Genomic DNA, 72,089 nt, shown 5'->3' with positions numbered 1-72,089 from the left:
AAAAAATTAATCTAGAACAACGCAAATAAACGGAAATTACTTTATAAATTTAAGTATACTTAATTCAAAAATGCACTCGACTTAAACTTATAATTGTTCCTACCGGCTCGCCGTACCACACCTAGCCTAGAGGCCACACCATCTAGGTTCCAACAGAGCGACACGCAGCTTTCAGCAACAATTATGACTAGGGACGACTCAACCTCCACTAAGTGTGCGATCACTTAGTTGTTGAATCGCTGCTAGGTAGTTTACTAGTCCGTCCCTCGGAGGCCGCAACGCCCTTCACGGATTACGTTTTTCCTTAGCGTTTTGGGTCGTCTAATAACGCCCTCGGACTATCTACTGGCGTCCCACAGATATATCCGCCCCCGACAGCCCTCAAGGAACTGCTGTTGAGAGTATGGTGGCTCCCAACACCTCTGAATTAATTGCAATGGGTCGAGTATGGTACCCAGTCCAATCAACTCGGAGCGGTCTCCTTTTCAATAAATCTATTTTAACAGCCTAATCTTACTAACTAAACCTTAATCATATCAGCCCGCATGACCCAAGATTCGCCAATCCCCACTCAAACGCACTTGTGGGGCGCACTGCTAATCCTGGCCCGCGGCTGTCTCCTAGCATCCGCGCACGTGTTCGAACGGCTAGACGCGTGAGCCTTTCAACAATTTCAAACAAAATTGTTGAAACCACCGCTGTGCACCATTGTAACACGCGTTAGGTTCCTCTCTCTTTACTTCCTTCTTTCTACTCCCTCTACCCGTATTCTTACTTTTATTTCTAAACCAAGGGACTCCAAAACTTTTACCAAAGCCAACTCCACGCCACGTGGTCCTAAGACGATTGACCGACTTAGGATTCTACACCCAGTATGACGTGACCTAAGCTCTGAACAAAACCCTAGAGTCACCTCTGCTGCCACCACCAGACCAGTAATACAAGAGCAATGATCGAGGTCTGGATCGATCACGCTAATTAATCAACCTAGGGGCTTGATCCCCACTATAAACGATGACCTTGAGTGTGGAATAAATTACACGGTAATGATAATTCCGATTCGATGTTAGAATCGGCGCCCAATGCAACTCTGCCTCGTGTGGACCACGTGACCAGGACAAGTATACACATAAAACACATGGAAACAATAAAATGCAAATTAATAACAAATTTAATTTATTAAAAGAAAACTAAAACAAAATCTAAATATGTTCACTCCCTATCACTTTAACACTCCCTACTTGACCTGAGTGGCAAATGAGACTATTTCTATACTTAACAATAGCAACTATACCTTGGGCGACCAGCTAGATGTCTTGGCTGGTCTAGGGGAGAGGTAAGATGTTTGACCTCTCCTAGCTGCTTCCGTGACCACACTGATCTTTTCCTTGTCTGGACTACCCCAGACAGAGTATTGTATTGTTCCGCCTCGCTTACCCAGTTACTTTAGCAAGGTTAAGTTATAACAATTAAACTCTGTTGTACTTAATTGATCCAGACTGGTTGAATTATTTTACTTTAATTAGATTACACAAACATCTAACGGCAGAGCTGTTCCCGATCACAAAAATGGTTATTAAAACTTTGAGAAATATTAGACATGTCAACCCTGCTGACCTATGACCGCCGGTCACTCCGCTTTAGAAGTTAGATCCGATTCGTGACGTCACTGATGGTGACTTAAACTCAATAATTAGAATACTCTTGATATTGTATCCAGTACTATTATACAATACAATTTTAATGCAAAATGAATAAAGGCTAATTTTCTCTAAATTGCTGAATACTATAGGATGGTTCATTATACGCAGCTATGAACAAAGCGTTGGTTATTTCCACCGCGAATTCCCCTGGGGGTCAGGTCACCATGCGGCTCAGCTTCCCATTCTCTTTTGTCGATAAACCACTCTGGATAATTCTTACAACAGCCTAGTTTGTTACACAGGTACACTGTGGTAAAGTCACACACAGATTACTTAGGCGGCGGCACTGCTGTAACACTGTAAAAGTGTTTGGTTTAGTTGTATTTAATACATACATAGAGTACATGAGTCACAGACAGGGATTTGAGAATGCGCCAAGTTGTCGGCCGGAGTTTCACACCTCTAAGAGTTAATAACCCCAAGTGACCTAAGGTCAGATCATGCGAATTTCACCTTACTTCTACTAATCTTATAATTGGAGCCTGGTAGCCTTCAAACATGCCGACGTTTAAGGAGTGGCTTGGTAGAGTGCCTGAGGCTATCTACTTGTTGGCGGAATTAGTTACTAGGTTCCCCAATATATACTCGGAGAGCTATCGATTCGAGAGCATTAAGAGAAGAACAGCAGACGAGCCAGCAGAGCAGAGAAGACGGTCTAGCAGGGAGGCTGTCGGCCGGCAGGACGGGACAGTCTCTGTCAAGCTATAGACCCCCCCCCCCTCTATCCAGCTATAGGCAGACACTTGGTGAGTTGAACATTAAGGTGACTTGGTCGTGTTTTACAAGTGTTGTGTGATGATCAGGGGCAGTCAGCTGTAGTGTTCTCAGATTCTTGGAGGATGACTCACTTTACATATATAGATCTTGAACATTGCTTAAATTATGATAGTTATCATGGGAAATATAACTGAATTTATTATTTAAATAGACTTTATTTTGTTCCCTAGAGATTTTGAGTTGAGGTGAGAAAGCCTCTGTGATTACTGGTTTCATGGTTTAGAATGAGTACATGATAAAGATGGGACACACTAATAATGACCTCTTGATAACATCTTTTGTGAATATTGTGATACAGACAAGTTCCATTCCTTGTCTTGTATGAAATGGTCTTGAATGGATGGTGGCAGCATTTCGTCTTCTACTATCTACTCTTCTACTTCTACTATCTACTCTTCTACTTCTACCTATCTACACCTCTCCCTCCACCCCTCTCTAAACTCTCACTTTCAACTAATGACCCTCCTCGCTCCTCCCACCTCTCTGCCTCTTACCCCAAACCCTCAATAATTACTTCACTATTCATTTCTTTCCTTTCGCTTTCTCTTATACGTTTGTGGCAGTGAAATGTATTCTAGAGTTCTCTCTAGAGTTTGGGTAGCTGATCAAGTTACGGCGCCTTGTAGTCTTAGCACCTAGGTAGTCAAATACCTAGGTTACAAGGTGTTGAACGAGAGAGGTTACCTTAGGAACTCTGGGAGTGCTTTAGAGGGAGTGCTGTCGTCAACTTCAGAGAGGTGGTGGCACTGCTCTTTACTACCACCAAGAACTAACATGCTTAAAAGAAATTAGAACTAGAGACTGCTATGGGGAGTATATCTTCGCCAGCTTCAGAGTCAAGGGTGCCGAGTCTGTCCTGTCTGTGGGTGCAGTTTATAGAATTCCTAACACTGATGTGTCCAAATTCAACTCAAACCTTAGAAATCTAATACTTGATAACAGACTGAACAAAAACCACCTAATTATCGCAGGGGACTTTAATATTGACCTCTGCGAGCCAGAACACCCTACTGCTGTTAGCTTCCTCAACTGTATGAATTCCTACTTCCTCATACCCTTAATCACTAGACCTACTAGAATCACTGATAGCACTGCCACGACTCTAGATCACATCTGGACAAACATAACCTCTCCGCTTACTTCAGGTATAATCACCGATAGCACTATAGACCATTACCATACATTTCTCTTAACTAACATTAGCAAACCTCCTCTTGAGTCAAGAGAGATACGTTTTAGACTGCACAATGAAACTGCTATAGACAATTTTATAACTGCTACTGATAATGTCAACTGGGAGTCTGAGTTAGGTAACATAGGGGACATCAACCAGCAGTGCAATCTTTTCTTCAAACAACTCTTAGCCTTTATAACACCCACTGTCCTATGCTTACAAAACAAGTCACAACCAAATGGCTTAACAATCCCTGGCTTACAAAGGGAATACTTAAATCTATTAATAAAAAACATGACTTTGAGAAGAAGTATAGGTTAGGAATTGTCTCCAAAGAATTCTCAAAGAATTACTCATTATTGCTATCTAAGATAATTAGACGAGCCAAAACTAAATACTACGAAGATAAATTTACCCAAATAAAGAGCAACATTAAACAAACTTGGAGCACAATTTCACAAATATTGGGATCAAAGAAGTCTTTAAATAACAAACCAACTCTCCTGTCTAATAACGATGGTCAGCTTTCAGCCTCTGATTCTGCTATTGAGTTCAATAGGTTCTTCTCTTCCATTGGTTCATCCCTTGCAAATGATATTCCATCTTCCAGTACTGACATTAAGGACTATCTTACAGGTAACTATCCACAGTCTCTGTACCTAAAGCCTATTAATTCCACTGACGTCAATGAGATAATCCTTTCCCTCAAAACCAAGTCTGGTGCCCTTGAGGAGATACCAACTTTAAATTACAAAACAGCTTCCAGATCTTTAGCCCCTGCTATTGCTTTGCTCTTCAACAAGTCACTTGAACTCCAAACCTTTCCAGATATTCTAAAAAAAGCTAGAGTAACGCCTGTCCACAAATGTGGTGATCTCACAGATGTTAACAACTACTGACCTATATCAATCCTGCCAAACTTGTCAAAAATTTTGGAAAAACTAATCTATAAGCAGCTTTACTCATATCTAGCCAAACTCAATATACTTAGCCCTAGCCAATATGGCTTCAGACCCAAAAAAAGCACTAACGATGCAATTATTAGTATGCTTAACTCGATTCATACAGCTCTTGATAAAAATGAGTTCCCTGTTGGGTTATTTGTGGACCTGCGTAAAGCTTTTGATACTGTCAACCACCAAAACCTTCTTCTTTAATTACATCATTATGGAGTCAGAGGACACTCCCTACAATACCTCAAATCCTACCTTACTGACAGGCTCCAATATGTTTCTGTGAATAATACAATTTCTCCCACCCTACCCATCAACATTGGTGTTCCCCAGGGCAGCATACTTGGCCCTCTCCTCTTTCTCATCTACATTAATGACCTTCCAAATGCCTTCCAACACCTCAAACCAATTCTATTTGCTGACGACACAACCTTCATTTACTCCAGTCCTGACCCCCTTGCTCTAAATGCCACAGTAAATACTGAGCTAAATAAAGTCCATCTTTGGCTAACTGCCAACAAACTCACCCTTAACATTGACAAAACTTTCTATATTCTGTTTGGCAATAAATCCTCTAATCAAATAAATCTCAAAATAATCAATACCCAAATTTGTAACAAATTAGATGGCAAATTCCTTGGCATTCTCATTGACCACAAGCTGAATTTCCAGGGACACATTCTAAATATATCAAAAAAAGTTTCAAAAACTGTTGGCATTCTTTCTAAGATCAGATATTATGTACCACGCCCTGCCCTGGTGACTCTCTATTACTCCCTTATCTATCCATATCTCAACTATGGTATTTGTGCTTGGGGCTCTACTACCCAAAATCACTTACGTCCTCTAATTACTCAACACAAAGCTACTATTAGGACAATATCCAACTCTGGCCCCAGACATCACTCGGTACCCCTACTCAAATCTCTGAATATGTTAGACATTAAGTCACTGCACATTCTCTCATGTGTATTATACATATATAAAACGCTAAACTATAATGCCAATCCTGATCTCAAAAGCTTCATAGAAGGTTGTAACAGAACCCATGAGCACCACACCAGAAATAAATACAGTTTTGATATTCCTAGAGTACGACTTAATCAAACTAGAAATGCTCTACAAATCAAGGGACCCAGATTGTGGAATGACCTTCCCAACCATGTTAAAGATTGTACCTCTCTCAACCAGTTTAAGATAAAAACGAAGCTATACCTAATAAATTCCTTGTAACCTACCTTACCCCTCTAATGTCATCCAATGTCTTTTTTTTTAAAGAGCGCTGTTTGTCGACAGAATTGTATTTGTGCTGCTTTTTCAGCTATGTTTTCATTCCATGTTTTCTTTTTATTTTTTATGCTCAATTAGTATTAAGCTTTAGTTATTTAAGTTTTTTATGCCCGAAACGCTTTGCATAATAGTGGCTTTAGGCATTGTATGTACTGGCCCTAACTATAAATCCATCACTCTTTGTAAAATCTCTTTTATGTATGTACCTTACCTAAATAAACATTTTGATTTTTTTTTTTGATGTTGAAATAATACTGTTGAGTCAATATGAAAAGCACCTTTTAAAACTAAATCATTTGGCAGCTTTTGATTTCCTCCAGTTTGCTCCTCGGGGGAGCCACTAGTGGAGTTGTGAAACAGTCTCACTAAGGTTGCTCCATGCAGATGGGTCCCACGAGACACGGGAGTTGTGTTTAGCCTACCGGGGACCAGAACTTGGCATTATGTAGTGTGTGAGATGGCTCAATTCTGGTAATCCAGAAGCAGGAATGGTGCTGCTTTCATTCTTCCCTATAATGTATATGAATGTTATATATATGTATATAACCCCAATGTATATAACATTCATATGGCAATTATAGGGAAGAATGAAAGCAGCACCATTCCTGCTTCTGGATTACCAGAATTGAGCCATCTCACACACTACATAATGCCAGGTTCCGGTCCCCGGTAGGCTAAACACAACTCTTGTGTCTCGTGGGACCCATCTGCATGGAGCAACCTTAGTGAGACTGTTTCACAACTCCACCAGTGGCTCCCCCGAGGAGCAAACTGGAGGAAATCAAAAGCTGCCAAATGATTTAGTTCTAAAAGGTGTTTTTCATATTGACTCAACAGTATTATTTCTAAGGTTTCATATTCAACAACTACCTAACGTAAGAGTCTAGATGTATAAATCTAGATGTACACAACTTGCATTGTAAAGCATCAGCTCCGAGTCTCAGCTTTCAAACATTTCAAACATATCTCACAGTGCGCTGCGTAAATGTTTTTTTCTCCTTCCCAGAATTCGCCCGCTTATTTCAAAATAAGCAGTGGCCATTTGATATTCCAAGAGTATGACTTAGTCAAACTAGAAATGCTTTACAAATCAAGGGACCTCGAATGTGGAATGACCTTCCCAATTATATTAAAGACTGTACCTCTCCCAACCAGTTTAAGATAAAAACTAAGTACTACCTAATTAACTCAATGTAACCTACCTCACCCCCAAATGTCAACCCATGTCTACGATTTTAAACAATGCTGTTTGTTGACTAAATTGTATTTTTGTTTTTTTCTGCTATATCCCCCCCCCCTTTTTTATTTTTTTTTTATTTTTTCTCAACACTATTTATACTTTAATCTCAACTAGTATTAAGTTTTAGTCTTAGTGTTTTTCCTGCCCGAAACGCTTTGCGGAATAGTGGCTTTAGGCATTGTATGTACTAGCTCTGTCTATAAATCCATCAACTTTTGTATCTTACCTTGTATGTATGTACTTTACCTGAACAAATATTTGTATTTGTTGTATTTGTAAGATATACGAGTCACTCGAGTCGCTCAAACATCTGCCACTACCCTGGATCACCTATGGACTAATATAACAGCTCCCCTTACATCTGGGGTAATTTATGACAGAACAACTGACCACTATCCTACTTTCCTCATAGCAAACATTGACACATCACCACCAGAAACCAAAAAACTTCATTCAGGCTACATAGTGAATCAGCTTTAGGCAATCTCTCTAATGCACTTCACAATATTAACTGGGAATCTGAGTTTAATAATTCACAGGATATAAACTCATCAACTAACCTCTTTCTCTCCAAAACTCTAAGCCTCTACAACACTCACTGTCCCCTCCTTACCAAACAAGTAACTGATAAAAGAAAAAATAACCCGCGGCTCACAAGTGGCATAATTAAATCAATCAACAAAAAACATGAATATAAAAAGAAATTTAGGAGTGGCCTAGTTTCAAAGGAAGTAGTTAAAAGGTACTCATCAGTGCTTACCAGTATCATAAGAAAAGCAAAACTTTCATAGTATGAGACTAGATTCAAAGAAGCAAAAGGCAACATGAAAAGCACATGGAATACCATCTCTAATATCCTAGGAACTAAACAACACTCCCACAACCAGATAACACTCTCTAAGGATGGCCGTACACCGTCATCTGACTTAGAAATGGCGAATGAATTTAATAGCTTCTTTTCATCGATTGGTGCTAACCTTGCAAGTAAAATCCCACAGACTCAGACACATATCAACACATATCTCTCAGGCAGCTATCCAAACTATCTTCTCCTTTCACCAGTTAGCCCGACAGATGTTGTGTCCATCATACACTCACTAAAAACCAAAGCTGGAAACATCAGTGAAATCCCATCCATTGTATACAAGAGCGCCTCCCATGCCCTTGCCCCACCTATACCTCTGCTGTTCAACAAATCCTTTGAGTGTCATACCTTCCCTGATATCCTTAAAAAAGCAAGAGTAACGCCAGTTCATAAAGGAGGTAATCCGGCAGACATAAACAACTATAGACCAATATCGAACCTACCCATACTATCAAAAATATTTGAAAAAATTATCTACAAACAGCTCTACTCCTACCTCGTAAAATTCGACATTCTTAGCCCCTGTCAGTTTGGCTTCCGCTCTCAAAAGAGTACCAACGATGCAATTATTAGTCTCCTTGATATAATTTACTCAGCCCTTGACAAAAATGAGTTTCCGATTGGACTCTTCATTGGCCTTTGATACTGTTAATCACGATTACCTCTTATGTATACTCCATCATTATGGAATCCGAGGCCATGCACTGGACTATATCCAATCCTATCAAAATCAAAAATCAAAATCAAAATCAAAATGTTTATTTAGGTAAGGTACATACATAAAAGAGATTTTACAAAGAGTGATGGATTTATAGTTAGGGCTAGTACATACAATGCCTAAAGCCACTATTATGCAAAGCGTTTCGGGCATAAAAAACTTAAATGACTAAAGCTTAATACTAATTGAGCATAAAGAGTAAAATGAAAACCGCTGAAAAAGCAGCACAAATACAATTCTGTCGACAAACAGCGCTCTTTAAAAACTACAGACATTGGATGACATTAGAGGGGTAAGGTAGGTTACAGGGAATTTATTAAGTATAGCTTCGTTTTTATCTTAAACTTAGTGATTATCTTATCTTAGTGATAGACACCAATGTGTAGCCATCAATAATATAACCTCTCCCATTCTACCAATAACCGTTGGAGTGCCACAGGGCAGCATCTTGGGACCTCTTCTATTTTTTATATACATCAATGATCTGCCTAATGTCTCTAACATTCTGAAACCTATTTTGTTTGCTGATGATACTACCCTCATCTACTCCAACCCCAACTCACATACACTAAATGATGTTGTTAATAATGAACTAAAAAAAGTCCACTTATGGATGTCAACTAACAAACTAACACAACATAGAAAAGACCTACTACATCCTTTTTGGAAGCAAATCTACAAATGCAATTCAGCTTCAGATAGACAATATAAACATTAGCAATAAAAATGATGGAAAGTTTCTTGGCCTATTCCTAGACAAGAGACTCAACTTCAGTACCCACATACAACACATAACTAAGAAAGTCTCTAAAACAGTTGGTATACTCTCCAAAATCAGATATTATGTACCTAACTCTGCTCTCATCTCTCTATATTATGCACTAATCTATCCCTATCTCAACTATTGTATCTGTGCATGGGGTTCAACCACTGCAAACCACCTCAAGTCCATCATCACCCAGCAAAAATCTGCTATCAGAATAATATCAAATTCTGCTTTCAGACAACACACAGCCCCCTTGTTTAACTCCCTAAACATGCAAAACATAATCTCACTCCATAAATTCTCTTGTGTCAACTACATTTACAAAACCCTGTTCTTAAATGCAAATCCTTGTCTGAAACTCTTCCTGGACAGATGTAATAGGATCCATTATCACCACACCAGAAATAAATATCTCCTTGATATCCCCAGAGTTAAACTTAATCTGTGTAAACACTCTATGCAAATAAAGGTACCCAGTTTATGGAACTCACTCCCTACTGAATTGAAAAGCTGTCCAACTTTTACATCATTCAAAATCAATACTAGAGAGTACCTAATTTCATCTTCATAGTTTTTCACTTTTTGACTTAAAATTGCACTGTATCTATTGCTACCCAATCTCCCAACCTTTTTGTTCCCAATTTGAACATCTTTACCATTGTGATCATTGCTGTCTTCTTATATGTGCTGCCAATCTGCTGTATGGTGTTTATAAATCTTGTTTATCTGTATCTTTTGCTACCCAGTCTCCCAATCTTTATGTACCCAATCTGATCATCTTTACCATTGTGATCATTGCTGTCTTATATGTGCTGTCAATCTGCTGTATGGTGTCTATTACCCTTGTTTAAATTACTAATCAAGCTGTTAATGTAATCAATCAGAGCTTTAATATAACAATGTGCTTTAATATACCTACTTATCTCTCTCATCTCATTTTTCTCTTGCAATGTATCTTTATCATTTATCAATTCTGATAGAAATTACCTACTTAAAATTATCTGCTAGATTAAGGACCTGCCCGAAACGCTGCGCGTACTAGTGGCTTTACAAGAATGTAAATACTGTAATATCCAATGTAGTCTCACAAACCCAATGTACCTTCTTGTATATATATAAATAAATAAATAAATAAATAAATAAATAAATAAATATAAGATAGTGTGTCCTGGGAGGCGGCGGCTGGCCGCTGCCAGGTTTGGAGGGGGGACTTGGCTGTCCTGTTGTCACCTTGATCTATCAGGACTTATCTCAAACTCTGCGAGTCATGGCACATAGTTACATTATGGTGCTTAATTATTCCCATAACATTGAGAGTCTGTGTGTTATCGAGGAAACTCCAGACAAATTAAGGGACAATAAAAGTTGGTTGCCTAGCCTAGGTTGCCTAGCCTAGGTTGCCTAGCCTAGCCATACTCCCTTACTCCATTGTACCCCTGTAAGCCCCTTTTGTGTTTGTTTTGTACAGTATTGTGTATATATTTTTCCCTATTTTATAGCTTATTTCTACTTATTTCTAATTCTACAATCAGCTTTTTTTATGCAGACAAGTATAGACCCAGAACTTAACCTCTTATCCACTATCTATGACAATAATCACTTTAATGATCTAAATTGCAGATATTTTGCAGCACATGATGTAAACAATGTATTAACTCATAATCACAATATCTCTGTAATCAATTTGAACGTTAGATCCCTAGGTAAACACTTCGATGATGTTAGTGCCTTGATTGAAACTATTGGCAACAAATTCTCTTTTATTATACTTACTGAAACATGGTTGAAAGAGGATACTACTCAACTCTTTAACATGCCTAACTACTCAGCAATTCACAACTGTCGCCAACTTCACAGAGGTGGTGGCACTGCTCTTTACTACCACCAAGAACTAACATGCTTAAAAGAAATTAGAACTAGAGACTGCTATGGGGAGTATATCTTCGCCAGCTTCAGAGTCAAGGGTGCCGAGTCTGTCCTGTCTGTGGGTGCAGTCTATAGAATTCCCAACACTGATGTGTCTGAATTCAACTCAAACCTTAGAAATCTAATACTTGATAACAGACTGAACAAAAACCACCTAATTATCGCAGGGGACTTTAATATTGACCTCTGCGAGCCAGAACACCCTACTGCTGTTAGCTTCCTCAACTGTATGAATTCCTGCTTCCTCATACCCTTAATCACTAGACCTACTAGAATCACTGATAGCACTGCCACGACTCTAGATCACATCTGGACCAACATAACCTCTCCGCTTACTTCAGGTATAATCACCGATAGCACTACAGACCACTACCCCACATTTCTCTTAACTAACATTAGCACACCACCTCTAGAAACAAGGGAGTTAAGCTTTAGGCTGCACAATGAAACTGCTATAAACAATTTTATAACTGCTGCTGATAATGTCAACTGGGAGTCTGAGTTAGGTAACATAGGGGACATCAACCTAGCAGTGCAATCTTTTCTACAAACAACTCTTAGCCTTTATAACACCCACTGTCCTAGGCTTACAAAACAAGTCACAAGCAAAAGGCTTAACAATCCTTGGCTTACAAAGGGAATACTGAAATCCATTAACAAAAAACACGACCTTGAGAAGAAGTATAGGTTAGGAATTGTCTCCAAAGAATTCTCAAAGAATTACTCATTATTGCTATCTAAGATAATTAGACGAGCCAAAACTAAATACTACGAAGATAAATTTACTCAAATAAAGAGCAACATTAAACAAACTTGGAGCACAATTTCACAAATATTGGGATCAAAGAAATCTTTAAATAACAAACCGACTCTCCTGTCTAATAACGATGGTCAGCTTTCAGCCTCTGATTCTGCTATTGAGTTCAATAGGTTCTTCTCTTCCATTGGTTCATCCCTTGCAAATGATATTCCATCTTCCAGTACTGACATTAAGGACTATCTTACAGGTAACTATCCACAGTCTCTGTACCTAAAGCCTATTAACTCCACTGACGTCAATGAGATAATCCTTTCCCTTACAACCAAGTCTGGTGCCCTTGAGGAGATACCAACTTTAATTTACAAAAAAGCCTCCAGATCTTTAGCCCCTGCTATTGCTTTGCTCTTCAACAAGTCACTTGAACTCCAAACCTTTCCAGATATTCTAAAAAAAGCGAGAGTAACGCCTGTCCACAAATGTGGTGACCCCACAGATGTTAACAACTACAGACCTATATCAATCCTGCCAAACTTGTCAAAAATTTTTGAAAAACTTATATATAAGCAGCTTTACTCATATCTAGCCAAACTCAATATACTTAGCCCTTGCCAATATGGTTTCAGACCCAAAAAAGCACTAACGATGCACTTATTAGTATGCTTAACTCGATTCATACAGCTCTTGATAAAAAGGAGTTCCCTGTTGGGTTATTTGTGGACCTGCGTAAAGCTTTTGATACTGTCAACCACCATAACCTTCTTCTTAAATTACATCATTATGGAGTCAGAGGACACTCCCTACAATACCTCGAGTCCTACCTTACTGACAGGCTCCAATATGTTTCTGTGAATAATACAATTTCTCCCACCCTACCCATCAACATTGGTGTTCCTCAGGGCAGCATACTTGGCCCTCTCCTCTTTCTCATCTACATTAATGACCTTCCAAATGCCTCCCAACACCTCAAACCAATTCTATTTGCTGACGACACAACCTTCATTTACTCCAGTCCTGACCCTCTTGCTCTAAATGCCACAGTAAATACTGAGCTAAATAAAGTCCATCTTTGGCTAACTGCCAACAAACTCACCCTTAACATTGACAAAACTTTCTATATTCTGTTTGGCAATAAATCCTCTAGTCATATAAATCTCAAAATAAACAATACCCAAATTTGTAACAAATTAGATGGCAAATTCCTTGGCATTCTCATTGACCACAAGCTGAATTTCCAGGGACACATTCTAAATATATCAAAAAAAGTTTCAAAAACTGTGGGCATTCTTTCTAAGATCAGATATTATGTACCACGCCCTGCCCTGGTGACTCTCTATTACTCCCTTATCTATCCATATCTCAACTATGGTATTTGTGCTTGGGGCTCTACTACCCAAAATCACTTCAATCATAAGTGAGTTGTGAATGAGTGAAGAGCAGAATGTGAATATCATTTGCAAGGGATGACCCAATGGAAGAGAAGAACCTATTGAACTCAATTGCAGAATCAGAGGCTGAAAGCTGACCATCATTATTGGACAGGAGTGTTGGTTTGTTATTTAAAATCTTCTTTGATCCCAATATTTGTGAAATTGCGCTCCAAGTTTTTTTAATATTGCTTTTTATTTGGGTAAATTTATCATCGTAGTATTTAGTTTTGGCTCGTCTAATTATCTTAGATAGCAGTAAAAAGTAATTCTTTGAGAATTCTTTGGAGACGGTTCCTAACCTATACTTAAAAATAGGTTAAGACCTTCTTCTCAAGGTCATGTTTTTTATTAATGGATTTAAGTATTCCCTTTGTAAGCCAGGGATTGTTAAGCTTTTTGGTAGTGACTTGTTTAGTAAGCATAGGACAGTGAGTGTTATAAAGGCTAAGAGTTTTTTGAAGAAAAGATCGCACTGCTAGGTTGATGTCCCCTATGTTACCTAACTCGGACTCCCAGTTGACATTATCAGCAGCAGTTATAAAATTGTCTATAGCAGATTCATTGTGCAGCATAAAACTTATCTCCCTTGACTCTAGAGGTGGTTTGTTAATGTTAGTTAAGAGAAATGTGGGGTAATGGTCTACAGTGCTATCGGTGATTATACCTGAAATAAGCAGAGAGGTTATGTTGGTCCAGATGTGATCTAGAGTCGTAGCAGTACTATCAGTGATTCTAGTAGGTCTAGTGATTAAGGGTATGAGGAAGCAGGAATTCATACAGTTGAGGAAGCTAACAGCAGTAGGGTGCTCAGGCTCGCAGAGATCAATATTAAAGTCCCCTGCAATAATTAGATGGTTTTTGTTCAGTCTGTTATCGAGTATTAGATTACTAAGGTTTGAATTGAATTCGGACACATCAGTGTTAGGAATTCTATAGACTGCACCCACAGACAGGATAGACTCGGCACCCTTGACTCTGAAACTGGCGGAGATATACTCCCCACAGCAGCCTCTAGTTCTAATTACTTTTAGTTCATGGTGGCATGTTAGTTCATGGTGGTAGTAAAGAGCAGTACCACCACCTCTCTGAATTTGACGACAGTTGTGAATTGCCGAGTAGTTAGGCATGTTAAAGAGTTGAGTAGTATCCTCTTTCAACCACGTTTCAGTAGGTATAATAAAAGTGAATTTGTTGTCAATAGTTTCAATCAAGGCACTAACATCATCGAAGTGTTTACCTAGGGATCTAACATATAAGTTGATTACAGAGATATTGTGATTATGTGTTAATACATTGTTTACATCATGTGCTGTAAAATATCTGCAGTTCAGATCATTAAAGTGATGATTGTCATAGATAGTGGATAAGAGGTTTAGTTCAGGGTCTAAACTTGCCTGCATAAAAAGGCTGGTTGCAAAAAAAAAAACAAGGCAAGAATGGCAGAATACAAAATAGAATTATGATATAAAAGGGAATAAAATATATAAGCAAGTCTATACAAAATACAAACAAAATGAACAAGAAAAGAAAAAAATGAGGTAGCTTACAAGGGGCTTACAGGTACTCTCAGGTACACTGTAAGTAATAATTTGCATAATTGAGACACAGGCAAAGCCAGGGGTACAATGGAGTAAGGGAGTATGGCAAGGCAAGGCAACCTTGGTAATAAATGAAATCAAAGAAAAAAGTTGAATAATAAACATTGGCAAATTTAAGCTAAAGATAATTAACCAAAAGTAGTTTAGTTATGACCGTATACTTAAAAAGACCTGAAGAAATATTAAAGCACTCGGTTAATTATGTCCAGAAAATGACTAGTAAAAGTTAAATTTAAAGGTAATTAAAAAGTGAAACAAAGAGAAATTAGGATACCTAGCCCGCACTAGGTGACAAGGGGGGTTAATTATGTTGACTCATTGGGAGTGATAATAAGGTGAGACAGACCACATTGGTTGAGGAAAGAGTTGAAGTTATCCTCATTAGCAATTGTAAACATTTTACCTGTTGATGTTTTCCTAACTTTAATCACGCCATCTCTAACGAAGCACTGATGAATCGCGTCTGGGTTTTGTTGACGGATTTGACGCAGGTGGTAGAGGAGGTGCTGTCTTTTTCTAGTCAAGCACTCGTTTATGTAAATTCCCTTTCGTTGGGATGCAGCTGTTTGGACAAGATGAGATTTCGTGGACTGGGAGGCCAATTTTAGGCGAATTTTCCGCTGGTTTTGTCCTGTTGGGTTCGTTTTGCCTACTCTGTAGGGAGCAATAATGTCTGTTTTGTTTAGAGAGACACGCAATTCATTTTTTAAGAGATCCTGAACAATTTCAATACACTTTTCACCTTCGCTTTCCACTGGAATAGCTTGGGACGACACAACTACAGAGTCAAGCTGCTTTTGCTGATCTTGTTCATCCTGGGTGATGGAACGTGGGCAGATAATGTATTGATACATGCAGTCATTTTGCTGAGAGCTTCCTCTTGTTTTTTTATGGCTTCATCAGATTTCAGACGAATGTTTTCCTCACGGAGACCATTCAAGTCATGCTGGAGTTGATCACGGCTAGCCCTTAAGTTTCTATTATCCTCCTGGAGGAGGGTTATTTCTTGTTGTTGTTGCTGGAGGTTCGAGCAGTTTGCTTGATTTTCGGATTGAAGACTATTGAAGGGCTATTCAAAGGCTATTGAATTCAATAGATTCTTTTCATCCATTGGAACATCCCTTGCTCATGATATTCCGTCTTCACTCACTAATATTAAAGAATACCTTACAGGTAACTATCCAGAGTCTCTGTACCTAGCTTCCGCTAATTCCTCTGATGTTAATGAGGTAATCCTTTCCCTTAAAACTAAGTCAAGCACCCTTGATGAGATACCATCTCTAATTTACAAAAAAAAATCAGATTTCAAGCTCCTGCCATTGCATTGCTCTTCAACAAATCACTTGAACTCTAAACCTTTCCGGATCTCCACAAATGTGGTGATCTCACTGATGTCAACAATTACAGACCTATCTCAATTCTGCCAACCATGTAAAAAATATTTGAAAAGCTAATCTACAAGCAGCTTTACTCATATTTAGCCAAACTCAATATACTTAGCTCTTGCCAATATGGTTTCAGACCCAATAAAACCTCTAACGATGCAGTTATTAGTATGATTAATTTTATACATACAGCTCTAGATAAAAATGAGTTCCCTGTTGGGTTATTTGTGGACCTACGTAACGCTTTTGACACTGTCAACTACCAAAACCTTCTTCTTAAATTACATCATTATGGAGTCAGAGGTCACTCCCTGCAATACCTTCAGTCTTACCTTACTGACAGCCTCCAGTATGTTTCTGTGAATAATTCCATTTCTCCTACACTACCCATAAACATTGGTGTTCCACAGGGCAGCATACTTGGCCCTCTCCTCTTTCTCATCTACATTAATGACCTTCCAAATGCCTCTCAACACCTCAAACCACTCTTATTTGCTGATGACACAACTTTCATTTTCTCCAGTCATGACCCGCTTGCTCTAAATGTCACTGTGAATACTGAATTAAATAAAGTCCATCTTTGGCTAACTTGTAACAAACTCACCCTTAACATTGACAAAACTTTTTATATTTTGTTTGGTAATAAATCCTCAAATGAAATTAATCTAAGAATACACAAAATACAAATCAGTAGTAAAGTTAAAGGTAAATTCCTTGGTGTCCTCATCGATAACAAGCTGAATTTCTAGGGACAATCTCAAAACATAGCAAAAAAAATTCTAAAATTGTTGGCATTCTTTTCAAGACCAGATATTATGTACCCCGCCCTGCCCTGGTGACGCTCTGTTACTCTCTCAACTATCCTTATCTCAACTATGGTATTTGTGCTTAGGGTTATACTACCCAAAATCATTTACGTCCTATAATTACCCAACACAAAGCTTCTATTAGAACAATATCTAACTCTGGCCCCAGACAGCACTCGGTACCCTTACTCAAATCTCTGAATATGTTAGATATTAAGTCACTGCACATCCTCTCATGTGTACTCTATATATTTAAAACTCTGAATTGTAATGTCAATCCTGACCTTAAAAGCGTCTTAGAAGGTTGTAATAGAACCCATGGGCACCACACCAGAAACAAATACCTATTTAATATTCCAAGAGTAAGATTTAATCTAACTAGAAATGCTCTACAAATCAAGGGACCCAGAATGTGGAATGACCTTCCCAATCATGTCAAAGGCTGTACCTCTCTCAACCAGTTTAAGATGAAAACTAAGTACTGCACAGTAAAATAACAACGTACTGGAGTGAACGACATGTAAGAAAATGCAGAATAGAACCAGTGAAGAGCAGAGGTGCCATGGGCACAATCAGAGAACACTGTATGAACATCAGGGGTCCACAGTTGTTCAACGTCCTACCAGCGAGCATCAGAAATATTACACTAACAACCGTGGACATCTTCAAGAGGAAACTAGATTGTTTCCTTCAAGGAGTGCCCGACCAACCGGCACTGATTGCCGGTTGGTCCTTTTTTTGATATATTTAGAATGTGTCCCTGGAAATTCAGCTTGTGGTCAATGAGAATGCCAAGGAATTTGCCATCTAATTTGTTACAAATTTGGGTATTGTTTATTTTGAGATTTATTTGATTAGAGGATTTATTGCCAAACAGAATATAGAAAATGTTGTCAATGTTAAGGGTGAGTTTGTTGGCAGTTAGCCAAAGATGTACTTTATTTAGCTCAGTATTTACTGTGGCATTTAGAGCAAGGGGGTCAGGACTGGAGTAAATGAAGGTTGTGTCGTCAGCAAATAGAATTGGTTTGAGGTGTTGGGAGGCATTTGGAAGGTCATTAATGTAGATGAGAAAGAGGAGAGGGCCAAGTATGCTGCCCTGAGGAACACCAATGTAGATGGGTAGGGTGGGAGAAATTGAATTATTCACAGAAACATACTGGAGCCTGTCAGTAAGGTAGGATTTGAGGTATTGCAGGGAGTGTAATCTGATTCCATAATGATGTAATTTAAGAAGAAGGTTTTGGTGGTTGACAGTGTCAAAAGCCTTACGCAGGTCCACAAACAACCCAACAGGGAACTCATTTTTATCAAGAGCTGCATGAATCAAGTTACTCATACTAATAAGTGCATCGTTAGTGCTTTTTTGGGTCTGAAGCCATATTGGCAAGAGCTAAGTGTATTGAGTTTGGCTAGAAAAGAGTAAAGCTGCTTGTAGATTAGTTTTTCAAAGATTTTTGACAAGTTAGGCAGGATTCATATAGGTCTGTGGTTGTTAACATCTGTGAGATCACCACATTTGTGTACAGGGGTTACTCTCGCTTTTTTAGGATATCTGGAAAGGTTTGGAGTTCAAGTGACTTGTTGAAGAGCAATGCAATAGCAGGGGCTAAAGTTCTGGAGGCTTTTTTGTAAATTAAAGTTGGTATCTCCTCAAGGGCACTAGACTTGGTTTTAAGGGAAAGGATTATCTCACTGACGTCAGTGGAATTAATAGGCTTTAGGTACAGAGACTGTGGATAGTTACCTGTAAGATAGTCCTTAACATCAGTACTGGAAGATGGAATATCATTTGCAAGGGATGACCCAATGGAAGAGAAGAACCTATTGAACTCAATAGCAGAATCAGAGGCTGAAAGCTGACCATCGTTATTGGACAGGAGTGTTTGTTTGATATTTTAAATCTTCTTTGATCCCAATATTTGTGAAATTGTGCTCCAAGTTTTTTTAATGTTGCTCTTTGTTTTGGTAAATTTATCTTCGTAGTATTTAGTTTTGGCTCGTCTAATTATCTTAGATAGCAATAACGAGTAATTCTTTGAGAATTCTTTGGAGACAATTCCTAACCAATAACCAATTCCTATATATATATATATATATATATATATATATATATATATATATATATATTGTGAGACGATAATCTCTTTCAAGAGAGATTGAGCCTGCTCTTCCCTACATAAGTACGTCAATATACAAGATATTATAGAAGATACGTCCAGCAAGTATCGCCAAACGTTTTGCCCAGAGAGCAAATCGTACCCAGCACACAGTGACACCTGCTACCTACCACCGCCGTAACCAGCAAACTGCTCATCCTTTGCCTGCCTGTCGCTGATTGGCTGGTGTCCCGTCGCACCTGCCCTCCGCCCTCCACCACAAGTCGATGTCTGGGCTGCAGTGCGCTAATATTGTCAGAATATCTCAGTGCTCCAAGCAGTTGACATCTCTCGCTGGTAGACTAAGCCTTGGCTTTCGTGTACTAAGGGAGGTGGCAGCTCGAAGCCGGTATTCCAGCACCACTAATACTTTATTTTGCTATCACTGTAACTCACTTGTCTTAACGTAACTTTTCATTTGCCAGTGATTATTCATATTATTTTGTTTGTTGACTTGTCTTTCATATTTTATGTGCTTAACTTTATTGATGTCTTGTTTTTCTAAAGTAATTAAAATTTCATTGTTAATTTACTTGTGTTTTGTGTGTCTTCCCATTACCTTACCACAGACAAAAGCTCCAGCTTTTCTCTTTTTTTTCTATTATGTGACGAGGCCCTAGCTTTTGAAACAGCCGAACACCAACGTTTTACCGACACAATATATATATATATATATATATATATATATATATATATATATATATATATATATATATATATATATATATATATATACATATATATATATGCGAACAAGTCTGAATGGTCCCCAGGACTATATGCGACTGAAAACTCACACCCCAGAAGTGACTCGAACCCATACTCCCAAGAGCAACGCAACTGGTAACTACAGGACGCCTTAATCTGCTTGACCATCATGACCGGACATAAGGAAGTGATAGCCGAAGCTATTTGAACCACTTCCCCGCCGGCACTCGGATGGTAATTTTGGGCATAGCGTTTTATCAAATCACCTCATTCTTTGGGGCACACGTGCGGAACACAAATGTGAACAAGCCTGAATGATCCCCAGAACTATATGCGACTGAAAACTCACACCCCAGAAGTGACTCGAACCAATGCTCCCAGGAGCAACGCAACTGGTAACTACAGGACGCCTTAATCCGCTTGACCATCACGACCGGACATAAGAAAGTGATAGCCGAAGCTATTTGAACCACTTCCCCGCCGGCACTCGGATGGTAATCTTGGGCATAGCATTTTATCAAATCCCTCATTCTTTGGGGCACACGTGAGGAACACAAATGCAAACAAGCCTGAATGGTCCCCAGGACTATATGCAACTGAATGAGGTGATTTGATAAAATGCTATGCTATGCCAACACAAATCTATCACACCAACAGTGGAAAAAGCTTGAAGTTGCCCAAAACAATGCTATGAGAGCCGCACTGGGAGCCCCCATGTGGACCAAGCTTGAAACTCTTAGACTGGAGACGGGTTTGCCCTCTCTACAAGAAAGAATATCACAAAGGACAGCTACAATTGTCAGTAAGATAATTATTTTTTCTGATCCAATCCCAGTACGGCAGGCCTTCGTGGTTGGACTAGGCCAAAACAATGGAAACTCTTGGGTTGCAAGAGCAGGAAAAGTCGTAAACAGACTACATTTAAAAAGCATAATTCTTGATAGAGAGGGTGATCATCCACACCCAAATTACACTCCTTCCGCACCGTGGGAAGAGCCTACTTTCAAAATAGTAATAGAATGTCGCACCGTGGGAAGAGCCTACTTTCAAAATAGTAATAGAATGTCTCCCAATGAAAAAGGCTGCCTATGATCCGACAATCCTAAGGCGCATAATAGAAGAGCAAATGTATAGCATAGCAGTAGCAGGAGCCACCCACATCTTCACAGACGGATCGGTGGACACAGAATATGAGAGTGCTGGCGCTGCTCTTTGCACGGCCAGCGTACAGGCATATTGGAGACTGGGAGGACTAGTATCATCAACCCAAACTGAGCTGTTTGCCATACAACAGGCATTCACATATGTGATTGCACAAAACACTCAAAATGCAATCATACACACAGACTCAAAAGCTGCACTTCAAATACTAGGACAAAAACAGTGGAAAGATAACGTGGAAATAATTACCACCATTTTGTATCTTGGAGCAGTCGCTAAAGGCAAAGGATTCAACATAACCTTAAACTGGATCCCATCCCATATTGGAATCCCATTAAATGAAAAAGCTGATGAAATTGCTAAATTGGCAACTCGTCATCCAGTGATACATAAAACAATTCAACCCAGCCTAGAGAACATAAAAAACATCATCACCAAAAAACTCTCACATCTCAACAAAGCCGACCTGCACCAGAGAATAGCTGAAGGTTCGCCATCTGCAACATGGTATCTTCAGGCAACCAAATTAGAAAGGTTAAATATCCCAAAAGGAATCCACAGGGAAATCAGCAGTTAGGTTATATAGACTACGTCTAGGTTACAGATGCAACTGGGAGATTGGTGAACCCCGACAGAGAGAGTGCATCTTCTGCCAAACTGTCACAGAAAAGCCATTACTTCACTATCTTCTGGAATGTGAAGCAACCAATGACCTTAGAGGAGCTTTAAGAGTTCCTGAATCATGCAGTGGCCACCCTGAAGCCATCAACACAGCCACTCTCCTGGTCAACAAAGGTGTCCAGCAGCTGGACACCCTCATAAAGACTGTGAAGCAGTATCCTCCCCTGCGATAACAGCTTGATGGTTAAATGCAACCTCAGAATACTGAGAAAAAAATTGTACCACTTACGGGCTATTCATGCCCGTGCCACCTCTTGGGTGGCTTAATCTTCATCAATCAATCAACCTAAAATCTCTTCACTTGAGAATGAACCATGGAGGTTCGAAACGTTGTGCAAATTGTATAAATAAGTGTAATACATTCTATAATAATTCACTTCTTTTCTTCACCTTAACATTACGAAAATGAGCGTTGGAGAACTCCTATTTCAGCTAAGCCCTGATGCTAAGAAAATAGTTAGAAGGATAGAAGCCCTAAACCAGAAAATAATAAATACAGAATATGCGTTCATATTCAATGAAATATATATATATATATATATATATATATATATATATATATATATATATATATATATATATATATATATATATATATATATATATATATATATATATATATATACATATATATATATATATATATATATATATATATATATATATATATATATACATATATATATATATATATATATATATATATATATATATATATATAAAACGCTGAACTGTAATGTCAATCCTGACTTTAAAAGCTTCCTAGAAGGTTGTAACACATCCCATGAGCACCACACCAGAAACAAATACCTATTTGATATTCCAAGAGTATGACTTAGTCAAACTAAAAATGCTTTACAAATCAAGGGACCTCGAATGTGGAATGACCTTCCTAATTATATTAAAGACTGTATCCTCTCCCAACCAGTTTAAGATAAAAACTAAGTACTACCTAATTAACTCAATGTAACCTACCTCACCCCTAAATGTCAATCCATGTCTACTATTTTAAACAATGCTTGTTTGTTGACTAAATTGTATTTTTGTTTTTTTCTGCTATGTCCCCCCCCCCCCTTTTTCATTTTTTTTCTTATTTTTCTCAACACTATTTATACTTTATTTATTTATTTATTTATGCATATACAAGAATGTACATAAGGAATGTGAGGATATAAATATGGTAATTACAGTCTTGTAAAGCCACTAGCACGCGCAGCGTTTCGGGCAGGTCCTTAATCTAAGAAAATTTAAGGAGGTAAATACTTGCAAAATTTATAGACAAAAAAATGATAACAGATTACATGAAATGAAAAAAAAGAAGAAGATGAGAGAAAATTGTAGGTACAGTATATTAAAGCACATAGGTAGCTAAGATTGATTGCAATGACAGCTTGAATGGTAGTTGACAAAAAATAGGTAGGCACAATACAGCAGAAACAATATAAGATTGATTGCAATGACAGCTTGAATGGTAGTTGACAAAAATTGGTAGTCACAATACAGCATATGGCTAGCACATAAAAGAAGACAGCAATGAACACAATGATAAGGTTGTTTGATATTACATAAAAATTAGGAGATTGGGTAACACTAGGTACAGAGCAAATTTAAAGCTCAGTGTAGGAAACTAAGAAGATGAACTTAGGTACTTTTTGGTTTTGCTTTTAAATGAGGCAAAAGTTTTACAGTTTTTCAATTCACTAGGGAGTGAGTTCCATAGACTAGGCCCCCTTAATTTGCATGGAGTGTTTACACAGATTAAGTTTGACCCTGGGGATATCAAAGAGATATTTATTTCTGGTGTGGTGATAATGGGTCCTATTACATCTGTCCAGGGAGAGTTTCAGAGCATGGTTTGCATTTAAGAACAGGGTTTTTGTAAATGTAGTTGACACAAGAGAATGTGTGGAGGGAGTTAATATTTAGCAAGTTTAGGGATTTAAACAAGGGAGCTAAGTGTTGTCTGAAAGCAGAGTTAGTTATTATTCTGATAGCAGATTTTTGCTGTGTGATGATGGGCTTAAGGTGGTTTGCAGTGGTAGACCCCCATGCACAGATACCATAATTAAGATAGGGGTAGATTAGTGCATAATATAGTGAGAGGAGAGCAGAGTTAGGAACATAATATCTGATTTTGGAGAGTATACCAACTGTCTTAGAGACTTTCTTAGTTATGTGTTGAATGTGGGTGCTGAAGTTGAGTCTCTTGTCTAGGAATAGGCCAAGAAACTTGCCATCATTTTTATTACTGATGTTAATGTTGTCTATCTGTAGCTGAATTGCATTTGATGATTTGCTTCCAAATAAGATGTAGTAAGTCTTTTCGATGTTTAATGTTAGTTTGTTCGTTGACATCCATAAGTGGACTTTTTTTAATTCATTATTCACAACATTATTTAGTGTATGTGGGTTGAGGTTTGAATAGATAAGGGTAGTATCGTCAGCAAATAATATAGGTTTGAGAATATTAGAGACATTAGGCAGATCGTTTATATATATAAGAAATAGAAGAGGTCCTAAGATGCTGCCCTGTGGCACTCCAACGGTAATTGGTAGAGTGGAAGAAGTTGTATCATTGATGGTTACATATTGGTGTCTGTCACTAAGATAGGATCGGATGTAGTCAAGGGCAAGGCCTCGGATTCCATAATGCTGGAGTTTAAGTAAGAGGTAGTTGTGATTAACAGTATCAAAGGCTTTTCTTAGGTCAATGAAGAGTCCAATCGGAAACTCATTTTTGTCAAGGGCTGAGTAGATAACATCAAGGAGACTAATGATTGCATCGTTGGTGCTCTTTTGGGACCGGAAGCCAAACTGGCAGGGGCTGAGTATGTCGAATTTTACGAGAAAGGAATAGAGCTGTTTGTAAATAATTTTTTCAAATATTTTTGATAGAATGGGTAGATTTGATATTGGTCTATAATTGTTTATGTCCGCCGGATTGCCTCCTTTATGGACTGGCGTTACTCTTGCTTTTTTGAGGATATCAGGGAAGGTGTGACACTCTATAGATTTGTTGAACAGTAGTGCTATGGGTGGGGCAAGGGCATGGGAGGCTCTCTTGTACACAATGGACGGAATTTCACTGGTGTTCCCTGCCTTGGTTTTTAGAGAGTGTATGATGGACACAACATCTGCCGGGCTGATTGGTGAAAGGAGAAGAGAGTTTGGATAGCTGCCTGAGAGATATGTGTTAATATGTGTCTGAGTCTGTGGGATTTTACTGGCAAGATTAGCACCAACCGATGAAAAGAAACTATTAAATTCATTTGCCATTTCCAAATCAGTTGACGGTATATCCCCATCCTTGTAGAGTTTTATTTGGTTATGTGAGTGATGTTTAGTTCCTAGGATACTAGAGATAGTTTTCCAAGTGCTCTTCATGTTGCCTTTTGCTTCATTGAATCTATTCACATAATATGCAAGTTTTGCCTTTCTTATGATACTGGTAAGCATTGATGAGTACCTTTTAGCTACTTCCTTTGAAACTAGGCCAATCCTAACTTTCTTTTCATACTCCCTCATCTATCCATACCTCAACTATGGTATTTGTGCTTGGGGTTCTACTACCCAAAATCATTTACGTCCTCTTATTACCCAACACAAAGCTGCTATTAGGACAATATCCAACTCTGGCCCGAGACATCACTCGGTACCCTTACTCAAATCTCTGAATATGTTAGATATTAAGTCACTGCACATTCTCTCTTGTGTATTATACATATATTAAAACGATGAACTGTAATGCTAATCCTGACCTCTAAAGCTTCATTGAAGGTTGTAACAGAACCCATGAGCACCACCAGAAATAAATACAGTTTTGATATTCCTAGAGTACGACTTAATCAAACTAGAAATGCTGCTACAAATCAAGGGACCCAGAATGTGGAATGACCTTCCCAACCATGTTAAAGACTGTACCTCTCTCAACCAGTTTAAGTTAAAAACTAAACACTACCTAATAAATTCCCTGTAACCTACCTCACTCCTCTATTGTCAACCCATGTCTGTTATTTATTTATTTATTTTTTTTTTTTTTTATCAACACTGTTTGTCAACCTATTGTATTTGTGCTGCTTTTTCAGTCAAGTTCCCCCTTTTTTTATCTTTATTTGTATTTGTTCTCAACACTTTTTATTCTTTATGCTCAATTAGTATTACGTTGTAGATATTAATGTTTTTCTTGCCCGAAACGCATTGCGTAATAGTGGCTTTAGGCATTGTATAGTACCTAGCTCTATCTATATATCAATCCATTAATGTAACATCACTTGTATGTATGTACCTTACCTGAATAAACATATTTATTTATTTATTTATTATTTTATTATTTATTCATGTTTCTTGTTGATTGAGTTGAGAATGCCACTTGTGAGCCATGGATTGTTTAATCTTTTGTCAGTTACTTGCTTGGTAAGAAGGGGACAATGAAGGTTGTAGAGGCTTAGAGTTTTGGAGAGGAAGAGGTTAGCTAATGAATTTATATCATGGGTATTATTGAATTCAGAATCCCAGTTAATATTGTAAAGTGCCTCTGTAAGATTGTCTAAAGCTGATTCACTGTGTAGCCTAAATGAAAGTTTCTTGCTTTTTGGTGGTGTTATGTCCATGTTCGCTATGAGAAAGGTAGGATAGTGGTCAGTTGTTCTGTCGTAGATTATACCAGATACAAGGGGAGCTGTTATGTTTGTCCATATGTGGTCCAAGGTAGTGGCTGATGTTTGAGTGACTCGGGTAGGTTTGGTGATTGTGGGGATTAGCATACAGGAGTTCATGCTGTTAAGGAAATAGTCAACTTGAGAGCAATTTTGTTGACCCAGGTCAATATTAAAGTCTCCTCCCAGAATGAAGTGGTTTTTGTTGAGATTGTTGTTTATAATAAGATTCCTTAGGTTGTCCGAGAAAGAAGCTATGTTAGTATTGGGAAATCTATAGATGGCTCCAATAGTCAAAGAGAATTTAAGGGATTTAATTGTAAACTGAGCAAAAGAATATTCACAGTAGTCATCTGTCACTAATAACACTGTTGCAGATAAATGTATCTCGGTAATATATAGCTGTGCCACCACCTTTTTTATTAGGCCTACAGTTATGAATGGCTTTATAACCAGCTAAGTTGTAGAGTTGGGTATAGTCTTTATTTAGCCAAGTTTCTGTTAAAATAATGAACGATAGGTTAGTACCTAGTGCTGTGAGTAATGCATTTAAATCGTCAAAATGTTTACCAAGTGATCTAACATTTTGGTTATAAACTGATAGACAGGTGCTATTTTGAAGTTTGTTTTTAGGCTGGTGTGCTGTGAAATACTTGCAAGAATGATGATCAATGTGCTGGTTGGTGTAGATATGAGACAGAAGATTTTGATCAGGATCAATATCAGTGTGCATAGAGATGCAGAGGGATCACGATACAAGATACACGATAAAGCAAAACACAAGAATAAAAGCAAATACAATAAAATAGTAACAATTTAGAAGTAAAATAAAGATCCAATAGATAGCCAGGGAGGACACAGAAGTTACATAAACAAAAAATCAGTAGAGACTGACAATATAAATGTAAAATAAAAAATAATAAGAAAAATAATAATCATAAAAAAATGATCTTGAAGATAATTAGCTTAGTAATGGTTAATTAACAGGGTAATAAAAAGCTCTAGGTTTAGTGACAAGGGGATTAACTAAGAACAAATAATTAAGAGTATAAAACAGGCAAAGATGACAAACAAAAAAAATAAAATAAAAATAAAAATAAACACCTTTGGAAAGGAAAGGCAGAGCTTAAGTACACTTTGGTTGTATGTGAGACTACAAATCTCACATACAACAAATCTTTAATCTCAACTAGTATTAAGTTTTAGTCTTAGTGTTTTTCCTGCCCGAAACGCTTTGCGTAATAGTGGCTTTAGGCATTGTATGTACTAGCTCTGTCTATAAATCCATCAACTTTTGCATTTTACCTTGTATGTATGTACTTTACCTGAACAAATATTTGTATTTGTAAAATATAAGATAGTGTGTCCTGGGAGGCGGCGGCAGTACGCTGCCAGGTTTGGAGGGGGGACTTGGCTGTCCTGTTGTCACCTTGATCTATCAGGACTTATCTCAAACTCTGCGAGTCATGGCACATAGTTACATTATGGTGCTTAATTATTCCCATAACATTGAGAATCTGTGTGTTATCGAGGAAACTCCAGACAAATTAAGGGACAATAAAATCATCGCTGTTTTCTTATATAAATAAAAAAAATAAAATAAATATGTTTATTCAGGTAAGGTACATACATACAAGTGATGTTACATTAATGGATTGATATATAGATAGAGCTGGTATATACAATGCCTAAAGCCACTATTACGCAATGCGTTTCGGGCAAGAAAAACATTAATATCTAGAACTTAATACTAATTGAGCATAAAGAATAAAAAGTGTTGAGAACAAATACAAATAAAGATAAAAAAAAGGGGGAACATGACTGAAAAAGCAGCACAAATACAATAGGTTGACAAACAGTGTTGATTAAAACAAAAAAATAACAGACATGGGTTGACAATAGAGGAGTGAAGTAGGTTACAGGGAATTTATTAGGTAGTGTTTAGTTTTTATCTTAAACTGGTTGAGAGAGGTACAGTCTTTAACATGGTTGGGAAGGTCATTCCACATTCTGGGTCCCTTGATTTGTAGAGCATTTCTAGTTTGATTAAGTCGTACTCTAGGAATATCAAAACTGTATTTATTTCTGGTGGTGCTCATGGGTTCTGTTACAACCTTCAATGAAGCTTTTGCGGTCAGGATTAGCATTACAGTTCAGCGTTTTATATATGTATAATACACAAGAGAGAATGTGCAGTGACTTAATATCTAACATATTCAGAGATTTGAGTAAGGGTACCGAGTGATGTCTGGGGCCAGAGTTGGATATTGTCCTAATAGCAGCTTTGTGTTGGAGTAATTAAGAGGACGTAAATGATTTTGGGTAGTAGAACCCCAAGCACAAATACCATAGTTGAGGTATGGATAGGATGAGCGAGTAATAGAGAGTAACCAGGGCAGGGCGGGGTACATAAGTATCTGATCTTAGAAAGAATGCCAACAGTTTTTGAAACTATTTTTGATATATTTAGAATGTGACCCTGGAAATTCAGCTTGTGGTCGATGAGAACGCCAAGGAATTTGCCATCTAATTTATTACAAATTTAGGTATTGTTTATTTTGAGATTTATCTGATTAGAGGATTTATTGCCAAACAGAATATAAAACGTTTTGTCAATGTTAAGGGTGAGTTTGTTGGCAGTTAGCCAAAGATGGACTTTCTCTAGCTCAGTATTTACTGTGGCATTTAGAGCAAAGGGGTCAGAACTGGAGTAAATGAATTTTGTGTCGTCAGCAAATAGAATTGGTTTGAGGTGTTGGGAGGCATTTGGAAGGTCATTAATGTAGATGAGAAAGAGGAGAGGGCCAAGTATGCTGCCCTGAGGAACACCAATGTTGATGGGTAGGGTGGGAGAAATAGTATTATTCACAGAAACATACTGGAGCCTGTCAGTAAGATAAGATTTGAGGTATTGCAAAGAGTGTCCTCTGACTCCATAATGATGTAATTTAAGAAGAAGGTTTTGATGATTGACAGTGTCAAAAGCCTTACGCAGGTCCACAAATAACCCAACAGGAAACTCCTTTTTATCAAGAGCTGCGTGAATTAAGTTAATCATACTAATAAGTGCATCGTTAGTGCTTTTTTTGGGTCTGAAGCCATATTGATAAGAGCTAAGTATATTGTGTTTGGCTAGAAAAGAGTAAAGCTGCTTGTAGATTAGTTTTTCGAATATTTTTGTACAAGTTAGGCAGGATTGATATAGGTCTGTAGTTGTTAACATCTGTGAGATCACCACATTTGTGGACAGGGGTTACTCTTGCTTTTTTAGAATGTCAGGAAAGGTTTGGAGTTCGAAGTGACTTGTTGAAGAGCAATGCAATAGCAGGGGCTAGAGATCTGGAGGCTTTTTTGTAAATTAAAGTTGGTATCTCCTCGAGGGCACTAGACTTGGTTTTAAGGGAAAGGATTATTTCATTGACATCAGTGGAACTAGTAGGCTTTAGGTACAGAGACTGTGGATAGTTACCTGTAAGATAGTCCTTAACATCAGTACAGGAAGATGGAATATCATTTGCAAGGGATGACCCAATGGAAGAGAAGAACATATTGAACTCAATAGCAGAATCAACGGCTGAAAGCTGACCAACGTTATTGGAAAGGAGTGTTGGTTTGTTATTTAAAATCTTCTTTGATCCCAATATTTGTGAAATTGTGCTCCAAGTTTTTTAATGTTGCTCTTTATTTGGGTAAATTTATCTTCATGGTATTTAGTTTTGGTTCGTCTAATTATTTTAGATAGCAATAACGAGTAATTCTTTGAGAATTCTTTGGAGACTGTTCCTAGCCTATACTTCTTCTCAAGGTCGTGTTTTTTGTTAATGGATTTAAGTATTCCCTTTGTAAGCCAAGGATTGTTAAGTCTTTTGCTTGTGACTTGTTTTGTAAGCATAGGACAGTGGGTGATATAAAGGCTAAGAGTTGTTTGTAGAAAAGATTGCACTGCTAGGTTGATGTCCCCTATGTTACCTAACTCGGACTCCCAGTTGACATTATCAGCAGCAGTTATAAAATTGTTTATAGCAGTTTCATTGTGCAGCCTAAAGCTTAACTCCCTTGTCTCTAGAGGTGGCTTGCTAATGTTAGTTAAGAGAAATGTAGGGTAATGGTCTGTAGTGCTATCGGTGATTATACCTGAAATAAGCGGAGAGGTTATGTTGGTCCAAATGTGATCTATAGTCGTAGCAGTACTATCAGTGATTCAAGTTGGTCTAGTGATTAAGGGTATGAGGAAGCAGGAATTCATACAGTTGAGGAAGCTAACAGCAGTAGGGTGTTCAGGCTCCCAGAGGTCAATATTAAAGTCCCCTGCGATAATTAGATGGTTTTTGTTCAATCTGTTATCTAGTATTAGATTTCTAAGGTTTGAGTTGAATTCAGACACATCAGTGTTAGGAATTCTATAGACTGCACCCACAGACAGGACAGACTCGGCACCCTTGACTCTGAAACTGGCGAAGATATACTCCCCACAGCAGTCTCTAGTTCTAATTATTTTTAAGCATGTTAGTTCTTGGTGGTAGTAAAGAGCAGTACCACCACCTCTCTGCATTTGACGACAGTTGTGAATTGCCGAGTAGTTAGGCATGTTAAAGAGTTGAGTATTATCCTCTTTCAACCACGTTTCAGTAAGTATAATAAAAGAGAATTTGTTGTCAATAGTTTCAATCAAGGCACTAACATCATCGAAGTGTTTACCTAGGGATCTAACGTTCAAGTTGATTACAGAGATATTGTGATTATCTGTTAATACATTGTTTACATCATGTGCTGTAAAATATCTGCAATTTTGATCATTGAAGTGATGATTGTCATAGATAGTGGATAAGAGGTTTAGTTCTGGGTCTATACTTGTCTGCATAAAAGGGCTGTTTGCAGGAAAACAAGGCAAGAATGGCAAATTACAAAATAGAAAACAAAGAAAAAAGTAGATTCAAAATTCTAAAGTAAAATAAATTTAATGGTAATTTTAAGTAAAAAGAAAAAAAACTTAATGGGAACTAGGAAAGTAAAGAATTAACTAGAATAATTAATAACAATAGATGACCAAAAAAGTAAAAAAAACAATTATGAAATCTATAAGATGAAAAGCTTGCTTACTATACTATTATAAGTACACTATAGTTGAATACTAAAGTTACACTAAAACAAACTGAGGTAGTTTAAATAGAGATACACTCAGGACCACTGGATAATGAAGTTAATACTAGAGGACACAGGCAAAGCCAGTGTACTATGGAACATGGGAGTAAAAAGAAAAAAAGACAATAATAAAGATGACAATATTATTTTTTTTTTTTAAACTAAAGTTAAAACCTTTTGAAGGGAAAGGCAGAGCTAGAGTACACAAAGGTAGTTAAATGAGATTATAATTTGAATTCAGGCTATACAGCAGATATCCCACAGTAATTGAGGAAAGAATTAAGGTGAGCTTCTGTGGTTATTGAATAGGTTTTTCCAGTGTCAGTCCTCCTAGCTATAATTTTACCATCTCGCACAAAACAGTGTTTAATTGTAGGGGAATTTTTGCAGCAGCCACGCAGTTTAAAAAAGAGATTTTGCCTGCACCTGGTCAGACATTCATTCACATAAACAGTGGATTTACTAGCAACTGCAGATGAGATAAGATCAGTCTTGCGGGAGCAGCTATCTAATTTTAAGCGAATTCGCCTATTATTAGTACCAGATGATTTGGTACCCACTCTATAAGCTGCTTTGATGTCATTTTTTTGGATCGAATAACTTAACTTATCCTGCAATACTTTGATCACGATGGCAGCACAGTCTTCACCATCAGTTTCTTGGGGAAAATCACGTGAAGAGATAATTACAGACTCAAGTAGTTTATGTTGGTCTGTCTCGTCTTGGGTAACAGTGTGTTGTTGTTGCAGGTTGTTCAGATGGTTCTCAAACTGTTGCAATATTTCTTCCTGTTTTTTAGTGGTTGCATCTGGATTAAAGTTTGTAACTGTGTTCTTGAGAACGCTTAATTCTTGTTCGAGGTTGACGACTTTGGTAGATAGATCTTTATTGTTCTTGTGTAAGTCTACAACTTCATTCTGCAAAGATAATAATGAGCCTTGCAGGTTCATTATTAAGGCCGACTGCTCTTTGATTACTGTCATTTGATCTTCATGTACTTGAGTTAATAACTTGAGCCAAGGGTTATCAACAAAGCGCTTGAAGTCAGAACAAGGGGCAGCAGCTCGTTTAAGTTGGTCCATATGGCTACCTAATAGTTGCATGGCCCGTGTCAGAGACGGCGCTGCGCCCAGCTGAGATTGTTTGTTGTTGTTGACGGGGGGGAGAGTCGGTACCCCCCACGGCGGCCACCGACGGGGAGATAGCTGAACGAATCATGTTGTTAGCCTGGCTAGTAGGGTTATTCTTGTTAGGTGTGCTATCTTTCCTAAGGGTCTTACTGGTCTTACTTTGCATGATAGCAGGATAAATGTAGGCAGGAACAAATAGGGAAGCCTCGTTGATAGGCAGCTGTGAACGTCGGGTACAGCTTCTTAGCTCCAGGGAGCAACACTAGTGAGGTCGAAATGAGAGAATTACGGGTTGGTCTTGTTGGTTTTTTCAATCACATTTGGGTCACTGTGTACTTAGCTGCCTTCGGGTTATGCTACATCATTTGTTGGTAGCCGAGAGCTCAAGGATCAGCTGATAATAGAGGAGGGAGGGCAGGGCCGACAGGTGTTGTTGACGTTCCTTCGTTCGCTCCGTTCGTCATATGTGCTGCCAATCTGCTGTATACAATACAATACAATACAATACAATACAATACAATTTTATTTAGGTAAGGTACATACATACAATAAATTTTTACAAGGATTGGTTGACTTATAGGTAGAGCTAGTACATACAATGCCTAAAGCCACTATTACGCAAAGTGTTTCGGGCATGATAAACTTAAATGACAAGCTTAATACTATTTGAGCATAATGAGTAGAATGAAAACAAGAAATAAAAACATAGATGAAAAAGCAGCACAAATACAATTATGTCGACAAACAGCGCTCTTTAAAGAAAAACAGACATTGGTTGACAATAGAGGGGTAAGGTAAGTTACAGGGAATTTATTAGGTATAGCTTCGTTTTTAACTTAAACTGGTTGAGAGAGGTACAGTCTTTAACATGGTTGGGAAGGTCATTCCACATTCTGGGCCCCTTGATTTGTAGAGCATTTCTAGTTTGATTAAGTCGTACTCTAGGAATATCAAAACTGTATTTATTTCTGGTGTAGTGCTCATGGGTTCTGTTACAACCTTCTATGAAGCTTTTGAGATCAGGATTGGCATTATAGTTTAGCGTTTTATACATGTATAATACACATGAGAGAATGTGCAGTGACTTAATGTCTAACATATTCAGAGATTTGAGTAGGGGTACCGAGTGATGTCTGGGGCCAGAATTGGATATTGTCCTAATAGCAGCTTTGTGTTGAGTAATTAGAGGACGTAAGTGATTTTGGGTAGTAGAGCTCCAAGCACAAATACCATAGTTGAGATATGGTGTTTATAAATCTTGTTTATCTGTATCTTTTGCTACCCAGTCTCCCAATCTGAACATCTTTACCATTGTGATCATTGCTGTCTTATATGTGCTGTCAATCTGCTGTATGGTGTCTATTAATCTTGTTTAAATTACTAATCAAGCTGTCAATGTAATCAATCAGAGCTTTAATATAACAATGTGCTTTAATATACTTACTTATCTCTCTCATCTCATTTTTCTCTTGCAATGTATCTTTATCATTTATCAATTCTGATAGAAATTACCTACTTAAAATTATCTGCTAGATTAAGGACCTGCCCGAAACGCTGCGCGTACTAGTGGCTTTACAAGAATGTAAATATTGTACTATCCAATGTAGTCTCACAAACCCAATGTACCTTCTTGTATATATATAAATAAATAAATCTAATACTTGTTTATATTATTTATTATTTTATAAATAAATAAATAAAATATAAGATAGTGTGTCCTGGGAGGCGGCGGCAGTACGCTGCCAGGTGTGGAGGGGGGACTTGGCTGTCCTGTTGTCACCTTGATCTATCAGGACTTATCTCAAACTCTGCGAGTCATGGCACATAGTTACATTATGGTGCTTAATTATTCCCATAACATTGAGAGTCTGTGTGTTATCGAGGGAGCTCCAGACAAATTAAGGGACAATAAAAGATAAGTCTGGAGGTCATTATGTCCTGCCCAGACACAAGGAAACTTGTGTAATTATATTGTGTAATAACTTATTACTTTATGTTATTATTTTGTCATAATTCTTCACTGATCTTGAAAGTTCACACAATTGACTTCTATATCTCAACCATAGGTTTTAGTTCTCGTAAATAATTATTTGTAAAGTGCATTGATACAATGCCTTCAAGTGCTCATGGTGTAGTGGTTATCACATCTGTCTAACACACAGAAGGTCCCAGGTTCGATCCCTGGTGAGCACAGTGTTTTCTATCCATGCTCTTAAAAATTATTCTGTAATAAAGCAGCAATAATTGAAAGAGGCTTAACAAAGGAAAAGTGACAGATATTAAATTTCAATCAAACTATATTAACTAGGTATATGAAGAGGGCTCCAACTGGTCCAAGTTTTTAGCATCGCAGCCTAAATAGAAAAAGATAAAATAATACAACACTTATTATTCAACGAATTTTAAACATTTTCAAAATTACTCTGCAAACACAAGCGTCAACTTAAATAATTTCCATAAAACTCAGCTAACACAGTAGCATATAATAAGTTATTTTTTAGAATTTTTATCCAAAATAAGTTTAGTTTTATTATTAAAAGTTTTCCCAAATTCCCCCAAAACTTATGCAAGAATGTTAGGTTCATAAATATTTATAAAATCAATAAAAGGATTTTGAAATAAAACACTGCTCTTAATTGTAGAGACATAAACACTACATATGTAGACATCTTAAACACTCCATGGCTTACAAAGGTATACTTAAATCTATTAATAAAAAACATGACCTTGAACAGAAGTATAGGTTAGGAGTCGTCTCCAGAAAAATTTCAAAGATTTACTCATCCATGCTATCTAAAATAATTAGAAGAGACAAAATAAAATACTACGAAAATAATATTTATCCAACTTAAGGGCAACATTAAGAAAACATGGAGCACTATCTCCGAAATATTAGGTTCAAAAAAGATTTTAAATAAAAAACCAATTCTCCTATCCAATGACGATGGTGTGCTTTCGGCCTCAGACATTGCTATAAATAAATAAAATAAATAAATAAATATATATATAAATATATTTATTCAGGTAAGGTACATACATACAAGTGATGTTACATTAATGGATCGATATATAGATAGAGCTAGTACATACAATGCCTAAAGCCACTATTACGCAATGCGTTTCGGGCAGGAAAAACATTAATATCTAGAACTTAATACTAATATGAGCATAAAGAATAAAATGTGTTGAGAACAAATACAAATAAAGATAAAAAAAAAGGGGGAACATGACTGAAAAAGCAGCACAAATACAATAGGTTGACAAACAGTGTTCATTAAAAAAAATAACAGACATGAGTTGACAATAGAGGGGTAAGGTAGGTTACAGGGAATTTATTAGGTATAGCTTCGTTTTTATCTTAAACTGGTTGAGAGAGGTACAGTCTTTAACATGGTTGGGAAGGTCATTCCACATTCTGGGTCCCTTGATTTGTAGAGCATTTCTAGTTTGATTAAGTCGTACACTTGGAATATCAAAACTGTATTTATTTCTGGTGTGGTGCTCATGGGTTTTGTTACAACCTTCAATGAAGCTTTTGAGGTCAGGATTGGCATTACAGTTCAGCGTTTTATATATGTATAATACACAAGAGAGAATGTGCAGTGACTTAATATCTAACATATTCAGAGATTTGAGTAGGGGTACCGAGTGATGTCTGGGGCCAGAGTTGGATATTGTCCTAATAGCAGCTTTGTGTTGGGTAATTAGAGGACGTAAATGATTTTGGGTAGTAGAACCCCAAGCACAAATACCATAGTTGAGGTATGGATAGATGAGGGAGTAATAGAGAGTAACCAGGGCAGGGCGGGGTACATAATATCTGATCTTAGAAAGAATGCCAACAGTTTTTGAAACTTTTTTTGATATATTTAGAATGTGTCCCTGGAAATTCAGCTTGTGATCAATGAGAACGCCAAGGAATTTTCCATCTAATTTGTTACAAATTTGGGTATTGTTTTTTTGGGATTTATTTGATTAGAGGATTTATTGCCAAACAGAATATAGAAAGTTTTGTCAATGTTAAGAGTGAGTTTGTTGGCAGTTAGCCAAAGATGGACTTTATTTAGCTCAGTATTTACTGTGGCATCTAGAGCAAGGGGTTCAGGACTGGAGTAAATGAAGGTTGTGTCGTCAGCAAATAGAATAGGTTTGAGGTGTTGGGAGGCATTTGGAAGGTCATTAATGAAGATGAGAAAGAGGAGAGGGCCAAGTATGCTGCCCTGAGGAACACCAATGTTGATGGGTAGGGTGGGAGAAATTGAATTGTTCACAGAAACATACTGGAGCCTGTCAGTAAGGTAAGATTTGAGGTATTGTAGGGAGTGTCCTCTGACTCCATAATGATGTAATTTAAGAAGAAGGTTTTGGTGATCGACAGTGTCAAAAGCCTTACGCAGGTCCACAAATAACCCAACAGGGAACTCATTTTTATCAAGAGCTGCATGAATTAAGTTAATCATACTAATAAGTGCATCGTTAGTGCTTTTTTTGGGTCTGAAGCCATATTGGCAAGAGCTAAGTACATTGTGCTTGGCTAGATAAGAGTAAAGCTGCTTGTAGATTAGTTTTTCAAAAAATTTTGATAAGTTAGGCAGGATTGAAATAGGTCTGTAGTTGTTAACATCTGTGAGATCACCACATTTGTGGACAGGGGTTACTCTCGCTTTTTTTTAGAATATCTGGAAAGGTTTGAAGTTCAAGTGACTTGTTGAAGAGCAATGCAATTGCAGGGGCTAAGGATCTGTAGGCTTTTTTGTAAATTAAAGTTGGTATCTCCTCAAGGGCACCAGACTTGGTTTTAAGGGAAAGGATTATCTCATTGTCGTCAGTGGAATTAGTAGGCTTTAGGTACAGAGACTGTGGATAGTTACCTGTAAGATAGTCCTTAACGTCAGTACTGGAAGATGGAATATAATAATAATAATAATAATAATAATAAAAGTTTGTTGACTTTATAGATAGAGCTAGTACATACAATGCCTAAAGCCACTATTACGCAAAGCGTTTCGGGCAGGAAAAACATTAATGACTAAAGCTTAAAACTAATGGGTAAAAAGAATAAAATGTGTTGAGAACAAATAAAAATAGGGGTAAAAGAGGGGGGAACATTGTTGAAAAAGCAGCACAAATACAATTACAAATTATTACAGAAAATTACATTCAAACAGCGTTGATTTGAAAAAAAAAAAAAAAAAAAACATACATGGGTTGACAACAGAGGGGTAAGGTAGGTTACAGGGAATTTATTAGGTATAGCTTCGTTTTTAACTTAAACTTAAACTGGGAATAAGTTTAAGTGAATCATAAGTGAATTGTGAATGAGTGAAGAGCAGAATGTGAATATCATTTGCAAGGGATGACCCAATGGAAGAGAAGAACCTATTGAACTCAATTGCAGAATCAGAGGCTGAAAGCTGACCATCATTATTGGACAGGAGTGTTGGTTTGTTATTTAAAATCTTCTTTGATCCCAATATTTGTGAAATTGCGCTCCAAGTTTTTTTAATATTGCTTTTTATTTGGGTAAATTTATCATCGTAGTATTTAGTTTTGGCTCGTCTAATTATCTTAGATAGCAGTAAAAAGTAATTCTTTGAGGAATTCTTTGGAGACGGTTCCTAACCTATACTTCTTCTCAAGGTCATGTTTTTTATTAATGGATTTAAGTATTCCCTTTGTAAGCCAGGGATTGTTAAGCTTTTTGGTAGTGACTTGTTTAGTAAGCATAGGACAGTGAGTGTTATAAAGGCTAAGAGTTTTTTGAAGAAAAGATCGCACTGCTAGGTTGATGTCCCCTATGTTACCTAACTCGGACTCCCAGTTGACATTATCAGCAGCAGTTATAAAATTGTCTATAGCAGATTCATTGTGCAGCCTAAAACTTATCTCCCTTGACTCTAGAGGTGGTTTGTTAATGTTAGTTAAGAGAAATGTGGGGTAATGGTCTATAGTGCTATCGGTGATTATACCTGAAATAAGCAGAGAGGATTATGTTGGTCCAGATGTGATCTAGAGTCGTAGCAGTACTATCAGTGATTCTAGTAGGTCTAGTGATTAAGGGTATGAGGAAGCAGGAATTCATACAGTTGAGGAAGCTAACAGCAGTAGGGTGCTCAGGCTCGCAGAGATCAATATTAAAGTCCCCTGCAATAATTAGATGGTTTTTGTTCAGTCTGTTATCGAGTATTAGATTACTAAGGTTTGAAATGAATTCGGACACATCAGTGTTAGGAATTCTATAGACTGCACCCACTGACAGGATAGACTCGGCACCCTTGACTCTGAAACAGGCGGAGATATACTCCCCACAGCAGCCTCTAGTTCTAATTACTTTTAGTTCATGGTGGCATGTTAGTTCATGGTGGTAGTAAAGAGCAGTACCACCACCTCTCTGAATTTGACGACAGTTGTGAATTGCCGAGTAGTTAGGCATGTTAAAGAGTTGAGTAGTATCCTCTTTCAACCACGTTTCAGTAGGTATAATAAAAGTGAATTTGTTGTCAATAGTTTCAATCAAGGCACTAACATCATCGAAGTGTTTACCTAGGGATCTAACATATAAGTTGATTACAGAGATATTGTGATTATGTGTTAATACATTGTTTACATCATGTGCTGTAAAATATCTGCAGTTCAGATCATTAAAGTGATGATTGTCATAGATAGTGGATAAGAGGTTTAGTTCAGGGTCTAAACTTGCCTGCATAAAAAGGCTGGTTGCAAAAAAAAAAAAAGGCAAGAATGGCAGAATACAAAATAGAATTATGATATAAAAGGGAATAAAATATATAAGCAAGTCTATACAAAATACAAACAAAATGAACAAGAAAAGAAAAAAATGAGGTAGCTTACAAGGGGCTTACAGGTACTCTCAGGTACACTGTAAGTAATAATTTGCATAATTGAGACACAGGCAAAGCCAGGGGTACAATGGAGTAAGGGAGTATGGCAAGGCAAGGCAACCTTGGTAATAAATGAAATCAAAGAAAAAAGTTGAATAATAAACATTGGCAAATTTAAGCTAAAGATAATTAACCAAAAGTAGTTTAGTTATGACCGTATACTTAAAAAGACCTGAAGAAATATTAAAGCACTCGGTTAATTATGTCCAGAAAATGACTAGTAAAAGTTAAATTTAAAGGTAATTAAAAAGTGAAACAAAGAGAAATTAGGATACCTAGCCCGCACTAGGTGACAAGGGGGGTTAATTATGTTGACTCATTGGGAGTGATAATAAGGTGAGACAGACCACATTGGTTGAGGAAAGAGTTGAAGTTATCCTCATTAGCAATTGTAAACATTTTACCTGTTGATGTTTTCCTAACTTTAATCACGCCATCTCTAACGAAGCACTGATGAATCGCGTCTGGGTTTTGTTGACGGATTTGACGCAGGTGGTAGAGGAGGTGCTGTCTTTTTCTAGTCAAGCACTCGTTTATGTAAATTCCCTTTCGTTGGGATGCAGCTGTTTGGACAAGATGAGATTTCGTGGACTGGGAGGCCAATTTTAGGCGAATTTTCCGCTGGTTTTGTCCTGTTGGGTTCGTTTTGCCTACTCTGTAGGGAGCAATAATGTCTGTTTTGTTTAGAGTGACCTGCAATTCACTTTTTAAGAGATCCTGAACAATTTCAATACACTTTTCACCTTCGCTTTCCACTGGAATAGCTTGGGACGACACAACTACAGAGTCAAGCAGCTTTTGCTGATCTTGTTCATCCTGGGTGACGGAACGTTGGGCAGATAATGTATTGATACATGCAGTCATTTTGCTGAGAGCTTCCTCTTGTTTTTTTATGGCTTCATCAGATTTCAGACGAATGTTTTCCTCACGGAGACCATTCAAGTCATGCTGGAGTTGATCACGGCTAGCCCTTAAGTTTCTATTATCATCCTGGAGGAGGGTTATTTCTTGTTGTTGTTGCTGGAGGTTCGAGCAGTTTGCTTGATTTTCGGATTGAAGACTATTGAAGGGCTATTCAAAGGCTATTGAATTCAATAGATTCTTTTCATCCATTGGAACATCCCTTGCTCATGATATTCCGTCTTCACTCACTAATATTAAAGAATACCTTACAGGTAACTATCCAGAGTCTCTGTACCTAGCTTCCGCTAATTCCTCTGATGTTAATGAGGTAATCCTTTCCCTTAAAACTAAGTCAAGCACCCTTGATGAGATACCATCTCTAATTTACAAAAAAAATCAGATTTCAAGCTCCTGCCATTGCATTGCTCTTCAACAAATCACTTGAACTCTAAACCTTTCCGGATCTCCACAAATGTGGTGATCTCACTGATGTCAACAATTACAGACCTATCTCAATTCTGCCAACCATGTAAAAAATATTTGAAAAGCTAATCTACAAGCAGCTTTACTCATATTTAGCCAAACTCAATATACTTAGCTCTTGCCAATATGGTTTCAGACCCAATAAAACCTCTAACGATGCAGTTATTAGTATGATTAATTTTATACATACAGCTCTAGATAAAAATGAGTTCCCTGTTGGGTTATTTGTGGACCTACGTAACGCTTTTGACACTGTCAACTACCAAAACCTTCTTCTTAAATTACATCATTATGGAGTCAGAGGTCACTCCCTGCAATACCTTCAGTCTTACCTTACTGACAGCCTCCAGTATGTTTCTGTGAATAATTCCATTTCTCCTACACTACCCATAAACATTGGTGTTCCACAGGGCAGCATACTTGGCCCTCTCCTCTTTCTCATCTACATTAATGACCTTCCAAATGCCTCTCAACACCTCAAAGCACTCTTATTTGCTGATGACACAACTTTCATTTTCTCCAGTCATGACCCGCTTGCTCTAAATGTCACTGTGAATACTGAATTAAATAAAGTCCATCTTTGGCTAACTTGTAACAAACTCACCCTTAACATTGACAAAACTTTTTATATTTTGTTTGGTAATAAATCCTCAAATGAAATTAATCTAAGAATACACAAAATACAAATCAGTAGTAAAGTTAAAGGTAAATTCCTTGGTGTCCTCATCGATAACAAGCTGAATTTCCAGGGACAATCTCAAAACATAGCAAAAAAAATTCTAAAATTGTTGGCATTCTTTTCAAGACCAGATATTATGTACCCCGCCCTGCCCTGGTGACGCTCTGTTACTCTCTCAACTATCCTTATCTCAACTATGGTATTTGTGCTTGGGGTTATACTACCCAAAATCATTTACGTCCTATAATTACCCAACACAAAGCTTCTATTAGAACAATATCTAACTCTGGCCCCAGACAGCACTCGGTACCCTTACTCAAATCTCTGAATATGTTAGATATTAAGTCACTGCACATCCTCTCATGTGTACTCTATATATTTAAAACTCTGAATTGTAATGTCAATCCTGACCTTAAAAGCGTCTTAGAAGGTTGTAATAGAACCCATGGGCACCACACCAGAAACAAATACCTATTTAATATTCCAAGAGTAAGATTTAATCTAACTAGAAATGCTCTACAAATCAAGGGACCCAGAATGTGGAATGACCTTCCCAATCATGTCAAAGGCTGTACCTCTCTCAACCAGTTTAAGATGAAAACTAAGTACTGCACAGTAAAATAACAACGTACTGGAGTGAACGACATGTAAGAAAATGCAGAATAGAACCAGTGAAGAGCAGAGGTGCCATGGGCACAATCAGAGAACACTGTATGAACATCAGGGGTCCACAGTTGTTCAACGTCCTACCAGCGAGCATCAGAAATATTACACTAACAACCGTGGACATCTTCAAGAGGAAACTAGATTGTTTCCTTCAAGGAGTGCCCGACCAACCGGCACTGATTGCCGGTTGGTCCTTTTTTTGATATATTTAGAATGTGTCCCTGGAAATTCAGCTTGTGGTCAATGAGAATGCCAAGGAATTTGCCATCTAATTTGTTACAAATTTGGGTATTGTTTATTTTGAGATTTATTTGATTAGAGGATTTATTGCCAAACAGAATATAGAAAATGTTGTCAATGTTAAGGGTGAGTTTGTTGGCAGTTAGCCAAAGATGTACTTTATTTAGCTCAGTATTTACTGTGGCATTTAGAGCAAGGGGGTCAGGACTGGAGTAAATGAAGGTTGTGTCGTCAGCAAATAGAATTGGTTTGAGGTGTTGGGAGGCATTTGGAAGATCATTAATGTAGATGAGAAAGAGGAGAGGGCCAAGTATGCTGCCCTGAGGAACACCAATGTAGATGGGTAGGGTGGGAGAAATTGAATTATTCACAGAAACATACTGGAGCCTGTCAGTAAGGTAGGATTTGAGGTATTGCAGGGAGTGTAATCTGATTCCATAATGATGTAATTTAAGAAGAAGGTTTTGGTGGTTGACAGTGTCAAAAGCCTTACGCAGGTCCACAAACAACCCAACAGGGAACTCATTTTTATCAAGAGCTGCATGAATCAAGTTACTCATACTAATAAGTGCATCGTTAGTGCTTTTTTGGGTCTGAAGCCATATTGGCAAGAGCTAAGTGTATTGAGTTTGGCTAGATAAGAGTAAAGCTGCTTGTAGATTAGTTTTTCAAAGATTTTTGACAAGTTAGGCAGGATTCATATAGGTCTGTGGTTGTTAACATCTGTGAGATCACCACATTTGTGTACAGGGGTTACTCTCGCTTTTTTAGGATATCTGGAAAGGTTTGGAGTTCAAGTGACTTGTTGAAGAGCAATGCAATAGCAGGGGCTAAAGTTCTGGAGGCTTTTTTGTAAATTAAAGTTGGTATCTCCTCAAGGGCACTAGACTTGGTTTTAAGGGAAAGGATTATCTCACTGACGTCAGTGGAATTAATAGGCTTTAGGTACAGAGACTGTGGATAGTTACCTGTAAGATAGTCCTTAACATCAGTACTGGAAGATGGAATATCATTTGCAAGGGATGACCCAATGGAAGAGAAGAACCTATTGAACTCAATAGCAGAATCAGAGGCTGAAAGCTGACCATCGTTATTGGACAGGAGTGTTTGTTTGATATTTTAAATCTTCTTTGATCCCAATATTTGTGAAATTGTGCTCCAAGTTTTTTTAATGTTGCTCTTTGTTTTGGTAAATTTATCTTCGTAGTATTTAGTTTTGGCTCGTCTAATTATCTTAGATAGCAATAACGAGTAATTCTTTGAGAATTCTTTGGAGACAATTCCTAACCAATAACCAATTCCTATATATATATATATATATATATATATATATATATATATATATATATATATATATATATATATATATATATATATATATATATATATATATATATATATATATATATATATATATATATATATATATATATATATATTGTGAGACGATAATCTCTTTCAAGAGAGATTGAGCCTGCTCTTCCCTACATAAGTACGTCAATATACAAGATATTATAGAAGATACGTCCAGCAAGTATCGCCAAACGTTTTGCCCAGAGAGCAAATCGTACCCAGCACACAGTGACACCTGCTACCTACCACCGCCGTAACCAGCAAACTGCTCATCCTTTGCCTGCCTGTCGCTGATTGGCTGGTGTCCCGTCGCACCTGCCCTCCGCCCTCCACCACAAGTCGATGTCTGGGCTGCAGTGCGCTAATATTGTCAGAATATCTCAGTGCTCCAAGCAGTTGACATCTCTCGCTGGTAGACTAAGCCTTGGCTTTCGTGTACTAAGGGAGGTGGCAGCTCGAAGCCGGTATTCCAGCACCACTAATACTTTATTTTGCTATCACTGTAACTCACTTGTCTTAACGTAACTTTTCATTTGCCAGTGATTATTCATATTATTTTGTTTGTTGACTTGTCTTTCATATTTTATGTGCTTCACTTTATTCATGTCTTGTTTTTCTAAAGTAATTAAAATTTCATTGTTAATTTACTTGTGTTTTGTGTGTCTTCCCATTACCTTACCACAGACAAAAGCTCCAGCTTTTCTCTTTTTTTTCTATTATGTGACGAGGCCCTAGCTTTTGAAACAGCCGAACACCAACGTTTTACCGACACAATATATATATATATATATATATATATATATATATATATATATATATATATATATATGTATATATATATATATATATATATATATATATATATATATACATATATATATATATGCGAACAAGTCTGAATGGTCCCCACGACTATATGCGACTGAAAACTCACACCCCAGAAGTGACTCGAACCCATACTCCCAAGAGCAACGCAACTGGTAACTACAGGACGCCTTAATCTGCTTGACCATCATGACCGGACATAAGGAAGTGATAGCCGAAGCTATTTGAACCACTTCCCCGCCGGCACTCGGATGGTAATTTTGGGCATAGCGTTTTATCAAATCACCTCATTCTTTGGGGCACACGTGCGGAACACAAATGTGAACAAGCCTGAATGATCCCCAGAACTATATGCGACTGAAAACTCACACCCCAGAAGTGACTCGAACCAATGCTCCCAGGAGCAACACAACTGGTAACTACAGGACGCCTTAATCCGCTTGACCATCACGACCGGACATAAGAAAGTGATAGCCGAAGCTATTTGAACCACTTCCCCGCCGGCACTCGGATGGTAATCTTGGGCATAGCATTTTATCAAATCACCTCATTCTTTGGGGCACACGTGAGGAACACAAATGCAAACAAGCCTGAATGGTCCCCAGGACTATATGCAACTGAATGAGGTGATTTGATAAAATGCTATGCTATGCCAACACAAATCTATCACACCAACAGTGGAAAAAGCTTGAAGTTGCCCAAAACAATGCTATGAGAGCCGCACTGGGAGCCCCCATGTGGACCAAGCTTGAAACTCTTAGACTGGAGACGGGTTTGCCCTCTCTACAAGAAAGAATATCACAAAGGACAGCTACAATTGTCAGTAAGATAATTATTTTTTCTGATCCAATCCCAGTACGGCAGGCCTTGGTGGTTGGACTAGGCCAAAACAATGGAAACTCTTGGGTTGCAACAGCAGGAAAAGTCGTAAACAGACTACATTTAAAAAGCATAATTCTTGATAGAGAGGGTGATCATCCACACCCAAATTACACTCCTTCCGCACCATGGGAAGAGCCTACTTTCAAAATAGTAATAGAATGTCTCCCAATGAAAAAGGCTGCCTATGATCCGACAATCCTAAGGCGCATAATAGAAGAGCAAATGTATAGCATAGCAGTAGCAGGAGCCACCCACATCTTCACAGACGGATCGGTGGACACAGAATATGAGAGTGCTGGCGCTGCTCTTTGCACGGCCAGCGTACAGGCATATTGGAGACTGGGAGGACTAGTATCATCAACCCAAACTGAGCTGTTTGCCATACAACAGGCATTCACATATGTGATTGCACAAAACACTCAAAATGCAATCATACACACAGACTCAAAAGCTGCACTTCAAATACTAGGACAAAAACAGTGGAAAGATAACGTGGAAATAATTACCACCATTTTGTATCTTGGAGCAGTCGCTAAAGGCAAAGGATTCAACATAACCTTAAACTGGATCCCATCCCATATTGGAATCCCATTAAATGAAAAAGCTGATGAAATTGCTAAATTGGCAACTCGTCATCCAGTGATACATAAAACAATTCAACCCAGCCTAGAGAACATAAAAAACATCATCACCAAAAAACTCTCACATCTCAACAAAGCCTACCTGCACCAGAGAATAGCTGAAGGTTCGCCATCTGCAACATGGTATCTTCAGGCAACCAAATTAGAAAGGTTAAATATCCCAAAAGGAATCCACAGGGAAATCCACAGGTTAGGTTATATAGACTACGTCTAGGTTACAGATGCAACTGGGAGATTGGTGAACCCCGACAGAGAGAGTGCATCTTCTGCCAAACTGTCACAGAAAAGCCATTACTTCACTATCTTCTGGAATGTGAAGCAACCAATGACCTTAGAGGAGCTTTAAGAGTTCCTGAATCATGCAGTGGCCACCCTGAAGCCATCAACACAGCCACTCTCCTGGTCAACAAAGGTGTCCAGCAGCTGGACACCCTCATAAAGACTGTGAAGCAGTATCCTCCCCTGCGATAACTGCTTGATGGTTAAATGCAACCTCAGAATACTGAGAAAAAAATTGTACCACTTACGGGCTATTCATGCCCATGCCACCTCTTGGGTGGCTTAATCTTCATCAATCAATCAACCTAAAATCTCTTCACTTGAGAATGACCATGGAGGTTCGAAACGTTGTGCAAATTGTATAAATAAGTGTAATACATTCTATAATAATTCACTTCTTTTCTTCACCTTAACATTACGAAAATGAGCGTTGGAGAACTCCTATTTCAGCTAAGCCCTGATGCTAAGAAAATAGTTAGAAGGATAGAAGCCCTAAACCAGAAAATAATAAATACAGAATATGCGGTCATATTCAATGAAATATATATATATATATATATATATATATATATATATATATATATATATATATATATATATATATATATATATATATATATATATATATATATATATATATATATATATACATATATATGCGAACAAGCCTGAATGGTCCCCAGGACATATGCAACTGAAAACTCACACCCCAGAAGTGACTCGAACCCATACTCCCAGAAGCAACGCAACTGGTATGTACAAGACGCCTTAATCCACTTGACCATCACGACCGGACAAAATGAGGTGATAGCCGAGGCTATATGAACCACCCCACCGCCGGCACTCGGATAGTTATCTTGGGCATAGCATTTTACCAAATCACCTCATTCTTTGGGGCACACGTGAGGAACACAAATGCGCATTTGTGTTCCTCACGTGTGCCCCAAAGAATGAGGTGATTTGGTAAAATGCTATGCCCAAGATAACTATCCGAGTGCCGGCGGTGGGGTGGTTCATATAGCCTCGGCTATCACCTCATTTTGTCCGGTCGTGATGGTCAAGTGGATTAAGGCGTCTTGTACATACCAGTTGCGTTGCTTCTGGGAGTATGGGTTCGAGTCACTTCTGGGGTGTGAGTTTTCAGTTACATATATATATATATATATATATATATATATATATATATATATATATATATATATATATATATATATATATATATATATATATATATATATATATATATATATATATATATATGTCGTACCTAGTAGCCAGAACTCACTTCTCAGCCTACTATTCAAGGCCCGATTTGCCTAATAAGCCAAGTTTTCCTGAATTAATATATTTACTATAATTTTTTTCTTATGAAATGATAAAGCAACCCTTTTCTCTATGTATGAGGTCAATTTTTTTTTTATTGGAGTTAAAATTAACGTAGATATATGACCGAACCTAACCAACCCTACCTAACCTAACCTAACCTATATTTATAGGTAAGGTTAGGTTTGGTAGCCAAAAAAAGCTAGGTTAGGTTAGGTTAGGTAGGTTAGGTAGACGAAAAAACATTAATTCATGAAAACTTGGCTTATTAGGCAAATCGGGCCTTGAATAGTAGGCTGAGAAGTGCGTTCTGGCTATTAGGTACGACATATATATATATATATATATATATATATATATATATATATATATATATATATATATATATATATATATATATATATATATATATATATATATATATAAAACGCTGAACTGTAATGTCAATCCTGACTTTAAAAGCTTCCTAGAAGGTTGTAACACATCCCATGAGCACCACACCAGAAACAAATACCTATTTGATATTCCAAGAGTATGACTTAGTCAAACTAAAAATGCTTTACAAATCAAGGGACCTCGAATGTGAAATGACCTTCCCAATTATATTAAAGACTGTACCTCTCCCAACCAGTTTAAGATAAAAACTAAGTATTACCTAATTAACTCAATGTAACCTACCTCACCCCTAAATGTCAACCCATGTCTACTATTTTAAACAATGCTGTTTGTTGACAAAATTGTATTTTTGTTTTTTTCTGCTATGTCCCCCCCCCCCCTTTTTCATTTTTTTTCTTATTTTTCTCAACACTATTTATACTTTCTTTGTTTATTTATTTATTTATGCATATACAAGAATGTACATAAGGAATGTGAGGATATAAATATGGTAATTACAGTCTTGTAAAGCCACTAGCACGCGCAGCGTTTCGGGCAGGTCCTTAATCTAAGAAAATTTAAGGAGGTAAATACTTGCAAAATTTATAGACAAAAAAATGATAACAGATTACATGAAATGAAAAAAAAGAAGAAGATGAGAGAAAATTGTAGGTACAGTATATTAAAGCACATAGGTAGCTAAGATTGATTGCAATGACAGCTTGAATGGTAGTTGACAAAAAATAGGTAGGCACAATACAGCAGAAACAATATAAGATTGATTGCAATGACAGCTTGAATGGTAGTTGACAAAAATTGGTAGTCACAATACAGCATATGGCTAGCACATAAAAGAAGACAGCAATGAACACAATGATAAGGTTGTTTGATATTACATAAAAATTAGGAGATTGGGTAACACTAGGTACAGAGCAAATTTAAAGCTCAGTGTAGGAAACTAAGAAGATGAACTTAGGTACTTTTTGGTTTTGCTTTTAAATGAGGCAAAAGTTTTACAGTTTTTCAATTCACTAGGGAGTGAGTTCCATAGACTAGGCCCCCTTAATTTGCATGGAGTGTTTACACAGATTAAGTTTGACCCTGGGGATATCAAAGAGATATTTATTTCTGGTGTGGTGATAATGGGTCCTATTACATCTGTCCAGGGAGAGTTTCAGAGCATGGTTTGCATTTAAGAACAGGGTTTTTGTAAATGTAGTTGACACAAGAGAATGTGTGGAGGGAGTTAATATTTAGCAAGTTTAGGGATTTAAACAAGGGAGCTAAGTGTTGTCTGAAAGCAGAGTTAGTTATTATTCTGATAGCAGATTTTTGCTGTGTGATGATGGGCTTAAGGTGGTTTGCAGTGGTAGACCCCCATGCACAGATACCATAATTAAGATAGGGGTAGATTAGTGCATAATATAGTGAGAGGAGAGCAGAGTTAGGAACATAATATCTGATTTTGGAGAGTATACCAACTGTCTTAGAGACTTTCTTAGTTATGTGTTGAATGTGGGTGCTGAAGTTGAGTCTCTTGTCTAGGAATAGGCCAAGAAACTTGCCATCATTTTTATTACTGATGTTAATGTTGTCTATCTGTAGCTGAATTGCATTTGATGATTTGCTTCCAAATAAGATGTAGTAAGTCTTTTCGATGTTTAATGTTAGTTTGTTCGTTGACATCCATAAGTGGACTTTTTTTAATTCATTATTCACAACATTATTTAGTGTATGTGGGTTGAGGTTTGAATAGATAAGGGTAGTATCGTCAGCAAATAATATAGGTTTGAGAATATTAGAGACATTAGGCAGATCGTTTATATATATAAGAAATAGAAGAGGTCCTAAGATGCTGCCCTGTGGCACTCCAACGGTAATTGGTAGAGTGGAAGAAGTTGTATCATTGATGGTTACATATTGGTGTCTGTCACTAAGATAGGATCGGATGTAGTCAAGGGCAAGGCCTCGGATTCCATAATGCTGGAGTTTAAGTAAGAGGTAGTTGTGATTAACAGTATCAAAGGCTTTTCTTAGGTCAATGAAGAGTCCAATCGGAAACTCATTTTTGTCAAGGGCTGAGTAGATAACATCAAGGAGACTAATGATTGCATCGTTGGTGCTCTTTTGGGACCGGAAGCCAAACTGGCAGGGGCTGAGTATGTCGAATTTTACGAGAAAGGAATAGAGCTGTTTGTAAATAATTTTTTCAAATATTTTTGATAGAATGGGTAGATTTGATATTGGTCTATAATTGTTTATGTCCGCCGGATTGCCTCCTTTATGGACTGGCGTTACTCTTGCTTTTTTGAGGATATCAGGGAAGGTGTGACACTCTATAGATTTGTTGAACAGTAGTGCTATGGGTGGGGCAAGGGCATGGGAGGCTCTCTTGTACACAATGGACGGAATTTCACTGGTGTTCCCTGCCTTGGTTTTTAGAGAGTGTATGATGGACACAACATCTGCCGGGCTGATTGGTGAAAGGAGAAGAGAGTTTGGATAGCTGCCTGAGAGATATGTGTTAATATGTGTCTGAGTCTGTGGGATTTTACTGGCAAGATTAGCACCAACCGATGAAAAGAAACTATTAAATTCATTTGCCATTTCCAAATCAGTTGACGGTATATCCCCATCCTTGTAGAGTTTTATTTGGTTATGTGAGTGATGTTTAGTTCCTAGGATACTAGAGATAGTTTTCCAAGTGCTCTTCATGTTGCCTTTTGCTTCATTGAATCTATTCACATAATATGCAAGTTTTGCCTTTCTTATGATACTGGTAAGCATTGATGAGTACCTTTTAGCTACTTCCTTTGAAACTAGGCCAATCCTAACTTTCTTTTCATACTCCCTCATCTATCTATACCTCAACTATGGTATTTGTGCTTGGGGTTCTACTACCCAAAATCATTTACGTCCTCTTATTACCCAACACAAAGCTGCTATTAGGACAATATCCACCTCTGGCCCCAGACATCACTCGGTACCCTTACTCAAATCTCTGAATATGTTAGATATTAAGTCACTGCACATTCTCTCTTGTGCATTATACATATATTAAACGATGAACTGTAATGCTAATCCTGACCTCAAAAGCTTCATTGAAGGTTGTAACAGAACCCATGAGCACCACACCAGAAATAAATACAGTTTTGATATTCCTAGAGTACGACTTAATCAAACTAGAAATGCTCTACAAATCAAGGGACCCAGAATGTGGAATGACCTTCCCAACCATGTTAAAGACTGTACCTCTCTCAACCAGTTTAAGTTAAAAACTAAACACTACCTAATAAATTCCCTGTAACCTACCTCACTCCTCTATTGTCAACCCATGTCTGTTATTTATTTATTTATTTATTTATTTTTTTTTAATCAACACTGTTTGTCAACCTATTGTATTTGTGCTGCTTTTTCAGTCAAGTTCCCCCTTTTTTTTATCTTTATTTGTATTTGTTCTCAACACTTTTTATTCTTTATGCTCAATTAGTATTACGTTGTAGATATTAATGTTTTTCTTGCCCGAAACGCATTGCGTAATAGTGGCTTTAGGCATTGTATATACCAGCTCTATCTATATATCAATCCATTAATGTAACATCACTTGTATGTATGTACCTTACCTGAATAAACATATTTATTTATTTATTTATTATTTTATTATTTATTCATGTTTCTTGTTGATTGAGTTGAGAATGCCACTTGTGAGCCATGGATTGTTTAATCTTTTGTCAGTTACTTGCTTGGTAAGAAGGGGACAATGAAGGTTGTAGAGGCTTAGAGTTTTGGAGAGGAAGAGGTTAGCTAATGAATTTATATCATGGGTATTATTGAATTCAGAATCCCAGTTAATATTGTAAAGTGCCTCTGTAAGATTGTCTAAAGCTGATTCACTGTGTAGCCTAAATGAAAGTTTCTTGCTTTTTGGTGGTGTTATGTCCATGTTCGCTATGAGAAAGGTAGGATAGTGGTCAGTTGTTCTGTCGTAGATTATACCAGATACAAGGGGAGCTGTTATGTTTGTCCATATGTGGTCCAAGGTAGTGGCTGATGTTTGAGTGACTCGGGTAGGTTTGGTGATTGTGGGGATTAGCATACAGGAGTTCATGCTGTTAAGGAAATAGTCAACTTGAGAGCAATTTTGTTGACCCAGGTCAATATTAAAGTCTCCTCCCAGAATGAAGTGGTTTTTGTTGAGATTGTTGTTTATAATAAGATTCCTTAGGTTGTCCGAGAAAGAAGCTATGCTAGTATTGGGAAATCTATAGATGGCTCCAATAGTCAAAGAGAATTTAAGGGATTTAATTGTAAACTGAGCAAAAGAATATTCACAGTAGTCATCTGTCACTAATAACACTGTTGCAGATAAATGTATCTCGGTAATATATAGCTGTGCCACCACCTTTTTTATTAGGCCTACAGTTATGAATGGCTTTATAACCAGCTAAGTTGTAGAGTTGGGTATAGTCTTTATTTAGCCAAGTTTCTGTTAAAATAATGAACGATAGGTTAGTACCTAGTGCTGTGAGTAATGCATTTAAATCGTCAAAATATTTACCAAGTGATCTAACATTTTGGTTATAAACTGATAGACAGGTGCTATTTTGAAGTTTGTTTTTAGCCAGGTGTGCTGTGAAATACTTGCAAGAATGATGATCAATGTGCTGGTTGGTGTAGATATGAGACAGAAGATTTTGATCAGGATCAATATCAGTGTGCATAGAGATGCAGAGGGATCACGATACAAGATACACGATAAAGCAAAACACAAGAATAAAAGCAAATACAATAAAATAGTAACAATTTAGAAGTAAAATAAAGATCCAATAGATAGCCAGGGAGGACACAGAAGTTACATAAAATAAAAAACAAAAAATCAGTAGAGACTGACAATATAAATGTAAAATAAAAAATAATAAGAAAAATAATAATCATAAAAAAATGATCTTGAAGATAATTAGCTTAGTAATGGTTAATTAACAGGGTAATAAAATGCCCTAGGTTTAGTGACAAGGGGATTAACTAAGAACAAATAATTAAGAGTATAAAACAGGCAAAGATGACAAACAAAAAAAATAAAATAAAAATAAAAATAAACACCTTTGGAAAGGAAAGGCAGAGCTTAAGTACACTTTGGTTGTATGTGAGACTACAAATCTCACATACAACAAATCTTTAATCTCAACTAGTATTAAGTTTTAGTCTTAGTGTTTTTCCTGCCCGAAACGCTTTGCGTAATAGTGGCTTTAGGCATTGTATGTACTAGCTCTGTCTATAAATCCATCAACTTTTGCATTTTACCTTGTATGTATGTACTTTACCTGAACAAATATTTGTATTTGTAAAATATAAGATAGTGTGTCCTGGGAGGCGGCGGCAGTACGCTGCCAGGTTTGGAGGGGGGACTTGGCTGTCCTGTTGTCACCTTGATCTATCAGGACTTATCTCAAACTCTGCGAGTCATGGCACATAGTTACATTATGGTGCTTAATTATTCCCATAACATTGAGAATCTGTGTGTTATCGAGGAAACTCCAGACAAATTAAGGGACAATAAAATCATCGCTGTTTTCTTATATAAATAAAAAAAATAAAATAAATATGTTTATTCAGGTAAGGTACATACATACAAGTGATGTTACATTAATGGATTGATATATAGATAGAGCTGGTATATACAATGCCTAAAGCCACTATTACGCAATGCGTTTCGGGCAAGAAAAACATTAATATCTAGAACTTAATACTAATTGAGCATAAAGAATAAAAAGTGTTGAGAACAAATACAAATACAGATAAAAAAAAAAGGGGGAACATGACTGAAAAAGCAGCACAAATACAATAGGTTGACAAACAGTGTTGATTAAAAAAAAAAAAATAACAGACATGGGTTGACAATAGAGGAGTGAAGTAGGTTACAGGGAATTTATTAGGTAGTGTTTAGTTTTTATCTTAAACTGGTTGAGAGAGGTACAGTCTTTAACATGGTTGGGAAGGTCATTCCACATTCTGGGTCCCTTGATTTGTAGAGCATTTCTAGTTTGATTAAGTCGTACTCTAGGAATATCAAAACTGTATTTATTTCTGGTGGTGCTCATGGGTTCTGTTACAACCTTCAATGAAGCTTTTGCGGTCAGGATTAGCATTACAGTTCAGCGTTTTATATATGTATAATACACAAGAGAGAATGTGCAGTGACTTAATATCTAACATATTCAGAGATTTGAGTAAGGGTACCGAGTGATGTCTGGGGCCAGAGTTGGATATTGTCCTAATAGCAGCTTTGTGTTGAGTAATTAGAGGACGTAAATGATTTTGGGTAGTAGAACCCCAAGCACAAATACCATAGTTGAGGTATGGATAGGTGAGCGAGTAATAGAGAGTAACCAGGGCAGGGCGGGGTACATAATATCTGATCTTAGAAAGAATGCCAACAGTTTTTGAAACTATTTTTGATATATTTAGAATGTGACCCTGGAAATTCAGCTTGTGGTCGATGAGAACGCCAAGGAATTTGCCATCTAATTTATTACAAATTTGGGTATTGTTTATTTTGAGATTTATCTGATTAGAGGATTTATTGCCAAACAGAATATAAAACGTTTTGTCAATGTTAAGGGTGAGTTTGTTGGCAGTTAGCCAAAGATGGACTTTCTCTAGCTCAGTATTTACTGTGGCATTTAGAGCAAAGGGGTCAGAACTGGAGTAAATGAATTTTGTGTCGTCAGCAAATAGAATTGGTTTGAGGTGTTGGGAGGCATTTGGAAGGTCATTAATGTAGATGAGAAAGAGGAGAGGGCCAAGTATGCTGCCCTGAGGAACACCAATGTTGATGGGTAGGGTGGGAGAAATAGTATTATTCACAGAAACATACTGGAGCCTGTCAGTAAGATAAGATTTGAGGTATTGCAAAGAGTGTCCTCTGACTCCATAATGATGTAATTTAAGAAGAAGGTTTTGATGATTGACAGTGTCAAAAGCCTTACGCAGGTCCACAAATAACCCAACAGGAAACTCCTTTTTATCAAGAGCTGCGTGAATTAAGTTAATCATACTAATAAGTGCATCGTTAGTGCTTTTTTTGGGTCTGAAGCCATATTGATAAGAGCTAAGTATATTGTGTTTGGCTAGAAAAGAGTAAAGCTGCTTGTAGATTAGTTTTTCGAATATTTTTGACAAGTTAGGCAGGATTGATATAGGTCTGTAGTTGTTAACATCTGTGAGATCACCACATTTGTGGACAGGGGTTACTCTTGCTTTTTTAGAATGTCAGGAAAGGTTTGGAGTTCAAGTGACTTGTTGAAGAGCAATGCAATAGCAGGGGCTAGAGATCTGGAGGCTTTTTTGTAAATTAAAGTTGGTATCTCCTCGAGGGCACTAGACTTGGTTTTAAGGGAAAGGATTATTTCATTGACATCAGTGGAACTAGTAGGCTTTAGGTACAGAGACTGTGGATAGTTACCTGTAAGATAGTCCTTAACATCAGTACAGGAATATGGAATATCATTTGCAAGGGATGACCCAATGGAAGAGAAGAACATATTGAACTCAATAGCAGAATCAACGGCTGAAAGCTGACCAACGTTATTGGAAAGGAGTGTTGGTTTGTTATTTAAAATCTTCTTTGATCCCAATATTTGTGAAATTGTGCTCCAAGTTTTTTAATGTTGCTCTTTATTTGGGTAAATTTATCTTCATGGTATTTAGTTTTGGCTCGTCTAATTATTTTAGATAGCAATAACGAGTAATTCTTTGAGAATTCTTTGGAGACTGTTCCAAGCCTATACTTCTTCTCAAGGTCGTGTTTTTTGTTAATGGATTTAAGTATTCCCTTTGTAAGCCAAGGATTGTTAAGTCTTTTGCTTGTGACTTGTTTTGTAAGCATAGGACAGTGGGTGATATAAAGGCTAAGAGTTGTTTGTAGAAAAGATTGCACTGCTAGGTTGATGTCCCCTATGTTACCTAACTCGGACTCCCAGTTGACATTATCAGCAGCAGTTATAAAATTGTTTATAGCAGTTTCATTGTGCAGCCTAAAGCTTAACTCCCTTGTCTCTAGAGGTGGTTTGCTAATGTTAGTTAAGAGAAATGTAGGGTAATGGTCTGTAGTGCTATCGGTGATTATACCTGAAATAAGCGGAGAGGTTATGTTGGTCCAGATGTGATCTAGAGTCGTAGCAGTACTATCAGTGATTCAAGTTGGTCTAGTGATTAAGGGTATGAGGAAGCAGGAATTCATACAGTTGAGGAAGCTAACAGCAGTAGGGTGTTCAGGCTCCCAGAGGTCAATATTAAAGTCCCCTGCGATAATTAGATGGTTTTTGTTCAATCTGTTATCTATTATTAGATTTCTAAGGTTTGAGTTGAATTCAGACACATCAGTGTTAGGAATTCTATAGACTGCACCCACAGACAGGACAGACTCGGCACCCTTGACTCTGAAACTGGCGAAGATATACTCCCCACAGCAGTCTCTAGTTCTAATTATTTTTAAGCATGTTAGTTCTTGGTGGTAGTAAAGAGCAGTACCACCACCTCTCTGCATTTGACGACAGTTGTGAATTGCCGAGTAGTTAGGCATGTTAAAGAGTTGAGTATTATCCTCTTTCAACCACGTTTCAGTAAGTATAATAAAAGAGAATTTGTTGTCAATAGTTTCAATCAAGGCACTAACATCATCGAAGTGTTTACCTAGGGATCTAACGTTCAAGTTGATTACAGAGATATTGTGATTATCTGTTAATACATTGTTTACATCATGTGCTGTAAAATATCTGCAATTTTGATCATTGAAGTGATGATTGTCATAGATAGTGGATAAGAGGTTTAGTTCTGGGCCTATACTTGTCTGCATAAAAGGGCTGTTTGCAGGAAAACAAGGCAAGAATGGCAAATTACAAAATAGAAAACAAAGAAAAAAGTAGATTAAAAATTCTAAAGTAAAATAAACTTAATGGTAATTTTAAGTAAAAAGAAAAAAAACTTAATGGGAACTAGGAATGTAAAGAATTAACTAGAATAATTAATAACAATAGATGACCAAAAAAGTAAAAAAAACAATTATGAAATCTATAAGATGAAAAGCTTGCTTACTATACTATTATAAGTACACTATAGTTGAATACTAAAGTTACACTAAAACAAACTGAGGTAGTTTAAATAGAGATACACTCAGGAACACTGGATAATAAAGTTAATACTAGATGACACAGGCAAAGCCAGTGTACTATGGAACATGGGAGTAAAAAGAAAAAAAGACAATAATAAAGATGACAATATTATTTTTTTTTTTTTAAACTAAAGTTAAAACCTTTTGAAGGGAAAGGCAGAGCTAGAGTACACAAAGGTAGTTAAATGAGATTATAATTTGAATTCAGGCTATACAGCAGATATCCCACAGTAATTGAGGAAAGAATTAAGGTGAGCTTCTGTGGTTATTGAATAGGTTTTTCCAGTGTCAGTCCTCCTAGCTATAATTTTACCATCTCGCACAAAACAGTGTTTAATTGTAGGGGAATTTTTGCAGCAGCCACGCAGTTTAAAAAAGAGATTTTGCCTGCACCTGGTCAGACATTCATTCACATAAACAGTGGATTTACTAGCAACTGCAGATGAGATAAGATCAGTCTTGCGGGAGCAGCTATCTAATTTTAAGCGAATTCGCCTATTATTAGTACCAGATGATTTGGTACCCACTCTATAAGCTGCTTTGATGTCATTTTTTTGGATCAAATAACTTAACTTATCCTGCAATACTTTGATCACGATGGCAGCACAGTCTTCACCATCAGTTTCTTGGGGAAAATCACGTGAAGAGATAATTACAGACTCAAGTAGTTTATGTTGGTCTGTCTCGTCTTGGGTAACAGTGTGTTGTTGTTGCAGGTTGTTCAGATGGTTCTCAAACGGTTGCAATATTTCTTCCTGTTTTTTAGTGGTTGCATCTGGATTAAAGTTTGTAACTATGTTCTTGAGAATGCTTAATTCTTGTTCGAGGTTGACGACTTTGGTAGATAGATCTTTATTGTTCTTGTGTAAGTCTACAACTTCATTCTGCAAAGATAATAATGAGCCTTGCAGGTTCATTATTAAGGCCGACTGCTCTTTGATTACTGTCATTTGATCTTCATGTACTTGAGTTAATAACTTGAGCCAAGGGTTATCAACAAAGCGCTTGAAGTCAGAACAAGGGGCAGCAGCTCGTTTAAGTTGGTCCATATGGCTACCTAATAGTTGCATGGCCCGTGTCAGAGACGGCGCTGCGCCCAGCTGAGATTGTTTGTTGTTGTTGACGGGGGGAGAGTCGGTACCCCCCACGGCGGCCACCGACGGGGAGATAGCTGAACGAATCATGTTGTTAGCCTGGCTAGTAGGGTTATTCTTGTTAGGTGTGCTATCTTTCCTAAGGGTCTTACTGGTCTTACTTTGCATGATAGCAGGATAAATGTAGGCAGGAACAAATAGGGAAGCCTCGTTGATAGGCAGCTGTGAACGTCGGGTACAGCTTCTTAGCTCCAGGGAGCAACACTAGTGAGGTCGAAATGAGAGAATTACGTGTTGGTCTTGTTGGTTTTTTCAATCACATTTGGGTCACTGTGTACTTAGCTGCCTTCGGGTTATGCTACATCATTTGTTGGTAGCCGAGAGCTCAAGGATCAGCTGATAATAGAGGAGGGAGGGCAGGGCCGACAGGTGTTGTTGACGTTCCTTCGTTCGCTCCGTTCGTCATATGTGCTGCCAATCTGCTGTATACAATACAATACAATACAATACAATACAATACAATTTTATTTAGGTAAGGTACATACATACAATAAATTTTTACAAGGATTGGTTGACTTATAGGTAGAGCTAGTACATACAATGCCTAAAGCCACTATTACGCAAAGTGTTTCGGGCATGATAAACTTAAATGACAAGCTTAATACTAATTGAGCATAATGAGTAGAATGAAAACAAGAAATAAAAACATAGATGAAAAAGCAGCACAAATACAATTATGTCGACAAACAGCGCTCTTTAAAGAAAAACAGACATTGGTTGACAATAGAGGGGTAAGGTAGGTTACAGGGAATTTATTAGGTATAGCTTCGTTTTTAACTTAAACTGGTTGAGAGAGGTACAGTCTTTAACATGGTTGGGAAGGTCATTCCACATTCTGGGCCCCTTGATTTGTAGAGCATTTCTAGTTTGATTAAGTCGTACTCTAGGAATATCAAAACTGTATTTATTTCTGGTGTAGTGCTCATGGGTTCTGTTACAACCTTCTATGAAGCTTTTGAGATCAGGATTGGCATTATAGTTTAGCGTTTTATACATGTATAATACACATGAGAGAATGTGCAGTGACTTAATGTCTAACATATTCAGAGATTTGAGTAGGGGTACCGAGTGATGTCTGGGGCCAGAATTGGATATTGTCCTAATAGCAGCTTTGTGTTGAGTAATTAGAGGACGTAAGTGATTTTGGGTAGTAGAACCCCAAGCACAAATACCATAGTTGAGATATGGTGTTTATAAATCTTGTTTATCTGTATCTTTTGCTACCCAGTCTCCCAATCTGAACATCTTTACCATTGTGATCATTGCTGTCTTATATGTGCTGTCAATCTGCTGTATGGTGTCTATTAATCTTGTTTAAATTACTAATCAAGCTGTCAATGTAATCAATCAGAGCTTTAATATAACAATGTGCTTTAATATACTTACTTATCTCTCTCATCTCATTTTTCTCTTGCAATGTATCTTTATCATTTATCAATTCTGATAGAAATTACCTACTTAAAATTATAATAATAATAATAATAATAATAATAATAATTTTTATTTAGGCAAAGGTACATACATAAAGAGATTTTACAAAGTTTGTTGGCTTTATAGATAGAGCTAGTACATACAATGCCTAAAGCCACTATTACGCAAAGCGTTTCGGGCAGGAAAAAACACTACTGACTAAAGCTTAAAACTAATGGGTAAAAAGAAAAAAATGCGTTGAGTACAAATAAAAATAGAGGTAAAAGAGGGGGGGAACATTGTTGAAAAAACAGCACAAATACAATTATAAATTATTACAGAAAATTACATTAAAACAGCGTTGATTTGTAAAACAAAAAAAAAAAAAAAAAAAAAAAAAAAAAAAAAAAAAAACATACATGGGTTGACAATAGAAGGGTAAGGTAGGTTACATGGAATTTATTAGGTATAGCTTCGTTTTTAACTTAAACTGGTTGAGAGAGGTACTGTCTTTAACATGGTTGGGAAGGTCATTCCACATCCTGGGCCCCTTGATTTGTAGAGCATTTCTGGTTTGATTAAGTCGTACTCTAGGAATATCAAAACTGTATTTATTTCTGGTGTGGTGCTCATGGGTTCTGTTACAACCTTCTATGAAGCTTTTGAGATCAGGATTGGCATTACAATTTAGCGTTTTGTATATGTATAATACACATGAGTGAATGTGCAGTGACTTAATGTCTAACATATTCAGAGATTTGAGTAGGGGTACCTGATTATCTGATAGATTAAGGACCTGCCCGAAACGCTGCGCGTACTAGTGGCTTTACAAGAATGTAAATATTGTACTAGCCAATGTAGTCTCACAAACCCAATGTACCTTCTTGTATATATATAAATAAATAAATCTAATACTTGTTTATATTATTTATTATTTTATAAATAAATAAATAAAATATAAGATAGTGTGTCCTGGGAGGCGGCGGCAGTACGCTGCCAGGTTTGGAGGGGGGACTTGGCTGTCCTGTTGTCACCTTGATCTATCAGGACTTATCTCAAACTCTGCGAGTCATGGCACATAGTTACATTATGGTGCTTAAGTAATACACTAACATTGAGAATCTGTGTGTTATCGAGGAAACTCCAGACAAATTAAGGGACAATAAAAGATAAGTCCGGGAGGTCATTATGTCCTGCCCAGACACAAGGAAACTTGTGTAATTATATTGTGTAATATCTTATTACTTTATGTTATTATTTTGTCATAATTCTTCACTGATCTTGAAAGTTCACACAATTGACTTCTATATCTCAACCATAGGTTTTAGTTCTCGTAAATAATTATTTGTAAAGTGCATTGATACAATGCCTTCAAGTGCTCATGGTGTAGTGGTTATCACATCTGTCTAACACACAGAAGGTCCCAGGTTCGATCCCTGGTGAGCACAGTGTTTTCTATCCATGCTCTTAAAAATTACTCTGTAATAAAGCAGCAATAATTGAAAGAGGCTTAACAAAGGAAAAGTGACAGATATTAAATTTCAATCAAACTATATTAACTAGGTATATGAAGAGGGCTCCAACTGGTCCAAGTTTTTAGCATCGCAGCCTAAATAGAAAAAGATAAAATAATACAACACTTATTATTCAACGAATTTTCAACATTTTCAAAATTACTCTGCAAACACAAGCGTCAACTTAAATAATTTCCATAAAACTCAGCTAACACAGTAGCATATAATAAGTTATTTTTTAGAATTTTTATCCAAAATAAGTTTAGTTTTATTATTAAAAGTTTTCCCAAATTCCCCCAAAACTTATGCAAGAATGTTAGGTTCATAAATATTTATAAAATCAATAAAAGGATTTTGAAATAAAACACTGCTCTTAATTGTAGAGACATAAACACTACATATGTAGACATCTTAAACACTCCATGGCTTACAAAGGTATACTTAAATCTATTAATAAAAAACATGACCTTGAACAGAAGTATAGGTTAGGAGTCGTCTCCAGAAAAATTTCAAAGATTTACTCATCCATGCTATCTAAAATAATTAGAAGAGACAAAATAAAATACTACGAAAATAAATTTATCCAACTTAAGGGCAACATTAAGAAAACATGGAGCACTATCTCCGAAATATTAGGTTCAAAAAAGATTTTAAATAAAAAACCAATTCTCCTATCCAATGACGATGGTGTGCTTTCGGCCTCAGACATTGCTATAAATAAATAAAATAAATAAATAAATATATATATAAATATATTTATTCAGGTAAGGTACATACATACAAGTGATGTTACATTAATGGATCCATAGATCCATTAAAAGAGCTAGTACATCCATAGATGGATCCATAGATAGAGCTAGTACATACAATGCCTAAAGCCACTATTACGCAATGCGTTTCGGGCAGGAAAAACATTAATATCTAGAACTTAATACTAATTGAGCATAAAGAATAAAATGTGTTGAGAACAAATACAAATAAAGATAAAAAAAAAAGGGGGAACATGACTGAAAAAGCAGCACAAATACAATAGGTTGACAAACAGTGTTCATTAAAAAAAATAACAGACATGGGTTGACAATAGAGGGGTAAGGTAGGTTACAGGGAATTTATTAGGTATAGCTTCGTTTTTATCTTAAACTGGTTGAGAGGTACAGTCTTTAACATGGTTGGGAAGGTCATTCCACATTCTGGGTCCCTTGATTTGTAGAGCATTTCTAGTTTGATTAAGTCGTACTCTTGGAATATCAAAACTATTTATTTCTGGTGTGGTGCTCATGGGTTCTGTTACAACCTTCAATGAAGCTTTTGAGGTCAGGATTGGCATTACAGTTCAGCGTTTTATATATGTATAATGCACAAGAGAGAATGTGCAGTGACTTAATATCTAACATATTCAGAGATTTGAGTAGGGGTACCGAGTGATGTCTGGGGCCAGAGTTGGATATTGTCCTAATAGCAGCTTTGTGTTGAGTAATTAGAGGACGTAAATGATTTTGGGTAGTAGAACCCCAAGCACAAATACCATAGTTGAGGTATGGATAGATGAGGGAGTAATAGAGAGTAACCAGGGCAGGGCGGGGTACATAATATCTGATCTTAGAAAGAATGCCAACAGTTTTTGAAACTTTTTTGATATATTTAGAATGTGTCCCTGGAAATTCAGCTTGTGATCAATGAGAACGCCAAGGAATTTTCCATCTAATTTGTTACAAATTTGGGTATTGTTTATTTTCGGATTTATTTGATTAGAGGATTTATTGCCAAACAGAATATAGAAAGTTTTGTCAATGTTAAGGGTGAGTTTGTTGGCAGTTAGCCAAAGATGGACTTTATTTAGCTCAGTATTTACTGTGCCATTTAGAGCAAGGGGGTCAGGACTGGAGTAAATGAAGGTTGTGTCGTCAGCAAATAGAATAGGTTTGAGGTGTTGGGAGGCATTTGGAAGGTCATTAATGAAGATGAGAAAGAGGAGAGGGCCAAGTATGCTGCCCTGAGGAACACCAATGTTGTTGGGTAGGGTGGGAGAAATTGAATTGTTCACAGAAACATACTGGAGCCTGTCAGTAAGGTAAGATTTGAGGTATTGTAGGGAGTGTCCTCTGACTCCATAATGATGTAATTTAAGAAGGTTTTGGTGATCGACAGTGTCAAAAGCCTTACGCAGGTCCACAAATAACCCAACAGGGAACTCATTTTTATCAAGAGCTGCATGAATTAAGTTAATCATACTAATAAGTGCATCGTTAGTGCTTTTTTTGGGTCTGAAGCCATATTGGCAAGAGCTAAGTATATTGTGCTTGGCTAGATAAGAGTAAAGCTGCTTGTAGATTAGTTTTTCAAAAATTTTTGATAAGTTAGGCAGGATTGAAATAGGTCTGTAGTTGTTAACATCTGTGGGATCACCATATTTGTGGACAGGGGTTACTCTCGCTTTTTTTTTTAGAATATCTGGAAAGGTTTGAAGTTCAAGTGACTTGTTGAAGAGCAATGCAATTGCAGGGGCTAAGGATCTGGAGGCTTTTTGTAAATTAAAGTTGGTATCTCCTCAAGGGCACTAGACTTGGTTTTAAGGGAAAGGATTATCTCATTGTCGTCAGTGGAATTAGTAGGCTTTATGTACAGAGACTGTGGATAGTTACCTGTAAGATAGTCCTTAACGTCAGTACTGGAAGATGGAATATCATTTGCAAGGGATGACCCAATGGAAGAGAAGAACCTATTGAACTCAATAGCAGAATCAGAGGCTGAAAGCTGACCAATGTTATAGGACAGGAGTGTTGGTTTGTTATTTAAAATCTTCTTTGATCCCAATATAACCTATACTTCTTCTCAAGGTCATGTTTTTTATTAATGGATTTAAGTATTCCCTTTGTAAGCCAGGGATTGTTAAGCTTTTTGGTAGTGACTTGTTTAGTAAGCATAGGACAGTGGGTGTTATAAAGGCTAAGAGTTTTTTGAAGAAAAGATCGCACTGCTAGGTTGATGTCCCCTATGTTACCTTGTAACGGGGGGTGGGGGGAAATAGCTCTATCTTGTCCATTATTCCACCCCCCAGTTAACTAACGAGGCCTGGGGAAACAGCTCTCTCTAGTCCGTTATCCCGTCCTCAGTTAGCTAACTATTCTAGAGCACTCCCAGAGATCCTAAGGCAACCTCTCTCGTTCAACACCTTGTAACCTAGGTATTTGACTACCTAGGTGCTAAGACTACAAGGCGCCGTCACTTGATCAGTTACCCGAAACTCCAGAGAGAACTCTAGAATACATAATCATTGCCACAAACGTATAAGAGAAAACGAAAGGAAAGAAATGAATAGTGAAGTAATTAGTGAGGGTTTGGGGTGAGAGGTAGGGAGGTGGGAGGAGCGAGGAGGGTCATTAGTTGAAAGTGAGAGTTCAGAGAGGGGTGGAGGGAGAGGTGTAGATAGGTAGAAGTAGAAGAGTAGATCGTAGAAGTAGAAGAGTAGATAGTAGAAGACGAAATGCTGCCACCATCCATTCATGATCATTACATACAAGACAAGGAATGGAACTTGCCTGTATCACAAAATTCTCAAAAGATGTTATCATGAGTTCATTATTAGTATGTTCCCTCTGTACCATGTATCAACTCCAAACATGTACTCATTAATATCTTGAATCTAGTAACCACCGAGGCTTTCTCACCTCAACTCAAAGCTCTAGGGAACAAAGACGATTTAAATAATAAGTTCATATATTTCACATACTAAGTATCATAATCTAAGCAATCCAATTAAAATGTTCCAGTTTAATATGCAAAGTGAGTCATCATCCAAGAATTCGAGAACCCTACAACTTGACTGCCCCTGATCATCACACAGCATATGTAAACACGACCAAGTCACCTTACTGCTCAACTCACCAAGTGTCTCGGCCTATAGCTGGATAGAGAGGTGGGGGGGGGGTCTGTAGTTGACAGAGACTCCCGCCCTGCCGGCCGACAGCCTCCCTGCTAGGGCCGTCTCCTCTGCTCTGCTGACTGCCGTTCTGTCTGTCAATGCTTAATGCTCTCCGAGTATATATTGGGGACCCTAGTACTAACTCCGCCCACAAGTAGATAGCCTCCGGCACTACCAAGCCACTCCTTAAACGTCGGCATGTTTGAAGGCTACCAGACTACAATTATAAGCTTAGCGGAAGCAAGGTGAAATTCTCATGATCTGACCTCAGGTCACTTGAGGTCATTAACGCTTTGAGGTGTGAGATCTCAGGCCGACAAACTGGCGCCTCTCAGATCCTTGTCTGTGACTCATGTACTCTATGTATGTATTAAACTAAACCAAACACTTTTACAGTGTTACTTCCTAACTCGGACTCCCAGTTGACATTATCAGCAGCAGTTATAAAATTGTCTATAGCAGATTCATTGTGCAGTCTAAAACTTATCTCCCTTGACTCTAGAGGTGGTTTGTTAATGTTAGTTAAGAGAAATGTGGGGTAATGGTCTGTAGTGCTATCGGTGATTATACCTGAAATAAGCGGAGAGGTTATGTTGGTCCAGATGTGATCTAGAGTCGTAGCAGTACTATCAGTGATTCTAGTAGGTCTAGTGATTAAGGGTATGAGGAAGCAGAAATTCATACAGTTCAGGAAGCTAACAGCAGCAGGGTGCTCAGGCTCGCAGAGATCAATATTAAAGTCCCCTGCGATAATTAGATGGTTTTTGTTCAGTCTGTTATCGAGTATTAAATTACTAAGGTTTGAATTGAATTCGGACACATCAGTGTTAGGAATTCTATAGACTGCACCCACAGACAGGATAGACTCGGCACCCTTGACTCTGAAACTGGCGAAGATATACTCCCCACAGCAGTCTCTAGTTCTAATTACTTTTAAGCATGTTAGTTCATGGTGGTAGTAAAGAGCAGTACCACCACCTCTCTGAATTTGACGACAGTTGTGAATTGCCGAGTAGTTAGGCATGTTAAAGAGTTGAGTAGTATCCTCTTTCAACCACGTTTCAGTAGGTATAATAAAAGTGAATTTGTTGTCAATAGTTTCAATCAAGGCACTAACATCATCGAAGTGTTTACCTAGGGATCTAACATATAAGTTGATTACAGAGATATTGTGATTATGTGTTAATACATTGTTTACATCATGTGCTGTAAAATATCTGCAGTTCAGATCATTAAAGTGATGATTGTCATAGATAGTGGATAAGAGGTTTAGTTCAGGGTCTAAACTTGCCTGCATAAAAAGGCTGGTTGCAAAAAAAAAAACAAGGCAAGAATGGCAGAATACAAAATAGAATTATGATATAAAAGGGAATAAAATATATAAGCAAGTCTATACAAAATACAAACAAAATGAACAAGAAAAGAAAAAAATGAGGTAGCTTACAAGGGGCTTACAGGTACTCTCAGGTACACTGTAAGTAATAATTTGCATAATTGAGACACAGGCAAAGCCAGGGGTACAATGGAGTAAGGGAGTATGGCAAGGCAAGGCAACCTTGGTAATAAATGAAATCAAAGAAAAAAGTTGAATAATAAACATTGGCAAATTTAAGCTAAAGATAATTAACCAAAAGTAGTTTAGTTATGACCGTATACTTAAAAAGACCTGAAGAAATATTAAAGCACTCGGTTAATTATGTCCAGAAAATGACTAGTAAAAGTTAAATTTAAAGGTAATTAAAAAGTGAAACAAAGAGAAATTAGGATACCTAGCCCGCACTAGGTGACAAGGGGGGTTAATTATGTTGACTCATTGGGAGTGATAATAAGGTGAGACAGACCACATTGGTTGAGGAAAGAGTTGAAGTTATCCTCATTAGCAATTGTAAACATTTTACCTGTTGATGTTTTCCTAACTTTAATCACGCCATCTCTAACGAAGCACTGATGAATCGCGTCTGGGTTTTGTTGACGGATTTGACGCAGGTGGTAGAGGAGGTGCTGTCTTTTTCTAGTCAAGCACTCGTTTATGTAAATTCCCTTTCGTTGGGATGCAGCTGTTTGGACAAGATGAGATTTCGTGGACTGGGAGGCCAATTTTAGGCGAATTTTCCGCTGGTTTTGTCCTGTTGGGTTCGTTTTGCCTACTCTGTAGGGAGCAATAATGTCTGTTTTGTTTAGAGAGACACGCAATTCATTTTTTAAGAGATCCTGAACAATTTCAATACACTTTTCACCTTCGCTTTCCACTGGAATAGCTTGGGACGACACAACTACAGAGTCAAGCAGCTTTTGCTGATCTTGTTCATCCTGGGTGATGGAACGTTGGGCAGATAATGTATTGATACATGCAGTCATTTTGCTGAGAGCTTCCTCTTGTTTTTTTATGGCTTCATCAGATTTCAGACGAATGTTTTCCTCACGGAGACCATTCAAGTCATGCTGGAGTTGATCACGGCTAGCCCTTAAGTTTCTATTATCATCCTGGAGGAGGGTTATTTCTTGTTGTTGTTGCTGGAGGTTCGAGCAGTTTGCTTGATTTTCGGATTGAAGACTATTGAAGGGCTATTCAAAGGCTATTGAATTCAATAGATTCTTTTCATCCATTGGTACATCCCTTGCTCATGATATTCCGTCTTCACTCACTAATATTAAAGAATACCTTACAGGTAACTATCCAGAGTCTCTGTACCTAGCTTCCGCTAATTCCTCTGATGTTAATGAGGTAATCCTTTCCCTTAAAACTAAGTCAAGCACCCTTGATGAGATACCATCTCTAATTTACAAAAAAAAATTCAGATTTCAAGCTCCTGCCATTGCATTGCTCTTCAACAAATCACTTGAACTCTAAACCTTTCCGGATCTCCACAAATGTGGTGATCTCACTGATGTCAACAATTACAGACCTATCTCAATTCTGCCAACCATGTAAAAAATATTTGAAAAGCTAATCTACAAGCAGCTTTACTCATATTTAGCCAAACTCAATATACTTAGCTCTTGCCAATATGGTTTCAGACCCAATAAAACCTCTAACGGTGCACTTATTAGTATGATTAATTTGATGCATACAGCTCTTGATAAAAATGAGTTCCCTGTTGGGTTATTTGTGGACCTACGTAAGGCTTTTGACACTGTCAACTACCAAAACCTTCTTCTTAAATTACATCATTATGGAGTCAGAGGTCACTCCCTGCAATACCTTCAGTCTTACCTTACTGACAGCCTCCAGTATGTTTCTGTGAATAATTTCATTTCTCCTACACTACCCATAAATATTGGTGTTCCACAGGGCAGCATACTTATACAAAAATATAAAAAGTTTTGTCAATGTTAAGGGTGAGTTTGTTACAAGTTAGCCAAAGATGGACTTTATTTAATTCAGTATTCACAGTGACATTTAGAGCAAGGGGGTCAGGACTGGAGTAAATGAAGGTTGTGTCGTCAGCAAATAGAATTGGTTTGAGGTGTTGGGAGGCATTTGGAAGGTCATTAATGTAGATGAGAAAGAGGAGAGGGCCAAGTATGCTGCCCTGAGGAACACCAATGTTGATGGGTAGGGTGGGAGAAATAGTATTATTCACAGAAACATACTGGAGCCTGTCAGTAAGATAAGATTTGAGGTATTGCAAGGAGTGTCCTCTGACTCCATAATGATGTAATTTAAGAAGAAGGTTTTGATGATTGACAGTGTCAAAAGCCTTACGCAGGTCCACAAATAACCCAACAGGAAACTCCTTTTTATCAAGAGCTGCGTGAATTAAGTTAATCATACTAATAAGTGCATCGTTAGTGCTTTTTTGGGTCTGAAGCCATATTGATAAGAGCTAAGTATAATGTGTTTGGCTAGAAAAGAGTAAAGCTGCTTGTAGATTAGTTTTTCAAAGATTTTTGACAAGTTAGGCAGGATTCATATAGGTCTGTGGTTGTTAACATCTGTGAGATCACCACATTTGTGTACAGGGGTTACTCTCGCTTTTTTTAGGATATCTGAAAAGGTTTGGAGTTCAAGTGACTTGTTGAAAAGCAATGCAATAGCAGGGGCTAAAGTTCTGGAGGCTTTTTTGTAAATTAAAGTTGGTATCTCCTCAAGGGCACTAGACTTGGTTTTAAGGGAAAGGATTATCTCATTGACGTCAGTGGAATTAATAGGCTTTAGGTACAGAGACTGTGGATAGTTACCTGTAAGATAGTCCTTAACATCAGTACTGGAAGATGGAATATCATTTGCAAGGGATGACCCAATGGAAGAGAAGAACCTATTGAACTCAATAGCAGAATCAGAGGCTGAAAGCTGACCATCGTTATTGGACAGGAGTGTTGGTTTGATATTTTAAATTTTCTTTGATCCCAATATTTGTGAAATTGTGCTCCAAGTTTTTTTAATGTTGCTCTTTATTTTGGTAAATTTATCTTCGTAGTATTTAGTTTTGGCTCGTCTAATTATCTTAGATAGCAATAACGAGTAATTCTTTGAGAATTCTTTGGAGACAATTCCTAACCTATAATTCTTCTCAAGGTCATGTTTTTTATTATATATATTTATTATATATATATATATATATATATATATATATATATATATATATATATATATATATATATATATATATATATATATATATATATATATATATATATATATATATATATTGTGACGATAATCTCTTTCAAGAGAGATTGAGCCTGCTCTTCCCTACATAAGTACGTCAATATACAAGATAATATAGAAGATACGTCCAGCAAGTATCGCCAAACGTTTTGCCCAGAGAGCAAATCGTACCCAGCACACAGTGACACCTGCTACCTACCACCGCTGTAACCAGCAAACTGCTCATCCTTTGCCTGCCTGTCGCTGATTGGCTGGTGTCCCGTCGCACCTGCCCTCCGCCCTCCACCACAAGTCGATGTCTGGGCTGCAGTGCGCTAATATTGTCAGAATATCTCAGTGCTCCAAGCAGTTGACATCTCTCGCTGGTAGACTAAGCCTTGGCTTTCGTGTACTAAGGGAGGTGGCAGCTCGAAGCCGGTATTCCAGCACCACTAATACTTTATTTTGCTATCACTGTAACTCACTTGTCTTCACGTAACTTTTCATTTGCCAGTGATTATTCATATTATTTTGTTTGTTGACTTGTCTTTCATATTTTATGTGCTTAACTTTATTCATGTCTTGTTTTTCTAAAGTAATTAAAATTTCATTGTTAATTTACTTCTGTTTTGTGTGTCTTCCCATTACCTTACCACAGACGAAAGCTCCAGCTTTTCTCTTTTTTTTCTATTATGTGACGAGGCCCTGCCCCTAGCTTTTGAAACAGCCGAACACCAACGCTTTACCGTCATAATATATATATATATATTGTGACGATAATCTCCTTCAAGAGATTGAGCCTGCTCTTCCCTCCAAAAATACGTCGTTACAAATATATAAAACTACTATGGAAGAAATGTCCAACAACGACAACAACATCTCCAAGGTTTGCCAGAGCGCAAAACGTATGCAGCCAGGGACACCTGCTTCACCTCAAACCGCCAAACTACCTGTCTTGTTGCCGGCTCCTCGCTGATTGGCCGCTGGTCTGGCTGCAACTGCACTCCACCCACCATACTACTCGATGTCTGGGGCCGCCACGACCTCAGTCCTCAGAATATTCAGTGCTTTCATACGGTTAATACTTCTTCCTGGTAGACTGAGCTTTGGCTTACGTGTACTAAGAGAGGTGATAGCTTGAAGCCAATATTCCTGCACCTCTCATTTTATTGTATATTGCACAGCTTGTTATTGCTCACTTGTCTTAACGTAACTTTTCATTTTGCCATTTAATTATTCTTATTATTTTGATTGATTGATTTTATTATACGAATTTGTATGTCCATTTTATTCATGTTTTGTTTATCTAACGTAATTAAAATTGCATTGTTAAAATTTACTTGTGTTTTGTGTGTCTTCTCCTTACCTTACCACAGACGAAGTTCCAGATTTTCCATTTTTTTTTTAATTCTATGTGACGAGGCCATACCCCTAGCTTTGAACAGCCGAACACCAACGCGTTACCGTCACATATTATATGGGGGCCTGTCCTAGGAGCTTCACTCAGGTACTGGTGCCAAGTGGTAATTAATGGTAAGCCTATTTAACTTTGTTAACGTAGCTTTTACTATTTTTCATATTCAATTTCATTTTTCTATGGTGCGGTGTATTGTGCATTACGAGAGTAACATATGGTGAAGGTGAGACAACTTTGGATTACGTGGTGACTGTAGGCCTCAGTCATACTCTTAATTGGTCATCTCTCCCTCCGTGTTATTACTCGTGTTTACCATCTTTGTCCCTTGGATATTTCT

At 37.4% G+C, this 72,089-nt stretch overlaps 1 protein-coding gene and 2 non-coding genes across 3 annotated transcripts; 2 read left to right on the top strand and 1 right to left on the bottom strand.

Moving 5' to 3' along the window:
- Nucleotides 1–15,975: 15,975 nt before the first annotated feature.
- LOC138365828 (GRIP and coiled-coil domain-containing protein 2-like) lies at nt 15,976–68,102 on the bottom strand. Its single transcript, XM_069326355.1, has 4 exons — nt 67,893–68,102; nt 40,331–40,997; nt 39,356–39,567; nt 15,976–16,266 (listed from the first exon to the last, which is right to left on the bottom strand). Exons 1-4 carry the CDS (start codon nt 68,100–68,102, stop codon nt 15,976–15,978), a joined length of 1,380 nt encoding a protein of 459 aa, XP_069182456.1.
- TRNAV-AAC (transfer RNA valine (anticodon AAC)) lies at nt 35,145–35,217 on the top strand. The gene has a single exon. It is a non-coding gene; the product is annotated as a tRNA-Val (tRNA).
- On the top strand, nt 61,684–61,756 carry TRNAV-AAC (transfer RNA valine (anticodon AAC)). Its single transcript has one exon. It is a non-coding gene; the product is annotated as a tRNA-Val (tRNA).
- Nucleotides 68,103–72,089: the final 3,987 nt, after the last annotated feature.

Source organism: Procambarus clarkii, chromosome 2, assembly GCF_040958095.1.
Source record: "Procambarus clarkii isolate CNS0578487 chromosome 2, FALCON_Pclarkii_2.0, whole genome shotgun sequence".
Taxonomy (NCBI): domain Eukaryota; kingdom Metazoa; phylum Arthropoda; class Malacostraca; order Decapoda; family Cambaridae; genus Procambarus; species Procambarus clarkii.
Note: the sequence above shows the minus strand (reverse complement) of the source record. Positions and strands in the feature narration are given on the sequence as shown.

What these genes read in the sequence shown, in the direction of transcription:
- LOC138365828 (XM_069326355.1), bottom strand. Translation starts at nt 68,102, where the DNA reads ATGACTGCATGTATCAATACATTATCTGCCCAACGTTCCATCACCCAG. An exon ending in ACATTATTGCTCCCTACAGA is followed by an intron (nt 40,998 to 67,892) that starts GTAGGCAAAACG and finishes GCCTTTGAATAG; the next exon opens with CCCTTCAATAGTCTTCAATC. An exon ending in CATGCCACCATGAACTAAAA is followed by an intron (nt 16,267 to 39,355) that starts GTAATTAGAACT and finishes GCCTTTGAATAG; the next exon opens with CCCTTCAATAGTCTTCAATC.